Source organism: Acomys russatus, chromosome 5, assembly GCF_903995435.1.
Source record: "Acomys russatus chromosome 5, mAcoRus1.1, whole genome shotgun sequence".
In the NCBI taxonomy this organism is placed as follows: domain Eukaryota; kingdom Metazoa; phylum Chordata; class Mammalia; order Rodentia; family Muridae; genus Acomys; species Acomys russatus.
The window spans coordinates 12,240,093-12,312,181 of NC_067141.1; positions in this window are offsets into that span (position 1 = coordinate 12,240,093).

Genomic DNA, 72,089 nt, shown 5'->3' on the forward strand with positions numbered 1-72,089 from the left:
GTTGTGGAGGGGGTGTGGCCAGCTGCCGCAAGCTCTGGATGCCCCGACTTCCCTGCCACCACGGACTGTGCCTCTGCCTGAACTTTGGACCAAAGTAAACTCTTTCTCCCTGAAGTTGCTTTTGTTGGAGTGCTCTGCCGCAGCAACAAGGAAAGTAGCCAAGATGGACAACCACGCCCCCTTTCACGGTCTTCTTCCTCCTGCTTTGCCCTCCTGGAAAAGAAACCGTGGACGTGGTCAAATAAGTTATGTGTGGCTGGAGGGCAGTCCCTGCTCTAACAAATGTCAGGGCTGGTTATAAAGCCGCATGTAAATCATTGAGAGAGTATAGTCCTGGCCGTGTAGCAAAAGCGAGTGAAACCAAGTAGAAGCTCAGGAGCAGACACAGCTACCAAATCTACTGGAGTCCAGTGGGAGAAGGACTGGATTGCCCAATAAGAAGGTGTTGGAAATGTTCACTAACTGCATTAGAGAAGTGAGATGAAATTCCTCTTGCACACCACCTACAAAGTCACTCACGCATGGATTAAATGTTAAAGTAAAACTAACGTTTTAAAAGAAGAATATAGGTGCTACCTATGATACCACAGTTTTAAGTGAAACACAAGCAGGTGACTTACAGAACACCAAGACTCTTAGAACGTCTTAAAAACAAACAAACAAACAAACAAACAAATAGACAAACAAGCAAAACCAGATGTTTGCAACATGTGCAACAAATATTAGTATACAAAATCTAGACAAATGGGAACAAACAATAGAAATGAAAAAAAAAATGGAAAATCAGCCAGGAGTCATGAATAGGTATTTTATGGAAGAATGAACTGGAATGACCAATTAGCATATGAAAAGTTGCTCAGTCTCATCAATAACCAGGAAAATGCAGAGTAAAGCTACGGGGGCATAACTGTTTATATTCACTGGGTTGATCCAAGTTAAGTCTCACTAGGGGCTGGAGCAATGGCTTGTTCTTGCCGAGGACTTGGGTTCATTTCCCAGCGCCCACATGGTGACTCACAACCAGCTGTAATTCCAGTTCCGTGTGATCTGATGCCCTCTTCTGACCTCGGGCACCAGACACATATGTGGTACATAGGCATACATGCAGGCAAAACAGTCATACATATTAAAACAAACAAACACATATCTGACTATACCTTGCCCAGGCAGGGGCATTAGGCAAGGTTTACTCTAGAGTGCCCTTCCCCAGGCAGCAACCCATTAATACAGTTCCTCGTGTTGTGCTGATCCCCAACCATAAGAACATTTTGTTGCCTCTTCATGAACCATAATGTAAATATCTGAAATGCAGTATATCTGATACGTGACCCTCAAAGAGGTTGTGGCCCACAGGTTGAGAACTATTGCTCTAGAGGCACACTACCAGTAGAATAGATATATGCTCCAAGGGGCTTACAGGAGAGGGCTGGCTAATCTGACAATGGCCACCTGCATGCTAGAGAGGCTGAGAACCGGGCAGCAGCTCGGACCATGAAGCTGGAAATCTTGGTAGGTTCAGTCCATCACTGATGGCCCGGAAGATCCTCGAAGAGTTGCTGGCGTGGAGTCCATGTCGGAAGGCTGAAGAAGCCGGAGTCTGATGTTAGCGGATGTTGAGCCATAGGTGATGCATTCGCTCTGGAAGAAACAAGGACAGGAGGCAACCATACATTTCCTCAGGCCTCTTCCTATTTTCACTGCCTGGTTTTCCCACTCAGTTAACTAGCTCAGGAAATGCCCTCACAGACATGCTAGAGGGGTGTCTCCAGGTTGATTCTACGTCCCATCCCTTTGGACCAAATGTCACAGAGAAGAGATGGAGAATCAAGTCCTAATGTATGTTGCATTTGAGAAAAACAGACACTAATTAGCATTGTCTTGCAAGGTCTCTCTCTCTCTCTCTCCTCCCCCCTCCCCCATGCAGTGTCTATCTCGAGAGAAGCTCTTGCTTGTATAGAATAGGAGAACGTGATGAGGGTGCTCACAATGGTAAAAACATTGGATCCACCCTAATACCTACTGATAAGAGAACAGACAAAATGCTAGGTGCAATATTACACTTACATGGAAAATAATGGTCTATAGGCACCTAGCAAACATCTGCATGGATCTTTGAGACCCAGTGTTGAGTAGAAAAATACTACGCACAGAAGACCATAGAGAACAAAGTGACATTTCCATAAAGCTCATGACACTGAACCATCACTCACCAACATTGAAGGTTATTTAGGTAATGGACTGAGAACACCGCTGGGGAAGAAGCAGGCGGCTGAGTTACGGTTGAACAAGTAGGTAGTGGATATAGCATTGGCAGTGTTGATGTTATTCTGTGTCTCTTGATGAAAGATGGGTTCACCATGTGCATAACTAGAAACAACAACAAAAGAAGGCACCCTGGCAGGGCTGGGAGGGGACAGATGGCATCAATAGCCTCTGGCTAGTTCTCAGTAGGTAGAGTTGTGGTGAGGAGAAGAGCAGAGCACTGAAAGATGCTCCTGAGAAACTGAGCTCATGTGGGTGAGGGAGAGTGAAGACTTGAAGGTGCCAGGGGAGTAGAGCTTGCAAAATTCACACTGTCAATTGGGGGATGGAGGGACTGTGTGTGGGAGCAGCTGCTCTATATGTGTGGACGTGGGAACAACAGAGCTAAGGGTATCGATTACAGGGACACAGCTTCTCCAGGTGAGCTGTCCCTGGGCTTCTTTCCCTGTGTGCCGTGGGATGCTGGTGGGTCCAGCAGGCTGTGGATGTGGCTACTCGGTCCTTCTCATGGGAAACAGATGCTGGGTAGGTGTGTGCCTGTGAGCTTTGGCGTCCAGGATTAGAGTTCCAAGAAGTAACTGCTAGCATGTGTTTTGATTTCTAAGACTTGGGGGTTTGGAAGCACAGACAGTAGAAGTGGGCTGGTGTTTGAGGATGTTCAGAGCTGTGCGACGATAGCTCTGTTGCGAGATAACTTCGCAGAGAACACACACCGGCACTCTTAAAACAGAACAGAAAGTCTGTACTGGTGGCCAGAGGTTGCATGGGGGAACTTGCTCAAATCATGCTGTCCTGAGCCTCACCATCCTTTTTCCTTTATGTGCAAAAATCACTTCCTGGTTGACACACTTAAGTTAGCAAGAATAGTCAACAGCAAGAAGCGAAACTTCAGAAGCCAAATAGCAGGGTTACTACATTTATGGACTTTCCTGGATCCTGGAACTATGGACCAGTTCCTTGATGGATTAGGTCTTTGTTTCTATCTTGGCAGGTGTTGGGGCCTGCATGCTGGGTTCCAAGTCAAACGGTATCTCCAACATGGCGTCAGTTGTGCCAATGTCAAGTGGTCCATTAACTCAGTTGGTAAAGTACTTGCCATGTTAAGCATAAGGACCTGAGTTCAATACCAAAAAACCGTGTTTTAGAAAGCTGAAGTAAGCCAGGTGTGATGGCGCACGCCTTTAATCCCAGCACTCAGGGAGGCAGAGGCAGGCAGATCGCTGTGAGTTTGAGGCCAGCCTGCATTACAAAGCAAGTCCAAGATAGCCAAAATCACAGAGAAACCCTGTCTCAGAAAAAAACAAAGCAAAACAAAACCCACAAAAAACCAAAACCAAACCAAAACCAAAAAAATCCTCCTCCCCCCTCCCGCCCCCGCCCAGAAAAAGCTGGAAGTGGTGGCAGCCTGTAATGTCAGTACTGGGAGACAGCCAGGTGGAGTCCTGGGGCATACTACGGCCAGCTGGTCGAGCCTAGTTGGTCAACTTCAGGGCCCTGAAGGACTCGGTCTCAAAAGCAAACAAGAAATAAAGCAAGGTAGACAGTGCCTGACGAACAATGCAAGAGGCTCCTGACCTCTGGCCCCTCACATACATGCACATCTACCTACACATACACACATGTGCACCTCTACATACCTGCACACACACACACACACACACACACACACACACACACACACACACACACAAGAAAATGCTCAGAGTTCAAGAACATTGCCTGTAAAACAAAATAATTTTAAAATATTCATAAATGAAAGTTGTTCATATATGTGACATTAGGAGCCAAACCCCAGCAGCAAAGTGTGGTCGACTTTATCTGGGTGGCCTCTTTCTCTTCTGGTCACACTAAAAAATGCCCTGTCCTTGGTATCATGACCTCACAGGAATGTGGACTGTCCATTGTTTCAGTGGATCGTGGGTTAGCACCCTTGAGATATGCACAGACTGCTGCCAGCAGTGCCCTTTATGGACTCAGCATGGCACTTCAGTGACCTGGAAGTAATGGGTCAATGGAAACATTTGGAGTTCACTGTGCTATTTTCTTATTTGTTTATGCAGAAAAATCTCAGTTTGGGCTCTATTCTTGTTCATTTAGCAAATTTCCTGGTTTGATCCATTGCTAAGTAGGATAAAGGGCTCTTTCTGACTAGTAGAAAGCCAGGGAGGGGCCTTTGCTTTTCTGCATCTGTGTCCCATGGGAATCACTTTAAAAATGACACTGTAGGGCTTAGCAGGAGGCATTTATAGCCAGAAGCCGTATTTTGATAAAAACTGAGGACTTTTAGATTTGTATGTGTGCACATGTGTGCAGGTGTGTGAGTGTGGAGTCCTGGAGTCGACAGTGTCTTCTTCAGTAGCCCCCGTAACCCTTCTGCCCATACCTTACCTTGCTGAAGTTATGGACAAGCGCTCCTGTGCCTGGCTTTTCACCGGCATGCTAAGGAGCATGCTTGCACATCCAGCTCTGTGCTGGCTGAGCCACCTTCCCAGCCTAGACAGTTTGCTCTCTTCTGCCGTTTCCCAGTCACCATCTGTATTGAAACTTGGTTTAAAAGCCTCTGATCACAGTTGATTGGAATGGGGTTTGAGAAATGAAGCAGGTGCATCCGGACTGCAAACCCTAATTGATTCACACACGGCTTTGTGGTGCTCCAGGTGCTCCCGGAAATAGTTCAGTGACTGTAGCGTTAGGTGATGGAAAAGCCCACTCCTCCTCCATGGAAATTTACCTATCCCCAGTCCAGTAGCTGGTGGGCATTCTATACTTTTAGAAACCATAAGCTTGCACTTGCTGTGATTATATTAAATGAAAGAGGTACCTTGGATCATCAAATTGACAACTCTCTTCTCCAAGTGGCCTCAGGACCGTGGGAGACTGGCCGGTCATTTTTGCCTGTCACAGCCAGCTTGGGCGAAAAGGAGAGAAAAGCTCAGAAAACCAGTGGCTTCTAATTGTGTCTTTACAGCCAACTGGGCTACCAAAATGATTGTCTTTTTCTCTCCGAGCCTTACTGACCTGTGGCTAATGAGATTTGTGCTTCGATTAGTTGTAGAACATAAATTAGCTAATCGATGGCAGTGGATTCACATTATTTCTCAAACATGAGTTCCGCAGCAGTGATCTGTAGGTAATATTCAAATCAATTTCAAATACTCTTGGCATACTTCTGCAGTGTGGTGTAGGCTGGTGGCAGCCTCTTGGCACAGGAGGATGAGGCTGGGCCCGGGAGGATGCACAGCATGTGGGGACTTTGCTTTGCGAGCTTCACAGATTGCTGGGCCTTTGTTATGCAAGCTGAGAGGCTCGTGGGACTCCATAGAAGGCTGTGGGCACAAGGCAAGTTGGATCTGGGAAAATGTGCACCATGTATGCAAACCTTACAAAAGCTTCACAACCAACCAAAACAAACTACACAAAAACAAAACCAGCAAAACCCAGGGAACCTAATTTCAGGGTTTTTTTTTTCTTTTTTCATATTTCTGTGTGTGTATGTATGTATGTACACATGTATGTGCATGTGTGTACATGCATATGTGTGTATACACATGCATGTGCACGTGTGTGCATGCATGCGCATGTGTGTGTATGTGTGTGTGTGTGTGTGAGAGAGAGAGAGAGAGAGAGAGAGAGAGAGAGAGAGAGAGAGAGAGAGAGAAAGAGAGAGGCATAGTGCTGTGTTGAGAGGACACTTTTTGAGAATTTGTTCTCTCTGGTGTCAAACTCAAGTCAGTAGGTGTGGCAGAGAGCACCTTCACCTTTGGAGCCCTCTCACTGGCCTCAAATTTCAGGATTTTAATGTGGAAACTTTGCAAAGAGAAAGGTCCTTTGCTGGCGCCTTTATTTTTTAAGCACCGAGAAGCCCGTCTTGATGCTCTGCTGTAATTGTCTCATCTGCACAATTAGCCAGCATCTTGGCATAAAATGTGTGGATTTGTAGAGTCTTCTAGGCATCTGTGGGCTTTCTGGTCCAAGTTCTGTTAGTACTGAAGCCACAGAAAATTAAATGTTCCCCAAAGAACTTCCAGATGTGCTGTATTCTAATAGGCTCATTACACAGCAAATTAAAAAGCAGGGTAAATGGAACTGTAAAATTTAAATTACTCTAAAACCACATCTCTTTGCTTTGAGCATTCATTTGTGGGGTTGCATTTTGCAATAAATGTGAATTAGGCAGCTACAATAACTGTTAATCATATATTTATAAAATAGTAATGAGGAAATGAATAGTAGAGTAAGACAGCTGCACATTTCTCTGATAGTGTCAACTGTGAGCATAATAAGATGTGGAACTTGTTTGGTGCTGGGCCGATAATACAGCTGAATGTACAAGATCGCTTCAGCCTCTTAACTTTACATGAAATTATACATAAAATCCATAAAAGCCCATAATAATGCATTATGCCTCGGAATTGTATTCAATATTTTTCTTTGCTTTGATTTTTCTGAAATGAGCTCTACTTTCATGGAAGTCATCTTCCAGGGGTCGGGGCAGCTTTTGTTTCAGGCGCGTGAGCCTGCTAAGATTGCAATCAGATTTAAAGAAGCCGGTACCTTCTCGGGCAAGGAGTTAATGGTAGTGCATCTCTCCATTTTCTCTGAGCTATTTTAAGTGGTCAGAGACACGCTTTGTCCTGAGCTGAGGACACGGTGTACACAGGCCTCCCTGACCACCCTCAGATGGCAGGATTGTGGAGAGAGGCCATATACTCTCCTATGGGGTCTGGGGCTGTGGGTGTGGCCAGATGCAGACAGGTATCTTTAGTTGGTGGTGGAGGCCTGAGACTCTGGTTTCAGGGTGGGTCTGGTAAAGGTACAGAACATTTTATAGTGTTTGGAGAGGAGATAGAATCTTTATGTGCCGCACTCACCTGACTGTAGACATGCTTGGTGCTTGCTTAGCAATGGGAGAGCAAAGATGGGAGAAAGCCTGTGTGTGCAGCAAGGGACAGGGGCAGCTCTTCTGTGTGGTGCCGGAGGCCTAGTCTGACCTGGTTTTCCAACAAAACCGTCTGAAGTAAAATAGAACTTCCCACTAGGATTTCTCCCTGTGTGTCAGTGGAGGTGGGGAAAGGGGTATGGAGGCGGAGTATCCACATGGAGGGCTGATCCTGGATGACCTCCACAGAGTACTGCTGTGAGAGCAAGCTGCTCTTTGGGAAAGCAGTCAGAGCTCCACGTGGGCTGGCCCAGTCCTAGTCCCTCCTTCTTCTCATCAGACACTCCCAGGTTCTGGCTGTGTCGTGGGTTTGAATGTGGTTGACATGTGAACGTGTGCTTTCCTCGGTCCTTCATTTCTCTGCGTGCAAACTCCAGTTAGCCTTAGTCTTATGCCTTTGGGAAATTTCTAGAATGCCTGGACACCTTTCTTTATTCCCCAACACTCACAAAACTAAGTGCGCGTCTGAATTCCAATGACCGAGAGCCTCTTGGAGTTCTGTCCATTGGTACCAGTTACCCTCAGACTGAGGGCTCTGGGGGTGGGGGGGAGGGAGCATATCTGAATTTTGGTGCTTGCATCATCTTGTTTTGAAAAATGAAAGAACTCACTGGATGTGTAAGTTTGCAGGAGGTGGTCAGGGAAAATCTGAATCCACTTTGGTTTATGCTTCTAACTAAGGCTATCTTTCCCAAGGACAGCCTCTAGCTCTTGGGATGCAAGGGGACGGTCTGCAAAGACCAGGCAAAGAGGGGTTCTCAGGGATAGGTGTCTCCAAGATCCCTAACATGGGCTGTTTCCAGATGGGGCATTGGGGGTCCACAGCCACCTTGCTTAGCACATTAGACCATGAATGAATAAAGTGTTCTTAGGCTTCTGCCTAGAACAAGGAAGGAGTGGCCAGGAAGGAGAGTGGAATGGTGAGAGAGGGAAGGAGAGTAAGAGGAGGGAAGGAAAATGAAACGACAGGGTTAGCATACGCACACACACAGGGAATTCTGCTATCTCAGAAACCAGCTTCACTTCCTATATATCTCAGTATGTATTTATACTAATTTTGGTTGGCTTGGTCTTTGCTGTGTAACTCAGCCTAGCCTTGAACTTGCACCAATCTTCCTGTCTCAGCCTCTTAAGTGCTGGGCCCACTACTGAATTTTTAAAGCAATTTTTCAAAAAAAAATTACAAAAATACCCTATGGTCACTGTGGAGAACATGGAATTGGAAACAAACACAGAACATCAAATAAGTATTACCCAAACACACCCTACTCAGAGGAGCCTCTTGCTAGTATTGGCTGCGTGCTCCCAACCTATATACTACATCCACATCCAAGATCAAAAATAATAAATAAATAAAATTAAAATAAAAAAAATCATATGTTGCATATTACTAAATGCTCTTCTACACTATAAGACATCATTTTAAATTAATTAATTAATTTGTTTATTCACTTTGCAGCCCAGTCATGGCCCCCCTCTCTCCTCTCCTCCCAGTCCCACCGTCCCTTCTTCTTCCTACATCTCCCCACCCCTATTCCTCAGAAAAAGAGCGTCCTCCCCCCCCAGCTCATCAAGTTTCATCAGGGTCCCTCATAGAATGCCCAACATAAAGAAACCCACACTTCTCTGAGCATTCTCTTACGTGTTTAAAAATTCCACAGTGTAAACATCTATTTCCTTATACTTTTATATATTTTCCTACTTAATTATTTTCTGAACATTTATGGACACTTTTGAAATTTTAAATTGTGTTGCCATTAAAGTTTTTTTTTTTTAAACATTTGTCAATTACCTATGCAAGGGCATTGGAGAGATGGTGTGGACACAATGATGTTTCATACATAATAAGGAGGCTTGGCTAGTGCAGAGTCCTGGCCTACACACACTAGTGATCATGATATGTGCTGTATTGAGATGCGTGTCTGATCACTCTTTCTGAGTGATGATAACTTTAATTTTACTAGAGCTGTTTCCATGCTGTTTAAGCCATTGACAGGGCCAGAGAGATGGCTCAGCAGTTAAGAACACTTGCTCTTTTTGCAGAAGACCCAGGTTCAGTTCCCAGTACCCCCATGGTAGCTCATTAATCTTTGTAATTCCAGTTCTAGGAGACCCAACACCCTCTTTTGGCCTTTGTGGGGACCAGGCACAAACATGTACAGACAATACATGCAGGCAAAAACTCACGCACATAAAAATGATCACATTGCTGGGAGCAGTGGTGCACACCTTTAATCCCAGCATTCAGGGAGGCAGAGGCAGGTGGATCATTGTGAGTTCAGAGGCTGTCCTGGTATGCAAAGCCAGTCCAGGACAGCCAGGGCTACACAGAGAAACCCTGTCTCAAAACAAAAACAAAACAAAACAACCCCACTGTCTATATTTATACAACACAGTATTTTAAAGAATAATTGTACTGCCCTAGTGACCTCTTGGAGGCCAGGTGTCCCCAGAGAGTTTTATTGCTCTCCCAATTTTGGGTTGGTTTGGCAGTTTCCTGCCCATGACTCCTCTTCCTGGGTTCTTAATTTTGACATGTTGGCCCTGTGCAAGTTGGGCCCTTACCAGTGACCATAGCTCAGCTAAGACATGATGGCTCGGGATTAGAGATCTGGCAGTCAAGCCAATGAACTTGCCAAGTAGCAGGACCCCCCAAAAATCACATCATCACTAAGTACCAGCCCTACGTAACCAAGCCAAACAAAATACACCAAACAGTGCCAAGGGGTCCATATTGGAGGTAGGAGTAGCCAGGTAAATTACAGCGTGCTCAATTATCTGGATTTCAGCACAATGAATGATAAATGATTAAAAGTAGTTTTAAAATTCTATAGGGGGAAAAAAGAGAAAGCAAGCAAGCCTCTGCACATTATGTGTTTCATACATACTTCAGGGAAGATGACGATGCCTCTGCAAGGAGGTCCTGACCTTTCTTTTACAGTGACTCAAAAGCCTAAGTGGGAGGCCTGATTTGATGCCTTAACCAGTGAACCCTGAGTGCGGAGCCAGAGGGCAGGGAAGATGAAAGGGCTCGCAGACCAGACCAGTTTGTTTTAAACTTCCCTGTTGTTTTTTGGCACCCAGTCCAGCAAAGTCAAAGGCAGGAAACCTGCCTGAGGCATGGGACAGAATATCCCAGTCTCCCATGGCTGTTCTGCTTTCTGGAAGTTTCATGTGCTTTCCTAGTTCTTTGGAGGTAAGACCCTAGCAGGATGGTTACCGTAGGAACCAAGATTTTTTTTAAAAGCAAGCATACACACACACACACACACAAACAAACAAACAACGGGGCCAGCAAGATGGCATTCCTGCCTAGTTTTACGTCAGTTTGACACAAGCTGAAGTAATCGGAGAGGAGGAAGTCTCAATTGAGAAAATGCTTTCATAATATCTGGCTGTGATTGACGGGGGTGGGGGGTGGTTGGCCCCGCCCATTATAGGTGGGACCATCCTTGGGCAGTGGTCCTGGGTTGTATGAGAAATCGCGCTGAGCAAGTCCTCAGGAGCAAGCCAGTAAACAACAGTCCTCCATTGTCTCTTCATCAGCTCCCACCTCCAGGTTCTGGCCTGTCCTAGTTTCTGTTGTGTCTTCCTCCTTCACTGTGATATGGAAGAGTAAGAGAAGTAAACTCTTTCCTCCAAGTTACTTTTAGTCATGGTATTTCATTAGAGCAATAGTAACACTAAGACAATAACTCAGCAGGTAAAAGTGCTTGCCACGCTGTGATTAAAAAAAAAAAAAAAGCAGGAAGGCGGCCAGGTGGTGGCACACCTTTAATCCCAGCCCATGAGAGGCAGAGACAGACAGAGTTCGTACAAAGTGAGTCCAGGACAGCCAAGGCTACACAGAGAACCCCTGTCTTGAAAAACAAACAAACAAACAAACAAAAAGGGAAAAAAATTCAGTTCATCTACCTAAAATCCCTTACTCAAGGAAAAACGTTGACACTTTTTTTTTTCCCCCTGTACTTATTCTGGGCTCTTAAGCTTTTAAATATAATGACCGGAAGCCCAGGGGAACACATTTACAGGGATGCAGAGGTTTTGCGGGAATCAAGGAGTGTTGAAGTACATTGATTGATTAACCTTGTCTAGAAAGTCCAAGAAGGAAGGGCGCCACCATGAGGGTTGCACAGAGCTCCCTGACTGGAATTTACAGGGCCATGTCTGTCCACTTTCTGAAGAACATTTGGCTTCTTTCAAATATGGCTTTATTGAGTCCTTTTGATAGGTTTATGCTGAAAGACTACATTTCCCAGGTTCCCTTGCAGACTATAGCAGTCATTTCCACCCCTATAAGAGACCGTAGTCTATCTTTCTCTGTGGGCATTTTGGCCATCTGCACAGTTGGGTGACGTCATGCCCCAGCACTGAGAATAAATATCATCCCACCTAAGGTCAGACCAAGTCTCTCTTTCTGCCTTGCGTCTCTCTCCAGCTGCCTTCTAATTAACACCCTTAACATATGTGTCAGTTAAAATGGGCATGTTAGCAGTGTTAGTTGATTCTAGAACTTCAAGTGAGCAATATTTCAAAACCAGTCAATGAAAACCTCAAGGCCACTTTGCTATGAGTTACATCAGCAACCCACGCCTTCTCAGCTCTCAGCTCAAGAGAGATTATTTGGTGGTGTTTCTTCCCCTTGTGGTGGTGGAGATTAAACATGCCAGACAACTACCCTCCCACCGAGCTACATCCCCATCCTAGAGTGTTTTTTATAGCGGAAAGAAAATTCTTTTTGTAGATAGTAATTAAAGTAGCTTACTTTGCAATATAAGTCAATGGATTTTCTATTCCTTGTAAGGTAGAATATGTTGTGTGTGAGCATTCAGTTAACAATACAAATTATGTAGTAGAGATTTGATCTAAATCTAATGTTTGCAGGCCCCACGGAAGCATGCGGAAGCCTGTTCCTGGGCATGGCTCTCAGACAACCAGACTATATTGTGGTATGAGGCCGGCCAATGGAAAATTGTTGGTTCATTTGGGATCCAGGACTGGCATACCTCACTGCTGACCTATGTGTTCTCATGGGAGCTGTGGGTACTTGGTGACTTTGGAATTTTCATATTTATTGAACATCTACCACGTGCAGTGCCTTTATATCATGGGAAGCATGCTAGGGTAGAGAAATTGAGAGTATTAACTCATACCGCTTCAAGGGAAAACAGTAAGAATTAGCGGAAAGAACATTCTGGAAAGCCTCTTAGTGGGGAACACCTGAGTGACCAGGGCTAACAAGGCCTTCTGGTAAACCTCATAGGCTTGGTTTTGCTGGGTGGGCCTTTTCATGCAGTTATTCAAATTAATTCACACTGCACATCTACCTCCCTGTGAAACAGGAACTTTGTCCCTCAGACTGACTGACAAGGAAGCAAACTTACACAGTGAGCCATTTGACACCTCAGAGCTTAAGTTTACACTTTCCCGATCCCAGGGAAAGGGATTGGAGCATCTTCCAGGCCCATCTGTGAGGTGGCTTCTCAACTCCTGTGTGTCTCAGCAGTTACATTTATACCCTGTGATCTGCCCCCATCATGAATTGGACCCACAGTGGACATTAGACCTGAGCTGGGTCTTTACATTCCCTCTGAGAATCTGGAGTTGGGATTCTATGTCATTGGTCTGTGCTGTCATTGGTCTGTGCTGTTTGTTTAAACTTAAGCTGTATAGAACCAGGAGATGATGAGATGTCCAAAGCAGAGACAGGAGTGATCAGCAGTCCCTAGTAGACACCCAAGCCTCAGTTCCTGTGTTCTCTTTGCAGATTGACAGTGCATGTCTTTTGGCACTCCTTACATAGCGGAAGTAGACTCCCACTTTTCACAAAAGCAGGGGCTCTAATGCGAAGATCAAATTAAACTATGTCTGCAGATAGGGTTTTATATGCCCTGAACTGAAGATAAATTATCATTTATACTGCTGTCAAAGTTAATTGCCATTAAGCCTTTGTATCCATGACATTTGGGCTCAGGTGGAGCCTTTACACTGTGCTGACTTGGTAGAAAATTTTATTCCATGGGGAAGAGACTGTGCTCATGAGGACATTTTCCACCCTGGGTGGTCCATGTGGGCACCACAAGGCCCCCTACCTAATGTCTATCTTCCCAGTGACATGCCTATTTGGGTTTGAGCTTCCTTGGTAGGACTCTGACTGCAGTGAGGAGGGCAGGTTCATTAGGACACTGGGTCCCTTGGGAAGGACTGCCCATCCCCCCACTATGACTGCCCCTGCATCTTGCTTTTTTTTTTTTTTCTTCTTTTTTTTTTTTTTAAATTCTGACTCTACAGAAAGTGATTAACATGAAGGCTGGATTGGATAAGCTCATCCAAACTCCATAAATGCCACTTCTGCACAAATGAATGTTTGCAATCAATCTAATTTTTCAAATAAAAATGATTAAATTGCTATTATTGTCGGATCATTTTTTATTAAGAAAACCTTTTAAAATGTTAATTATTAGCCCCCCCCCCGGAACGCTTTCATCTTTCCCGACTTTGCTCTTGAGCCTAAAACACCCTGCTTGTTCCCACAGCCGAAGGGAAGGAGCTGACTTCCTTTTTACACCTGCAACTGTTCTCCCGAACGCTAATATTTATGTGAATTTAACTTTAATTTTTCCTCCTTTCATCTTCTGAATTAGCTAGATAATGCACAGATCACTGCTTCACTGCTTCCTTCCTGTTTGTTTGCCTTCACAATAGATTCATTACCTAGATTGGGGTGCTCCAGCCATGCGAGCACATCCATTTCAAAGGAAGATTTAATGGCATTTCATATTTTTCTACATTAAGGAAGATTAAAGTATATTACAATACCCTCTACTGCCCTATTTTCTTCATTTTAGAAGTGGTCAGTTTTAAAATTTTTTCCCCCTTCTCTTTCTTTCATCTGCAGTGTTGGATAAATTGTCCAAGCCTTTCAGATGATAGTCTCAGCAAATTGAGTCCTCTGTTACAACTCGGACGCATTGTTTAGCCCATCAGCAGTCAGATAAAGCACCCCTATTCACACAGGACATCAAAAGAACAAATATATGTTCCAAGTGGCCAAAAGAGGACTAGGGCTCAGATATTTCATTTTCTTAATTGTTAGTGATTATCTGGCTAGTTGCTGAATGATCATTTCGTGGGCTCTGAGCCTAGACTTACTTGCCTGGTGTCATAGTTGTGTTCAGCCTATATTCACATCTCTCCGCCAACCTGCATGTATATTCATGACCACAAATGATGCCACTGACAAAATGGGGTAGATGCATCTATCAGCCCGAGGGGTTTTAATATTGGACAGTAACAAGAAATGCAAGATCCCAACTTACGCCTTTTCATGCCTGCCGTGTTCTACCTCATGAAATAGTCGGGGGACTTGAAGGCATTCTCAGGCACAGGCAAGGGAGATATTAAGATTTAAGCTTTTTTATTTTTATTTTTCGTGAAGCAGAGGAGGTCAGGACTGTTGGGGACCTCTTGGGCCAAAGTTATATTTGGGTGTGCCATCCATCATATGCAACCCATCTCAGTGAGCCACCCCCCCACCTCAGCAAATGATGTCAAACCTTGCGCGATGCAGTCTGAACAAAGTTTGGGGGATGTTGGGGAGGGGCGGGATGAAAGGGGCGGAAGACAGATTTTACAACAGTACAATCATGGGGTGTGGGTTTTAGGCAATAAGCAGGTAGCCTAGTTTTCTCCAAAGAAAAAGGAAAATAATGGAAAAGTGTAACATTCATTCAGAGGCCTCAAAGGCATAAAAAACCCAATTCCAACTGTTATAGGTCCCTGCAGGAGTCTACAAAAGAACTAAGCTTTTTAAGTAAGAAAACTAGATTCTGGCCCACAGGGCCCTGTCATTGCTGCTTAATGGATGAAACTCTTTGGATATAAATATGCTGTTTACGTCTCAGCTTCAGCTTTCATAAAATATAACCTTTTTATGATTTACGACCCACAGGAAAACCGGAGGATGGATTTTTACCTCTGAATTGGTTGGATGTCAAGAAGAAAAATATAGATAACATATCGCGGTGGCGGGGTGTTAATGCCACACAAAATGATGAAATTATTTTTGTTTAGAAAAGTTAAGTTTGTTCTTCAAGTTGTTGGTAGATGGTGGTTGTGTGAGGCAGAGCTGGTGAAAACCTGGGGAACGGCTCTTGTTGGTAAGTCTTTGTGTAGTGGCTTACCAGTCTGGACGTGTTGACTTCTGTTCTCAATCAGGAATGCCTTCTTGAAAAGTTAGGGTGAAGCATGGGTTCTAAAAAAAAAAAAAAAAAACAAAAAAACCCCCCCAAAATCCAAAAATAACAAGCATGGCCATTCGGCTTCTAAACTACACAGGTGTCTCTGGTACTTGGTTTTGATCCCAGCTCCCAGCAACAACAGATGTCGATGCCACCCTCATCCTGCAGGCAGAAGGGGGCAGAATGAGCCGTTTTCTTTTATTTTTCACAGGATGGTTAGAAAATAAAAGTGTACAAACAAGAGTCTCTCTCCCTACATGCAAATGCCTGAAATCCCAGCATTGGGGCGGATGGTGAGTTTGAGGCCATTTGGGGCTAAATAATGAGATGCTGTCTTCAAAAGAAGGTGTGGGGGAAATGGGGTGCCATGCCAAGGGTAAGCTTAGTAGACAGAGTGCTTGCCTATCATGCATAAGGCCCTGGCTCTGATCCCCAGCACTGACTAAAAATGGGCGTGGCAGGGCATGCCCCGAATCCCTGTCCTAAGGAGGCTGAATCAGATCATTGTGGGTTACATAGAAAGTGCAGGGCCAGCCTGGACTAAATGAGACCATCTCACAAACAAACAAACAAAAAACACACACAAGCAAACAAAGGGGGAGGAAAAGAAAACAATGCCTTGTGTCAGAGTGGCACAAACTTCACTGTGCACATGTTCGAGACACCTAGTCTTTGGTTGGACTTACGGTTTGGCGATCCATACATCTGTCTCTATAGATATTCCCTGCTCACATCGTCTTTTGTTTATGCATTTTATGTCTTTATGTTTCATAGAGTCATAAAAGTGAAGTCGATTCTTACAGATGCCAAACCAATCCCCGAGAAGTCAGCTAGGAAGTACGGAGGTAGGAAAGGCAGGAAGGCTGGGGTTGTCTTTTAACCCCTGGCAGCACAGATAGAGGGAGAGTTTACTGTCTGAGATCTGTGCTCAGGAAGTTCAGGGCTCATGATAGAGTCAGGGTTTCAGTTGTTTTTTTTTTTTTTTTTTTTTTTTTTTTTTTTTTTTTTTTTTTTCATAACCTGGGAAGAGCAAGGCTCTGGGGGGACCAGTACTGTGATCACATTGCAGACTCACTGTTCATTGATGGGTCATCGCTGGTGTCTTGCTTCCTTAGTTATCTGCATAGCCTGTTTTAGGGGAGAGACACACAGGCCCAGGATGGGGAGCCAGCATAGATTGTGTGTTTATGGAGAAAGCATTATCAGAACTCACCTTGGAGTTCTCCAAGGTCAGTATCAGCATAGAGTGCCTTGTCTCCTGGGGGCCTCTACCAACTTAAGATTTGGATGCCTTGTGATAGCCTGGCTCTGTTTGTTTCTTTGTTTTTCAGAAGAATAGTCAGGTGTGTGTGTGTGTGTGTGTGTGTGTGTGTGTGTGTGTGTTAATTCCCAAGGTTTACCTCTGCTTAGAACTTCTCAGAGAAGAGAGAGAAGCCAGGCCCTCTTGGTGTCTCTGGGAAGCTTCTCTCTACAGGCCACAGGGCTGGGAGGCTGAGGGATCTATATCACATCTGTAGAGCAATGTAGAAATTCTGGAAGGTCAAGAAAGAATGGGTCAAGTTTGACTTTGGGCAGGGTTGGGCTGAGTAGAGGTCAGGGATCCTCAGAGGGCTTTCTCTGTACTAGCCATGGTGTCTTGAATCACGATGCTTTGTCTTTCAGCCATCAAAACTCATTAGCAGATTGATGTGGTCCAAGCCTGTTCCGTGTGTGTGTGTGTGTGTGTGTGTGTGTGTGTGTGTGTGTGTGTGTGCTTCCTCATTTCTGGGGGGTCATGGAGATATGGATATAGTAGAGTACTAAAGCCTAGAGGGCTTTCTTTGGGGGTGTTCAGTGTGATAATTGGCATTAATTATCAACTTGACAGGATATAGAATCACAGATTTATGGAATAAGTCTGCCATGCCTGTAAGGGGTTATCTAGAATAGTTTAATTGTAGTGGGACTATGTACCTTAAAGTGGGTGGCACCATTCCTTGGGCTTTGCACACTAAGTAAGTGTGATCATCCTACCTTATTGAGGCTCTGTGACCAGCCAGCTGTCCGTGACCAGCTTTTCCAGCGTCAGCTACCAGAACTTCCCAGACAAAAATAGTGTACGCCCTTGAACTCTGAGTCAGAACAAACTCTTTCTCCTTTAAATTGCTTTCATCATAGTATTTCTTGGGGTTGGGTTGGGTGGGGTAACAGCACCTTATCATGGTGCTCAGCATTTTGAGAAGTGGGAATAAATTCCTTCTTGCCCTTGTAGGGATGATCTGGAGAGGGGTAGTGGGCAGAGTGTTTCTACTCTAGGTGAAAGGTCATAGGATGTCATCAGAGGAACCTTGGAAGTGACAGCTTTTGGATCACAGCGTGTGAAGGCCAAAGGTCAATGGGACAGAGGAGAGGCCATGCTTTAAGTCCATACAAAGTGATGGACCCTCTTGACTAGGCTTAGATAGGAAGACTCCGTGGGAGAGAGGCTTTGGTCTGGATAAGAGGAGTCAGGGATGACGTAAGCAGAAGCCCTGGGTGGAGCTTTGACGCGGAGTTAACGGAACATTAGCATCAGGAACAGCAACAGCCAGTGCAGACCACAGGCAATAGAGGGAGCTCCCCCCTGCATTTTGTTTCCTTCTCATGAAAATGGGGCTCACAATGTGTCCCTGAACACGTACACAGCACTGGCGATGTGGGCATTGTTTTCTTCCCTGGTTGAAATATTCCTTGTGTCATTTTTTTTTTCTTTCTCTTTCTAGCATGTGTTTCTGAATGAGAGCCTGAGGGTGCTCAATAAATGTGTGTTAAACTCTAGAATTGGGGAGTGGGGGCTCGTGCGGCCTGCAGGGGAGCTGAGATTAGAGGGGATAAGGAAGCCTGGGGTCTATGCTTGGTAGAGAAATCGATAGGCTTTAGTCCACACAAGGTGAAGAGGGCTGGAGCAGGTAGGATCAGGTGGTCTGTTTCTTTCTCCATCCTGCCAGCATTCTGGGGGTGATTTGGACATGCTCACGAGCCAGGTCCTTTGATTCAAGAAGGAAGACCCTCGTGAGTGGCCTGTGGCATGCATTTGAAGTTCCTGGTGCTAAGAGTATGTTTGATGCTGGTCTATTTTACCGAGATCTGTTCCCTGCAGGACCCCTCACCTATGCCATTGACCATTCTATCTCCATTTTACAGATGTAGAACTGAGACCCGGATGCAGATCTGCATGTCTTGAATTGCAGCTCTGTGTCCTGCTCCTCCATGCCAGTAGTGGTGGTTACTGCATTGGTTAACACTGGGTTTCAGACTAGAACCTGGGGAGAGGGCATCAAGTGTGGGCTCTTGCTCACCATTAGCTTGGTCCTGGGAAGGCTAAGCCAACATCTATCCAAGATGCAGAGTGGACAGTATGGGTCTTTTAAGGGCCTGAAGGCCACTGAGCTAGATGGTCTGTCTCCTGCTCACTCCTAGGTACACTTAGCATTAGACGAATTGGACCAGCAAGGTGACTTGGGTGAATTTCAACAGATCTTCTGAAAAGCAAAGCTTTAGGTTACAGTGAGAGTCAGCAAACTGTCTGAAAACACAAAGCATCTACATGCTTTTTCTTCCTGCAGTTCTTTCGTTTTTGTTTAGAGGGTGGTCTTTGATGGTGGGAGTTCAAACTCTCATCAGGCATGGCTTCTTTGGTTAAGCTTTGGGGGAAATCCATCCAGATTGTTTTCTAACCTTCAGCAGTATTCAGAACCTCAGATCCCATTTTTTTTTTATGCTAGCCCTGACATCTCTGGTAAATATCCAAATTGAACAACTGGGAGAGGAAAAAAATTCTCAATGCTTTAATTAAAAATCTATGTTTGGCGTGTGCACAGGGGCATATTTTTGCATCTTAAAATGTTTCTTTTCTTTTCTAGTCAGGCTTTGCTTATAAACAGAGCTGGCTCCGAGTCACATTAATTTAATTTTATCTGTTATCCACATCAGCTCAGAATGCTATTAATTTGGGTTTGACTGCCAGAAGAAAAACATTCATGAATACGCACTTTCTTAGCTAAGTAATCGTGTAGTAATTAGGATGCGTGTTGTACATAATCTTGATTTAAATAATCCCCGCTTAGTTTTTTGTCTACACAGATAAAAAAGCTATTTTGTCAGTATTTTAGAAGTAGGAAATCATCCTGATTATTTTAATCAAAATCAGCATTGGTGAATTGCGGCATTCTTTTAGGAACAATTAATCTACAAGACGGAGATTTGTCTCTATGCCCTGCCTTGTAGATCTGTCTCAAATGCACTGAGATAGGAGATGATACCAGCGATGGGTGGCAAACACACACCTCAAAGTGGCCTCATCTCCACCTTTTGGTAGAACTTTAGCTCTTCAGGGATGGGAAAATGGCCTAGCAGGTAAGAACATTTGCCAGGTAAACATGAGATCCCAAGTTCAAAAACCCCAATGCCATGTAAAAAACAAAAACAAAAACAAAACCAAAAAACTAGGTGTGGCTGCATGCATCCGTAATTCCAGCACTGCCCAGTACTGCAGGGGCTGGACATGGGAGGTTCCCTGATGCTCCTTGGCTGCCAGCCTATCTCCAGGTTCAGTGACCCTGTCTCAAGGGCATAGGCTGGGGAGCCAAAGAGTAGGACACCGGCACACACACGTGCATACACGCAATGAGCACCTCCAACACACACAGTCTTTAGCGCTGCCACTCAGGATTTGGGACCTTAGGCTACTACTAAAAATGATTGCACCTTGGTTTCTTTATTTGTCAACAAAGAGATCACTGTCTACCTAGGGATTCACTGGAGTGACCCATTGATGTGTTGCTGGACCGCCTTTGCCTAGTGTTTTCTTTCTTTCTGCATCTGTTACGGAGAGGCAACATCTCACAGGGACCTAGAGCAGAGGGCGGCGGGCTTCTTTCAGTAAAGGGTTAGACAGTAAGTACCTCAAACTCTGTTGGCTGTGTGCTGTCTGTTACAACTACCTGACTTGGCTATCGTGGCTGAAAAGCAGCTGTGGATGGTGTGTGGACGGTGGACAGGGCTTCATTCGCCAAAGCTTTGAACTCAGGCAAGCACCAGCTGGAATCACGTCTGATGCTCAGCTGTCACGTGGGACTTTGGACAACAAAGTCTGCAACTTCTCATTTTCCCTGATGAACTAAAGAGCCTGGGCTGGGTTAGGTGGAGCCTGGGAGAAGAAGCTCTCAGAACAGACCAGCCCGTGTAACTAAGTTAGCGCCCTGACGGGCCTGTCTTACGTTATCTGCTTTTGTTCTTTGGAGGCCAGGCCTTGTTTTGTAGGACAGGCTGGTCTCAAACTCACCATTCCCTTGTTTTCATGTCTCTGTTGGTTAGCTTTATGTCAGCTTGACACAATCAAGAGTCATTGGGGAAGAGGGACTTTCAATTGAGAAAAATTAAGGTTGGTGTGTAGGCCAATATGTCTTACAATTTTCTGATGAGTGATTAGTAAGGGAGGATGCAGGTTGTTGTTGGTAGTGCACCCCTGGACAAGTGGTCCTGGGTTGTATCAAACAAAGAAAGAAACAAACAAACACAAGCAGGCTGAGCAAACCATGAGCAATGAGCTTGTAAGCATGGCCTCTGCTTCAGTTCCCACAGGTTCCTGTCTTGAGTCTCCTCAGGGATGGACTGTTACCAGAAGTGTAAGAGGAGATAAACTCTTTCCTCCTCAAGTGGCTTTTGGTAACACTGTTTGATCCCAGCAACAGTAACTAACTAAGACAGCATCCCAGGTGAGTCACCACTCCTGGCTAGAGATTAACTGATTCTTGAGCACAGGCACTGCAGGGTTGCATGGCTTTCGGAGATCAAGACATGTGCATAAGTAACGCAGCAACCAGTTGACTGGACTAGCCTCAATAGGTGCGGGCAGGGACCACTCTGTAAGCTTTTGTTTAAAGGCAGTGTGTGTCTTTTGTAATTTAGTCTGATGTATTATTCTAGTTTAACAAATCCTGGCTTTTCCAGTTACTGAAGGAGGGTCACCTAAAAAAGGAGTGGCCCCAAGCCATGCCTTGTGTCAGTGACATACATTATAATCCAAAGTAGTCCAGTGCTGAGGGAGGACTTCAGGTTCAAGGACAGTCTGGGTAGCTTAGTGAGACCATGCCTCAAAGTAAAAAGCAAGAAAACAAAAGGGAGGGGCCTGTGAGATAGTTTAGTGCGTAAAGGGTCTTGCCACCAAGGCTGAAAGGTTGACCTGAATTTGATCCCCAAGATCCACATGGTAGAAGGAGAGAACTGACTCTTGCAAGCTGTCCTGTGATTTCCACTCATTTGCTGTGGCTTGTGTGCCATACTTCCTCTGCCCTGCACATAAACAGATGTAATAAAGAAAATTAAAAACAAGAGGGATAGTGGTGCAAGGAAGTAAAGGTGTACAAAAAAAAGCAAAAGACCTGAATCCACAGCAAGAAAACTATAAAAGGATTTGGGAATAAGCCTCAAGACCTCCTAAGACCATAGCTGTAGCAAGAGAAAGTACAATAAATAAGATAGAATTTGGTTAAGACCCCAAGTACCGTATTTTCCGGACCAAAGTGGGAGTGGGAAATTAGGGTGCACCTTATGGTCCGATTGCTGCTTTTAGTATTTTTCTTGTTTTACTGCTTTAAAAACTGGGTGCATCTTATGGTCAGGTGCGTCTTATAGTCTGAAAAATATGGCATAAAATAATGTCCTTGAGTTTATACTGACACAGGTAAGAGTGAGTGTATAAAGGAGATGAGATGAGAAGTGTGTGTGTGTGTGTGTGTGTGTGTGTGTGTGTGTGTACCTATTGTGATTTCCTTCCAAAGTGCACAATATGGAAAGGGGAGATAAGAGACTTCACATTACAGCAGTGCTTCTCAACCTATAGGTTGCAACCATGGAAAACACAAATATTTATACTCTGATTCATCATAACAGTAGCAAAATCACAGTTATGAAGCGGCAACAAAAATAACTTTGTGGTAGGAAGGTTGAGAACCACTACATTAAAGAAATCAGAATGCTTCCACCATGTCAAGTGGTCAAGGCTGGTATCAACAGTGATGTCACACTGACTGTAGCAGGGGTTGCTGGTCTCTGGTACCCTCTGATGAAACACGCATACGACTTCTGTGATCTTCCTTCCCCAAACACCACTCCAGTCTCTCTCATCAGTGGGTAGATGGAAAAACACCAAGAGAATTCACATTGAGGCACACAATACAAACACCCAACTAGCACTTATCAAAACTGTCAAGGCCATCAAAACCAAGAAAGATCTGAGCACCCGCCAGGCCAAGAGTTGCCTAAGGAGTATGGTACCCGAATACATGTAGAGACTTGGCGAGGATCTGGGTAGGCACTGGGTAGGAAGGACAGAACAGAAATCAGAATAGTCTGTGGACTGAGGCTAATGAAAATATGTTAGAAATTTAATGTTTCCACTTGGGTCATGCCAACTAATATGGCTGCCTTGGGCATCCACATTAGTCATGGGTAGTGAATGCACCGAGGTTTGAAATCCATACAACCTGCACTATATCCCTAACACTAAGTTCTCCTTCTACTTGGAGGTCAAGTTAGGCTGAGGTCCTTTCTTTTGGTCACTAGTTCTAGACAAATTTTGCTATGTCTTGGTTAATCTGGTGATTTGAAATGACAATGCCCCTGCCCCATGGGCTCATGTATTTAAATACTTGGGCCTCAACTGATGTAACTGTTTGGAAAGGTCTAAGAAGTATGGCCTTGCTGGAGGAAACCTATGACTAGGGATAGGCTTTGAGGGTTTAGTTAATTTATTTTTTCAACTTTGTATTGACTCTTTGTGAGTTTTACATCGTGCACCCCAGTCCCACTCATCTCTGTTACCTTGTGTAGACTGTCTGCCCTTGCAACCTCCCACCCCACCACAAAATAAAAAACAAACAAAATAAACATCTCATCGTGGAAGCTGCAGTGTGTCACAGTGTGTCTCACAGTGTACATCTCTGTCCACACGTCTTCATCTCTAACTGTTCATTGCAATGAGTTATTGATCTGGTTTGAGGCCTATGGCTTCTACTATACCATCAATATTGAATCCTCACAAAGATTCCTCCCAGTTATCCCATGTGTCATGGAGATCCTGCAGCTTTAGATCAATAGGACCTGCCATTTCATATGCTCCAACAGTTCACAAATGGGGTAGATTTTTGGGGCAGGCCAACTCGGGGCTTTGAGGTTTTAAAGCCTCATGACATTCCCAGTGTTCTCTCTCTCTCCCTCTCTCTCCATCCCTCTCCATCTCCCTCTCCCTCCTTTATGCTTGCAGTTTAAGATGTGAGCTCTCAGCTTCATGTTCCTGCCCTTGTGCCTCCCATTTGCTACTATGCCTCCTTACTGTGTTGGGGTCTTACCCCTCTGGAACTATAAGCCCAAAAAGCTCTTCTGTTTGGTGCCTTGGTCATTGTGTTTAATCACAGCACAGACAAGTAGCTAAAATGGCTAACAAAACCCAAGTTTGTTTGTGTTGATCATGGACTCTCCTGAAAACATTCTACCTATTTTAGCCTCTTAAGGTGGAGTGGTCATGTGTTCTATCAGTGAAATGTAACCAGAAGATGTTTGGAGGCCTGGGGGAAAGGTTTGTCTGTTCATATAGTTATTGTCCTTTTTCATCCCTGTCTGTAATATAAGTAGAGGGATGGAGATGGGGGCAGTTTCCTGTGATCCACAATGACAAGTGTGAGAAAGAGTCACACACTAAAGATGGCAGAGCTTCAGAGGTTAGTGATACTTTCTGTGAGCTTCTGGTCCAGCCCTGAATGGCTCATCTCCATGCCAACACATGGATGCCCACTCTAGGGCTCTGCCCCAGGTCATCTCTACATGTGTTTTCTGTACAGACCAGATGTAACTGGATTCTTACTATATTTTCCATGGGGTTCCAATTCCCAAACTTGACCTCTCTGTGCTCAGAAGTTTGCCAAACTCTGGGAATACAGAGGTATTAGGCAAGGATCCTGGAACCAAGGAGCCAGTGTCCGGTGGATGGCTTAAGCTCTTGAGCTCCAATTCCAGGTGTCCCTTTGGCATCATAGAGGTTGAGGGCAAGCCAACCAACTTCTCAAGTCTGTTTCCTCTTCTCTAAAGTGGCTCCAAAATACTGGTGAAAAATTGGTGTTTAGTACAGTGCTTGATCTGGAATGGACACTTGCTATGTGTCACCATCACCCTCATCTAGAGAAGTATGGAGTGGTGGGCACACAGTAGCTACTGTCTCCATGACCCTGACTTCCTTCCCTCTGATCTTCTTGGGAGGGACATGTAGGTCCCTGGGAACATGGTCTTCCCTATTTCCCATCTCATGTTTTAGTTGTTGAGTCAACACAACACCTGCCCTTGCTCATCTAGGTCCAAAGCCTGTGCCCAGGAGGACCCTCACATTTGGGTTTCTCTACTCCAGCTTCTGATGTATATGAACCAGGCTTGGATCTCTTTTGCGCTGCCTTGTGAGTCACACTACACACAACACCAACCTCCAGAAGATGACTGCAAAATAGCAGAGGGACAGTCTAGGGAGAATAGGATTGTGTGGGTCTCAGTGCCCTCTGGGCTTAGTCCTGCGGCTCATGGTCACTATTTGGTTGGTATGGGAGAATGAGAACACTGTTTCCATGACTAGGGATGGAGGAGGCCATGTGAGATGTGGAAAGGCATGGTAGTATAAATTCCAAAAAGGCACAGGGCAGTAGATTCCAGAGATGACCCTGTGACTGTGATCACAGATTCACCAGTTATGCTCTGAAGAGGTCTGGTGGCTTTGGGAATGATGACAGTTTCTTATTCTTTGCAGAACCTGGATTTGAAAATCTTTGGGCTTACTAATGCTTAAGCATAAAACACAAACAAAAACAAAAACAAAAAAAACAAACCAGGACACTCTTGACATCATCTGTGGATATGCAGAGTGCCAGGGTATTGTAGCTGCCAGTATGTAGACCTGTAGGGAAGACTGAGGTCTTGCTCTCTGCCCCATTTCTCCACTCACACCAGGGGTGCTTGTCCTTTGACAGGGTATTTGCTGTGATGTTATTTATGCTTTCGTGATTTTAAAAAAATAATTTATTTATGCAAATGTGTGTGTGCCTGTGTGAATGCGTGTGAGCCCAGTGCATGAAAATGTCTATACAGATCAGAAGACTCCATCAAATCCCCGGCACTGGCTCTGTCTATAGAAACTGCTAGCCACCATGTGATGCTGGGAGCCAAAGGTCAGTGGATTCTCTCAGCTTTGTGTGGCTGCTGTGTGACCCTCTGGCCCCTAGTGCTTCTAGTTTGAAAGTCAAGGCATCTATGAGGTGATCTCCAAGGTCCTCTCTGGTTCTAAAACCCAGGGAAACTTTGAAAAGTTGGCAGTTAAGATGGTCTTAATGGAAGAAACTAGATCTTTTTCCAGCTGGGGGAGATCTCAATTGTGATGAAAGAAACGAGTTACATCATAATTGCCTCCTAAATGGTTAAAACATGACTGACTAGAAACAAGAAAAAAGCCCCAGGTCCCCCCAGGAAACATTATATTTTATAGTGCATCATCATTTCCATCGAGGGACCATTTGCAATCTGTTTAGGATAAGTTCTGAGTCATTACCAAGACTCTCCACCACAGGCAAGAACTCACCGCTGCTGAGGGAAGCAGGGAAGCAGATGGCCTCTGCCAGTGGGCAGCTATGCCAGGTCCGCAGAGGTGAGAGTGAGGCCAAGGGCCTTTGGACCACGAGTGCAAACCATGGAGATGGTGACAGTGCATACTTTCTGTCACCCAGTGCCAAGACACTGTTCTGAGTCTCTCATATACGACATATCAAGCCCCACAAATATCAGCACAATCCCAGCATTCATAGACTCTCCATGGTAAGAAGAATTGGATTTGGGAAAAGAATGATGTACTCTTAAGGACTATCTATAGAGAAACAATGTGATTGCTATTCAAGTTTCGGTGGCAGGGTCCAAGGTGCAGGGATGCTGGGAGATGTCTGAGGTTTCCGCTACTTAGCAGTAAAGCTGGCTCCAGCCCAGTGCTGACTCTAAGGGCCTCTGACTGTGATGTCATCATGGTCTTGACAAAAGAGAATGCTTGACGGTCTTCTTGAGGTTGACACTTTTCTTCCCTAGGGCTGTGAACTCAAGGGCTTCAGCCTTGATTACCAGCTCTAGAAGCGAAAGCTGGTTTGTTTTCACACATAGATTGATCTTGTGAATTGGACCCAGCAAACACTCTTATGTATTGGACGCTGTGGCTAAGGAGATAGAAAGCTGTAGGTAACACAATCATTTGTGTGAGTCATGACAGAAACAGAGTGTGCCACTGCGCCCATACAGCCACGTGCCTTGGACCCTTCACTGTATCATGTTACACACTTGTGTTTACTGGCATGTGGATTCATGTCTTGAACAGCTGCATTGTTAGAGATACGAACTGCTTCATTTCTGATGTCTTCGGTTTAGCCAACTCTTCCCATGCATTAGGAGGAAATAGAACCTGAGTATAGAGAGGAGGCCTTGAGTTCGACTCTTACCTCAGACTCTTGGCCTCTCTTGGAGGATTCCATCTTCCACCTGTAGGCAGGGCCTTTGCCAACCTGGAAACACTACCACTTCTGCTAGTCTTCTCACAGAGCACATAAGGATGCTCTTGGGATAAGCCTGGACTGGTCCTACAATCTATGTTTATCTCCTTCTTTCCTGCCTTAGGATGGAGGTTATCCAGCTGTGAGAGGTCAGGAAACAAATGGAGGATAGAGGAGAATTTGTTTATAATGAGCAATCAGACCCAGACTGTGCTACCCAGTCAAGGAAATAAATTGGGAGTGCATCCAGGATTCTGAAAGCCTGATGTTGAGCTTCAAGGATCTACTTGGGGATTTTTTTTTTCCTGTGAAATTCCACTATGTGTAAACCTCCTGTCTTTGTTCGGGTTCTTATTTTTGTGACAAAGCATTATGACCAAGCAACATATAAGAGAAAGCATCTAATTGGGGCTTGATAACAGTTTTAGAAGGTGAGTTGATGACCATCATGGTGAGGAGCATGGCAGCAGGCGTGGTGGTGGAGCAGTAGCTGAGAGCTCACACTCTGAGCCACAGGTAGGAGGTAGAAAGGAAGAATCTGGGTGTGGTGTGGGCTTTTGGGACCTCCCAGTGACACACCTCCTTCAAGAAGGCCACACCTCCAAATCCTTTCTAAACAGTGCATCACCTGGGAACCAGATATTCAAATATATGAATGAGCCCATGGGGTGGCTATTTTTATTCAAATCACCATACAATCTTTAGAAGACATATTACTGTGTAATCTGAAAACCCAAGATGTAATATTTGATTTATAAAGAGATCAAAATTGATTTGACAGTAGCAGTTGGACATTATGGGCCAAGGCTGCTAGATGCCTCATAAGGAAATATCATCTAATTTAAGTGTTCACACAGCCAAGTAAATATTTATACACACACACACACACACACACACACACACACACACACACACACACACACACTGTCGTGGCTGTAGAGATGCTCAGAGGTTGAAAGTACATACTGTTCCTTCAGAGGACTGGAATTCAGTTCCCAGCATCCACATCAGAGTGTTGTCAATTGTTAGTAACTCTAGCTCCAGTGCATCTGATGCTTACCTTTGGTGTCTGTGGGTACCCACACTCATGTGGGCATACACACAGACACACACACACAGACACACATATCCTTTAAAAAGACCGATTAGGCTAGAGGTGAGAGAATTGCAAATGAGGAAGATAATTCTCCACAGTCTCATCTAAAGGCAGAGTAGACCTGAAGATGTTGTCTCATCCCATTATGATCCCTCTTTCCAAAGTGTTTTTAAGTCACAGGGAACCTGAGAACCCTAGAAGTCATCTTGTATGAGTCCTAATGTTTCCAGCCAAATATACTGAACACTGACCTCTTCCTGGACAGGAGGAAAGTTGTACTTTATTGAGTTTTAGACTGTACAGATATAGGGGCTCTTCCCCGACTCTGGCAGAAACTCATCAGTGCCCTCTATTCCAATGGGAACTGGGAGCCCAGCTACCTCGATGATCAGAAATGGGACTGGATTGAGGATATTGAATGCCATCCCTGAGTCACTCAAGGAAGAGTGGGGAGTGCACTTCAGCCTAGGCTCTCAAGCCCTAGGCATAAGGCCTTTTGCAATAACTTACAGCTATGAATACGCAAGACAACCAGGAAAAACCTTTCACATTTTGAGACATGGTTTACTGAATGGTTAAATTTTCCTTCTGTAGTTGGAAGCGTTGCCCCATGTTTTGCTCTTAAAAGACCTGAATGTGATTAAGAACAACTTAGGTTTTCCTTTCCCACACGTAGGTCCCATCTTCATGTTCAGGTAAAGCACAAGAGGCAAGAGAATAAACATAGAAGGAGACAAAAGAGATGGAGAAGAGTCTGGGTACCTAAAAGCACTGGAAGGGGTCAATGTGGAGATGACCTGAGGCCATTGGCCCCAACATAGTTTTTCAAGCATGTAAAGGGATGCTCCTAGGAAAAGATGTTAGTTTTCTTCCTAATGTCTGAGGAAGAGCTAAACTATGACCAACTGGTCGACCTAATGAGCTTTGATTGCCTTGTAAGTCAGAGATTCTTTGGCACTCAGTGTACCAGTGCTTCTTCTTACCCTTTAATTGTTCTGATCACCTTTAGATGCTTCTGCACCACAGGGACCAAGATGGACCTTCAGACTCCAATGTCTGCATTAAAGATAAAATAAATAACCGAGGTACTATCATTACTGGCTCAGGAGCTACAAGAGCACAATTCAGCTCCTTCATTTTCTTACTAATGAATAAAATCACACCAGCAATTTCCCCTTGAATACATTTGTCAATCAAAGACCCAACACTTAGAGAGAGCCTCCCCCAGGGCATCCTCCAGGTACCATCCCTAGCAAGGGGAAGCACACTTCTCAGCATTGTTATAGCTTGAGCAAATAGGCTGAGAGCTTGTTTAATTTTTTAAAAGAGAGTTCTCCAGCTTTTGGCTGCTCTAATGAAAACTGGTCCGTGGCTGAATCCCTTGCACAATGACACTGGCCCTGTTCTATAATTTCTGCTAATTGCCACTTGAACAAAAGCACATTGTGTAGCTCCTTGGCTGCTCTGCAGTCTTGGAGTGGAACTGGCCAGGATGTTTACAGCATTCTCATTGTGAAATCTTCTTCACCGTGGGCTGTGTGGTCTAGGCGTGTGTCTTAAAAGGAGTTAAGCAGAATTCTAAGGCAGCAAATGCAATGTTAGAATCCTGGTGGCATTGCTTTCCAATGGTTTTCTAGTGTGGCTTGATCATAAAGGCTTCTAGAAATTTCTGTTCCCCCAAGTTGCCTGAACGCTTTGAAATAGCCTCCTCCTCCTTCTCTTCCTCTTATTTATTTTTTTAAAAAAAGATTTATTTCTTTATTTAGTGTATGTGAGTACTCTACCTGAAGGTACATCTGCATGCCAGAAGAGGGCATTAGATGCCAGAATAGATGGTTTGAGCCACCATGTAGTTGCTGGGAATTGAACTAAGGCCCCCAGGAAGAGTGGATGGTACTCATAACTGCTGAGCCATCTCTCCAGTCCCTCCTCTTCCTCCTTTTTTTTATTTTGCTTTAGGGGGTCTAGGAGATTATACTGGGGTCTCTAGTGTTCAGTTTTGTTCAGATGATGAAGCTGACTCATGAATCAGCGGGGTACCTGTAATATGTCACTGCCTTCATTAGTGTTTCTCATCTGTCCAGGGTCCCCTACACGGGCTCAGACAATTATACCCAGAGACCATCTACGTTAGGAGCCTTAGAAGCATGGGTGAAACGGCTATAGGCAGGAAAGGACTTTGGGGCTCAACATCCATCTGAAAGACTAGTTTCAGTAATTTCAGATTAAATTGGAGGGTAGCCACCTCTGATCATCGGTAAGAACAGTGAAGACCCCATTGTTCTCCTGGCTGTGGGCATGTCGATAGCTAAGCATAAGTCCTCCCACCCTTTGTCCCTGGCCAAGCACAAGAAAACCTGGGTAAGATAAACCGAACTGACCCAGGTGACATAGCTGCACTGCCATAGACTTGATGTCACAGAATAATAGATGTGTGTGTGTGTGTGTGTGTGTGTGTGTGTGTGTGTGTGTGTGAGAGAGAGAGAGAGAGAGAGAGAGAGAGAGAGAGAGAGAGAGAGAGAGTCCATAAACCAAACTTAAAAAAAAAAAACCCTATTTTTCTCCTTTGAAATTTTCATAGATGTATAATATAATGTGTCTTATCCACCCCCCTCTCCATTCTATCTCCCCCTGGCCCTCTCCTCAATGTATACCTCCTTTCCCACTTCAAGTCTTTTTCTTCAGATAACACACTAGTCCAATTAGTGCTTCCCATATGTGCTTGGTTGTGGGTTTATTCACAGCTTCATGGGGATCCCCTCAAAGAAAAGTGACCCTCCTTTCTGTAGCAGCCATTAATTTCCACTATCTCTTCAGCTAGTTTTTGGTCTCCAGAGCTCCTCTCCCCTCCATGCTGAGGGTTAAAATATATATATTTATTTATTATTATGTGTCGAGTGTTCTTCCTGCATGTACACCTGCAGGCCAGAAGAGGGCACCAGATCTCATTATAGATGATTATGAGCCACACCATGTGGTTGCTGGGAATTGAATTCAGGACCTTTGGAAGAGCAGACGGTGCTCTTAACCACTGAGCCATCTCTCCAGCCCTCCATGATGAGTTTTAAACTGGCTTAATTTTATGTAGGTCACCAGGGTCCCTTTGGAGTCATCCCTGTCACTTTAGAGGGTGATGCTTCATAGCACTGCCCCCATCCTTGGCTGTTACATTCTTTCTGCAGTACTCCCTGAGCCTTGCCAGAGATGGGTGTGGGGACTGTGCAGGAGTTGTCCCATCAGTGCCTGAGTGCTCACATTGCATATTTATAGCGCTGTGAAATGCTGTGAGTCTCTGTATTACCCATGACCCACTGCCTTAAGAATTGATCTGCAGAGATGTTTCTCTGGGAAAAGAAGAAAAAGAAGGAGGAGGAGGAGGGGGAGGAGGAGGAGCAGGAGGAGGAGGAGCAGGGGAAGGAGGAGGAGGAGGAGGAGGAGGAGGAGGAGGAGGAACCTTTTAGATCAGCTTTCAACAGATAAGCACATTGAGAGAAATTGTAAAGAGAGGATTGTTGATCATCAACATCCTGTAAAATGAAAGGCTTTTTGATACCTAATATTGAAAGAGGACCAAAAAACTGAGCCTGGCGGTGCAGGTTCTGTCCTAGCATCTGGGAAGCTGAGTTGGGAGGAGAGTGGGCTCTAGGCCAGCCTAGGCTATAAACTAGGTAGCCTGTTAAAACAAAACAAAAGCCCCACAATACTGGTAGTTAATGCAGAAACTCACAACTGGTCAAAGTACAGAGGTTAAGTGTGGCCTGTTCAGCCAATGGGACATCCATTTCCTCTAAAGTTCAGGGACAACTGTGGAAGAGGAGCAGAAAGTTTAAGAGCCAGCCAGGCCATGGTGGCACATGCCTTTAGTATCAGCATTTAGGAGACAGAGGCAGGCAGATCTCTGAGTTCAGGGTGACATTGGTCTACAGAGAGAGTTCCAGGACAGATAAGGATACACAAAGAAATTGCATCTTGAAAAACAAAAAACAAACAAACAAACAAAAAAACCAAACAAGATTAAGATCCAAAAGTCAGTATGGACGTGACCAGTGCATTCATGAACTAAGGGCAGCTGTGGTTGCAGGTACAAGATCAAGTCAGTCAGCATTGTAGCACAAAGTGAGGAGGGACTCATGAGCCCCAGCTAAGGAGGTATTGGCCGTTTATGGCTCTGAGGAAGAGAGTCAATTTCCTTTAAGGATGTGGCCTCTGGTAGGTGGACCACATCCCACATTCATGAGTATATGGGCAGCACAAATTGAAACCAGTGGACTTTAAAACCAACAACAAAAATCACAATGCTGGGAATGGATGTGGATGTGTTGGGGTTGGGGGTGGATCTGAGAGGAGTCAGAGGGGGAATATGATTAAAATGTATAAAATTCTCAAAATATTAATATATTTTTTAAAGATCAGAGAGTGATAAAGAGGTACTTTTGACATTAAAAATAGTCTTTTATTGAAAAAAATTGGTTTTCTGGAAAAAAATGAATTACTCTGTTTTTAAAAATTCATGAAAACTTTTTTTCAAGCATCCCATCTGGTGCCTGGTAACCATGGCTATGAAGGGCCTTTTTCCTCTCTGACAAACAGCATGGCAGATACACAGAAAAGCTTGTTTTCAAGTGGTAAGGGGTAGCAAGGGGGCAGAGGCTCATTGTGAAGGATTTAGCCACAGGGGACTTATCCCGGGTTCAACCCCTTTGTTATAAGCTCCACCCCTCCTCAGCAGCTGTTCAATCTCCCTGGTCCTGGGCAGCCAGGGGAGCTCACCCCTTCCAGGACCTTACACAGTCCTTGTGGTAAACTGGGTCTCAGCTCACAGTTATTGGTTCCCAGTTCCACCTCCAAGAGACTTGGGCAATACATTTAGTTCTTTCTCTGGCAGTAGAGCTTACAGATGGAAAGCACTCCCACCCCTACCCCCCACTTTATCTATCTATCTATCTATCTATCTATCTATCTATCTATCTATCATCTGTCTATTTCTTTTTAACTATATGTATCTCTATATGTGGGCATGGGCACATAAATGCAGCACAAAAGCCAGAGACGAATTGACAGGAGGTTGTGAGCAGTCTGATGTGATTCTGGGAATTGAACTTGGGTCTTTTTGAAAGCAGTACATGCTTTTAACTACTGAACTACCGTTCCAGCCCTGTAGATAAGATTTCTAATCTCCTCCTCATTTATTTTTTCCTTCTATCCTTTCCTTTTGAGACAGAGAGTCACTATGTGGCCCAGACTGACCTTAAACTTGAGGCAATTCTCCTGCTTCAGCCTCCCAAATGTTGGGATTACAGGCATGAGCTACCATGCCCAGCTTTCCTTAAATTAAAAAAAAAAAAGTATTCTTTGAAAATTTCATATGTTTACAGTGTTTTTTCTTTTATTTGTCCCCTAACTACCTCCCTCCAATTGTTCACAGAATTTTCCAACCTGTCTCCCTCCCGATTTCGTGTTATTATTATTATTATTATTATTATTATTATTATTATTATTATTATTATTATTATTTTGGTTTTTCGAGACAGGGTTTCTCTGCGTAGTCTTGGCTGTCCTGGACTTGCTTTGTAGACCAGGCTGGCCTTGAACTCACAGTGATCTGCTTGCCTCTGCCTCCCAAGTGGTGGGATTAAAGGCATGCGCCACCACACCCGGCTACTATTATTATTATCATTGATAGGTCACTGAACCCATGTGTAGGTGGGTGTGGAGCCATCCACTAGAGCATGACCAACCTACCTGTAAAGGCTAGCTTTCCTTTTTGTAATTCAACACAAGTTACCACTTTACTCTGGCAGCCTGGAATTCAGTCCACAGACCGGTCTGTCTTAACACGTGGTGGGCATTGTTGCAATCTTGGCTTTGCAGAGCCCTGGCTGTCTGGGAGGAGAGTGAAGTCTCTGGCTTCCTTCTGTTTTTGTTTGGTTTCATTTGCAGTATTGGGGATTGAGCCCGGGGGGTTTCATGTATTTGAGACAAGAACTCTACCAACTGAGTCACATCCCCAGATCTCAGGGTGGGGTTTTGTTTGTTTGTTTGTGTGCTTTTAAATAAAAGTCAGATTAGTACTTAACATTTAAAATGTTAAAAATTACATTTAAATATAGTGTGTGTGTGTGTGTGTGTGCGCGCGCGCGCGCGCGCGCATGTGTGCCAAGTGAAGGCGAAAGGACAACTTGCTTTTACGTCATAAGCCACATCACTGGCACAAACACTTGCTTTAAGTAAAAATGCTCAGTAGTGTTTCTGACTGTAGCTGAAGCGTTAACTAAGCTCTGTGAGCATTTTCTTCCTACAAACATTTCAGGTCAGTTGGTGGCCTTACTCATTGTAAGGGCTCCTTTCTCATTGTTCCTTGTCTCTACTACCCAGGCCTCTCTCCTGAGAAGATAGTATTACCTCAACATGAAACCGGACTAAAGGCATTAAAAATGCAAATAAAAAAGGTTCGTTTCCATAATATAATTGCAATAATATTTAATCAAGTATTAGCAACTTGAACAGATCAATCTATCCAAGAGGATAGTATGGTGTAACTGAGTGGGGCTCCTCTCAGGTATAGAAGGCTCGTTAGACATTAAAAAGCAATCAACATAAATCAATATGTTGACTGAAAAAAAAAGTAGAAAAACAGGGTGATTCTTTTATCAGTAGTAAAAACATTGAAAAAATGATACCTATGTATGATTTTTAAAAAAACACTCCATAGTGAGCTAGGAATAGAAAGACCCATCCCTGAATTTGTTCAAAGGCCTCCAGGAGCCCCCTACATTTAAGATCATTCATCAGAGTGAGTGCTAAACACTTTTATTGCAAAATCAGGAAGAAAGCAAGGGTGCTTGCTCTTACCACTTCCCTTCAGAATCATAATGGAGTTTGTAGCTAGTACAACGAGACAATAAAAAGAAATAAAAAGCGCTACAGTGTGAAGCAAGAAGTAAAACTATTTTTTAACAGATGCAATGACATAGAAAATCCCAAGGAACTGGCAAAGAACTAACCATTAGAACTAATAGTGTGGCAGAAGGAGCAAGGTCGATATTCACAAAGCAATTGAGTTTATAGACCCTGGCAATGAGCAATTGTAAACTAAGTAGAAACCCCCTGTTACTAAATGCTCAGGGACAAATATGAAACACATGTAGAAGTTACTGAAAACCTCTAAGTGTTGCTGAGAAACTAACTCTGTGCAGAGGGATATACCATGCTCATGGATTGGAAAACTTGTCTTGGTAAGACATCAGCTCACTCCCCAACTGGGCGCCAGCTCTGTGGAATCACAGGCAAAACTTCACAGACCTTCTGACAGAAAGTGACAAACTAAAACAGTAAACACACACATACATACAGACGCAAATACATATGCATGCACTCATGTGCAACACACACATGTACACACAAGACTGTACAACTTAAGCTCATCGTAGACAAGAGACTATAATACCTGCCTAAGCAAACACTTATATCAGGGGAGCAGTACAGAGTTGAGAGGTACACCCGTGTACCCATGGACCACTGATATGTGACACCCATGTACCCATGGACCACTGATATGTGACACCCGTGTACCCATGGACCACTGATGATATGTGACACCCGTGTACCCATGGACCACTGATATGTGACACCCGTGTACCCATGGACCACTGATGATATGTGACACCCGTGTACCCATGGACCACTGATGATATGTGACACCCGTGTACCCATGGACCACTGATGATATGTGACACCCGTGTACCCATGGACCACTGATGATATGTGACACCCGTGTACCCATGGACCACTGATGATATGTGACACCCGTGTACCCATGGACCACTGATGATATGTGACACCCGTGTACCCATGGACCACTGATGATATGTGACACCCGTGTACCCATGGACCACTGATGATATGTGACACCCGTGTACCCATGGACCACTGATGATATGTGACACCCGTGTACCCATGGACCACTGATGATATGTGACACCCGTGTACCCATGGACCACTGATGATATGTGACACCCGTGTACCCATGGACCACTGATGATATGTGACACCCGTGTACCCATGGACCCTGATGATATGTGACACCCGTGTACCCATGGACCACTGATGATATGTGACACCCGTGTACCCATGGACCACTGATGATATGTGACACCCGTGTACCCATGGACCACTGATGATATGTGACACCCGTGTACCCATGGACCACTGATGATATGTGACACCCGCGTACCCATGGACCACTGATATGTGTCAGAGATTCCAAAATGGTTCAGTGGGGGTAATGATAATGAGTTCTATAAGTTGTATCGGAACCACTTGATATCCTGATGAAAATATAAAATTGGAATATAAGCCCATACGCAGATGATAAAATTAAAGATGGATCATAAACCCAGTTAGAAAAATTAAAAGCATAAAGTGTCTAGAGGAATGAGGTGGAATATCATTGTGACTTGAAAGTAGGCACACTTTCCTGGGTCACACGCCAACTCTTCAAGCACCATATCCACATGTTGTTGATGCTCTTATGCATCTTATGCTCTTACAAGCAGAGACAAAGGTCTCACACCCAGCAGTACAAAGAGCTCTCATAGCTCAGTAAGAAGCTATATATATATGTATATTGTGGTGTGTGTGTGTGTGTGTGTGTGTGTGTGTGTGTGTGTGTGTGTGTTGGGGGGCGGTGGTGTGCACACTGGGTTCTGGGGATCTAAACTCCAGCTCTTGATCTTGAGCGTTAATTACTTTACCCACCGAACCGTCTCCCCGACCCTGACAAACAAGTCTGGAAAGACATTTGACAACAGAAGGTATACAAATGGCCAGGAAGTGTGCAAGATGCTCACGCTCAAGTCAGCAGGAAAACACAGAGCAGAGGCACAGTGAGATGGTCTCTCGTGCACTAAACTGGTCACTGAGAGGCACACAGCATCAGATATTCGTGCAAACGCAGAAGCAGCTGGGATCTTGCACGTCGCTGGTGGACTTGGTGGACTTGGGGAAAAACACGCAACTTCCTCATAGAACATATCTCAGCTCCCAAGAAATTGTATTTATTGTATGGAAATAGATTTTTAAAAATAATTATTTTATTTTTTCCTTAATTTTTTAATTTAAATTGGTTTTAAAAGTGTACACTACATTTCGGTCACATTCTTTTCCTTTCTCTAACAATGTCTCTTGTTCAACAACCCTCTTCCCCCCCCCCCTCCAGCAAAAAACAAAACAAAACAAAACCCAAAAGACTAGAATGAACAATCAAAAATTAGTAAGACAAAGAGTATCTAAATAAAACAAAAAGGGCACAACAAACAAACAAACAAATATAGAGTTCATTTTGTGTTGGCTTGAGCTTGGGGCCTGCCCTGGAGCATGGTTCCTAGTGTCACTCCATTAGAGAAAACTGATTTTTATTTTCCCAGAAGAAATCAATAGTTTTTTGGTTAAGAGTGGGACTTTGTGTCCATGTTTCCTTCTCACTGCTGGAACTTTGTTTGGTTTGAATTTGTACAAGTCTAGTGGGAGTTATAGTCTGAGTTCATATGTGTTATCAGACCTTTTTTGTCTTGTCAGAAAATCTTCCTTAAAAATACACTTACTTTTTGGCCTCCTAATCTCCCATCACACACATAATTAAAGATAAAATAAATACATAGAAAACAACATTCAGAGAAATGTTTTTTTTTATAATGGGCTCCAATGTGCCTTGAAGGTAAATGAATAAACAATTGGGCTGTATCCACACAAAGAGCCACAAACAGGAACAAGCTAGTGACTGAAGCACAGCACATGAGTGGTGCTGAGTCAGAGAAGCCACGCACAACTGAATACTGCCTGATGCATGATCCCACTTACATGACAGTTTCCAACAGTGAAAATCTGTAGGCCATGACAGACACACATCAGTTGTTGTCTGGGGTAGGGGGTAGAGAACAGGTTGGGACTAACTGAAAAATTTTGGGTGAATGAAAATATCTTATACCTCGATAGTAGTTGTGTATATACATTTATTGAAAAAGTTTCAACGGCAGACTTAACAGGGGAGTATTTTACCATATGTAAAATATATTTGATAAAACTGCAAAACAACCCTGCCTGGATCTCAGTCCATCCAGCTCCCGTTCTAGGAGAGAGTTTGATGAATGATTAACTTAGCCAATCAAATGCCTTAACATGAGACTTACAAGAACACGGTGCCCAGGATTTCTGGAACATTCTCTAACCAGGCAGGAAGTGTCATGTCCTTAGGATGTATGTATTATCACATTTGCCCGGGATGCTCCCATTTGTACTTGCTGTCTCTGTCCTCTGCCTTGGATTACTAAGCTACCTCTGCTCTGGCTAAGTTTCTTGTTTGCTGCCTGTGCAGGCCCCTTACCTAAGCTGTTGAGAAATCAGGTCATCAGGAACAAAATACTGAGACTTGAGGAGCCAATGGTACATATTGAGCATGGGCAAGGCCATAGGTTCAACGCCCAGCGCTGGGGTGGGGGTGGTGAGGTAAGTAACGCTATTCTGCTAAAGAAGCAGATTCACACTGATTCAGATGTCCAAAACTTTTTCCTTAAAAATATTTTATTTAAAAAATTTTATTTATATGTATGTGTTTATGTGAGCACATATCATGTGTGTATAGGTGTCTACTGAGATCAGGAGAGGGTGCTGGGAACCAAACTTGGTCCACCTCTCTAGACCCTGCTATTTCTTTTATAAAAATTCTTCTTATTTATTATGTGTGTTTGTGAGTGCATCATGTGTGTGTGGGTGTGAGCATGCCACAATGCAAGTGGATGTCAGAGGACAACTTTGTGGAATCAGTTTCTTTACTCCACATGGGTTCTGGGGATGAGACTCGGCTCTCTAGTCTTGTCGAGTGAGCACCATCGCCTGTCAGCCTTCTCAATGACCCAGAGACCTGCTTATGGTTTCTCCTCGCCTCCTTCCATCCCTCCCTCCCTTTCCTCTTTTCTTTTCCCCCTCCTCCTCCTTTTAATGTTCTTACATTCTTATTAAAGCATGCTTTATGATACCGGCTCAGTAATAACTTTTGTATTTTCATATTCCAAGTTTGTCTTTAAGTAACACAAAGCATACTTCTGAGGCAGATTTAACCCATGAATAGTCTCAGCTCCTAAACACCACATACTGTTTTCTACAAATAACAACAGGAGAATGCATCTGTGTCTTTATTGGTATTCATCTTTAGATTAAAAACTTGAATAAGTTGGTGGCCAACATTGTTAAGTACTGGCCTTGGGCTGAGTGCACATGAGTTTGATCCCCAGAACCCCTAACACCTTGAAGTTATTCTCTGACCACAGTCTCATGCCATGCCGTGCGTGTACACATGTGTGTGTGTGTGTGTGTGTGTGAGAGAGAGAGAGAGAGGAGAGAGAGAGAGAGAGAGAGAGAGAGAGAGAGAGAGAGAGAGAGAGAGAGAATCATAAATGTAAAAAAAGGAAATAATAAAAACTGTCTTGGGGAAAATTGATTAAGATTTTAATTCACATTTTTTTCTTTTTATCCTTTTTGTTTATATCCGTGTTGGAGTACATTTAACCTTTTAAAATATTGAACTACACGTGTTTTTTTACATTATAAGTTTTCATGGGGTTATGAGCATTTTGTCCTATTGTGTTTTTTAAGTTGTGTGGACTGTAGATTACCTAGCCACTTCCCAGTTATTGTGGTTTTGTGTCATTTCATGCTTTGTGTGCATATATTGTGAGTGCTATAGATAGTCTTTGGCCAATTTCATAAATAGAGCATTTTAGAAGTTCAGATCATTTTCTTGGGCTGGAGACCCCAAAGAGAACAGTATTTCAAAGGATAAGGGTTTTGACGGCTCTTAGATATAGGGCTATGTATGTATGGATGAACTCAGGGCTTGGATGACTTAGTCAAATCATGTTCATTTACATGATAAAACCAATGCTGGTATATGTTGGCATTTGATAAATAAAAGGCTTAAAAAAAAACACATTCAAAATCATTAGTAATAGCGATGAATGAGAGGATGAATTCATTTAAATAGTCTTGACTTTTATTTATTTTTATTTTATGTGTATGTACCCATATGTGTGTATATGTAGTACATGTGTGCAGTGCCTACAGAGGTCAAAGGAGGGTGTTGGATCTCCGAGGTAGTTGTGAGCTATGATGTGGGTGCTGAGAGCTACACCTGGGTCCTCTGCAAGGGCAGCCAATACTCTTAACTGCGGAGCCATTTCTGTATCAGAAGATTTCTGAATTATTAGGCACAAAAAGGAGTCAGTTGTACCATTGGAGTTTCAGTATAAATATCTTTATTGAATTTCATCCAGGTTGATGAGACACTGACGTTAGGATTTTATATTGTCAGGATTCGTCAGTTTCCCCATCTCTGATGAAAACAAGTATTTCAGTATTTACCCCAACTGGAATTTTCCCAAGATGATGTGATCATTACAGACATTACCAATATGGCTTTCTTCAAAACCAAGAAAAGATTATTTTTTCTCAAATCTTCCCTTTTTGATAGCTCAACAGCCCAAAGTTGGGCCATTAAGTTGCCTTTATTGCTCATTGGCTTTTGTTAGTGGAAAGATGGTATTTTTCTACTTGCAAAGTCATCTTTGCAATCAACACACGGTGCTTGGGAACTCCTGGACAGCCCCTCAAAGTCTGCATTGCGAAGGGTCATTTGGTAATGACCTTAGAGACAGAGCAAGAGGGTCACTGAGCTCTGGAGGCATGCTCCAAGACCACACCAACAGGTCAAGCCTGCCCCTTTCCGGATTGACTGCTATTATTCCTCTGGGATGGACACCCATGTAGGAAGGGCTGAGGGCTCAAGAGCTGGGTGTATGGGGGAAATGAAAGGAAGGAGGAAAGAAATGATGTGGGGTGGCTGATCTCCAGGGACCATACAAAGTGGTGCATTGGAGAGACGGAATGCAATGGTCTATGCTTTGTGTCTCGTAGAGAACTGGGTTTCGAGTGGAAGATAACAGAGGAGCCTCTCACGACTCACGCTGCTGGGAACCTGGCTGGAGGCAGAGATCACATGTGTCCTGGGCACCCTTTGGATTCCTCTCATCTGTATGTACTTGACTGGTATTAGTGGGGGATTAAAGCCAACCAGCACTGCCCAGGAGGGGGTCGTATCAGAGTTGGGAGTTGCCAGACGTTGCACTCATTTCAAGCGGTATTGGCAGGGGACCTACTGAGTGCCAGGCCTTGTGATGAAGAATTGACACAGGTGATGGGGGCATGCTGAGGACACAGAGACGCTAACCATGCCACTGGGGCGAAGGCAGCCAGAGAGATGCAGGATGTAGGTTAAAGAGGAATCGGGGTTTCTCAAGCACAGGGGGCAGGTTCTAGCTTTAGGAACAGATGGAGCTGAGTTTGAATTCTTAGGAGGAAGGGCTCTAACACTGAGTGTGGCCTTGAGCAAATGACCTAATCCCTCTGAGCCTCAGGCTTTTTTCTTTTTTTCTTTCTTTTTTTTTTCTTCTTTTTGCCTGTGAGTTGTAAGAATGTTTTCTTCTTTGCAGGGTTGTTTCAAAGTGTTTATGTGAAACTTGAAGTGCTGTATACATCACACAGTAATAACCATGGGGGTGTTTATATAGATAGCATCATAAATATGTTATATGGTCAATGACCCAGTCATGGCTCTGATTAGGCCACAAACCAGGCAAGACTCTCCACTTCTAGGGGTCCGATTCCTCACCTGGGTTGTATCGTTTCACATTAGATCCCCTGAGAGCTCATCCCTGAGTTTCCGCAGAGGCCAGAACAGCATTCTTTCACATGGTGGCCTCTGGAACTCAACTTGAATAATTACTGTATCTCTCTCGCTCTGCTTAAATACTGCGTGGTGCTTTGTGTGTTCCTTGTTTAAAGACTTCTCAAGGTACATGAAGCTTCTGGCCCCTGCCATGTGTAGGAGTATGCAGTGTGTTTCTCTATGTGTGGTGTATGTGCATATGTGTGTGGACATACAGATCTGTGCTCACCTAGGGGTCAGGAAAGGGGTTTGGGTTGGGTATCTTTTGTTTCTTGGAGACAGAATCTCTCACTCAACTTAGAGTGCTCTGCTCTCTCTTTTTCTCTGTCTCTCTTTCTCTGTCTCTCTGTGTGTCTGTCTGTGTCTGTGTGTCTGTCTGTCTGTCTTTCTCTCTGGCTAGACTGGTGTCCAGCCAAGCCCAGAAATTCTCCTGTCTCACTCATCTTAGTGCTAGCCTTACAGAACTGAAAGGAACCACATAGGTCTTTTTACTAGTGGTGAGGCTGGGATTTGAGCTTTGTTCTTTATGTTTGTACAGTAACTACTCTTGACCACCGAGTCCTACCTCCAGCCCTGAGACTTCTGCTTTAAAATAAACTATGAGCGGAGGATGTAGCTCAGTTGGTAAAATGTTTGTCAGCATACGTGATGACCTGGAGTCCATCCCCAGCACCACATACACTGCATGTGGCTCTAGTTTGGGTTAAACTAGATGCTGCTGTGACAGACATCATGGCCAAAAGCAGCCTGGGAGGAAAGGGTTTATTTTAGCTTTAGGTTATAGTCAAGCATTGAGGGACGTCAAGGCAGGAACCTAAGGCAGGAGTTTGAAACAGAAACCACAGAGGAACCATTGGATTGCTCCCCAGCTTTATTTATTATATAGCCCAGGCCCATCTGCTTAGGAGTGGCACTGCCCACAGTAGGCTAGGCCATTCTACATGACTTAGCAATCAAGAAAATGACCCACAGACAATCTCACGGAGGCAATCCTTCAACTGAAGGTCCCTCTTCCAAGTGACATTGAGTTAACAACCAAGATTAATCATGACAGTGGTGTACATCTGTAATCCCAGTATTTTGGAGGTTGAAGAAGAAAAGAGTATCAGAAGTTCAAAATCATCCTTGGTTACATAGTGAGTTCCAGGCCAGCTTGGCTATATGAGCTCCTAACTGAAAAAAACAAACAAAAAGCAAAAAACAAAAAACCAAACAAACAAAAACACCTGAGCAAAACATGTAAAAGATCCTTTCTTTTTATGTCCATAAAGGACACACAGCTCTGGTTTTGGAGCGCCTGACATTAGTCTGTATTTTTAGAGCAGACGCAGGTGTAATGCTGGTTTCTGGTACCTAGAGCTGTGTGTGAGAAGGAAAGACAGAAAGTGCTACGCTCTTGCAGGCACTGGCTAGTTCTGCTTGAGGCACTACACGATCATAAGTTAGGTAGAAGCTGTGTCTGTCTGTCTGTCTGTCTGTCTGTCTGTGTCTCTTTATCTCTCTCACACACACCTGCCTGCTTCAGTGAAGCCCATGGTCTCTGTTCCACGGCATTTTGTCCTAATGTATTTATCTGCCCCCTTGAGTTCACCGTGTCGGGTGGTTCAGCTTGTGAAGAGTATCCCAAGGTTCACAGGCACCACCAATCTGTTTCTACGTTCTCGGCCGTGCATCTTCAGTGTTATTCTATCACCAAATGTTCCAAAAGAAGCAGTCTCAGTAAGTGAATTATGTGTTAATAAAAAAAAAAAAAAAAAAAAAAAAAAGGAAGGAAAGTAATATCTGAATTAGGAGATCTGAGGAAGCTTGTGAAGAGAAGAATAAAATTCTAAGGGATGCTATTGTTTCTGCCCCACCCTCTCCAGGTCCTGCCCGGGGCTACGGAGCAGGAGGGGCTTTTTATTTGAGTGTTCTGAGTCACAGACATGACTCCGCTCTGTTTGTAGGTGGCTGGAAAATGCATTCTATTAACGCGTGTTCGACGTTATTAAAACTGATGCCACTTTCCCCTTAATAAGAGCAGAAAATGGCCACAAATTTGAATCTGTTCGCCCGAAGACGACAGCATCAAGGGCTGGAAACGAAACAAACGCAATTTCTCTGCTCTTATTACAGCGTTCCCATTTTGATCTCGAGGACTTCTGAGGGCCTATTCTCCCTTCTTCCTCCCTTCCAGCCACTGCTTCTACCGTGCACTGCGATAATACAATTTTTCTCTCCTCCAAAAGGAGTCATTGCCCTAACATCTCCTGTTGTCTGGGGGGGCTCAGGGGCATCCTCCAAGTCCCTAAATAGGTTGAGTTGAACAACTCTGCGGTGGGTGAGAAAATACTCTGCCATTCACAGGATGCAATTTTGCATTAAATGGCTGCTGAATAATCGCACATAGAAGTGGGAGGTGAGAATAAGAGCCTGCCGGCAGCCATGTCAGCACGGCGCAGCTCCAACCTCTCTTGGACTTTTGGATGTTGCTGGGGCTACCTCCGGTGCCTTTAAGTAAAAAAAAAAAAAAAGGGAGAAGGAAGAGAAACCTACCCAAATCCCTAAAACCTTTCTGACATCCCTAATGCCCCATTTGTGCCAACCAGAACCTGACGCCTGTGATCTGCTCAACAGCCGGTGATGACATGCTTTTTGGGTACGATATATACACTAGGCCATTAGTCCGCAAGCAGCAGTTGTCAGCTTTGTTCCCATTTAGAGTAATTTTCTCGCTAATATGGCATATTCTTCGGGGATAAAATGCATTTTTTCCAGCCAGATATTCCCCTAATAGTGAAGTTGGTTTAATGATCAGATTTCAGGCAGGGAAGGTAAGTCTGTGATTGCCACTGGTTGTATATTGAAACAACCACAATGAAAAGGCTTATTTTAAACACATTCACAGGAACAGGCAAAAACCTCACATTTCCAGATTAATGAAGCTCATTTGCGGGAGAATTTAGGCAGGGATTTAAGAGCTAAGTAAGGCATTTAGAACCTTCAGATACAAGTATATCCAGGTCTGTTTTTGAACTGTTGTGATAGACAGCGGGGTGGGGGGGGGCTTAATAGGGGTGAGCGATGGGCAGGTGTCTTCAACCAGCCCTTGAATGATGCAATAGCAATCTTCCCCCTCCATGCATAGGTCTGACCTATTCAAGTCAATTAAATAATTAATTCCTACCCTGTAAACTTGCATGTCAAGCTCCAGGCCATGCATGGCCAGTTTATTTGGTTGAATGATAGTCCCCCAGAAAAACGGCATTTCTGAGTGGAGGAACACTAACAGACTCTTAAGGACATGTAGTAAGGGAAGCTGCTATGATTAACTCTGCTTTCAATCCCTTCCATTAATATTTTAAAGATTTTTAATTAAAATAATTACACAGCTTTATGAAAAACACTCAAACACCTGAACTATTTCTACAGGTCCCCAATCCTCAGTGGACGCCCTTCCTGGTTGTCACTTGGGGATGGATTTACTCCCGTATGATGGTCTCTCAAGAGGAAGACAGACCTCCCCGCCTGCCCTGCTCCCTGTATTCAGTACCAGGAATTGCACATCTTTAGCCAGCCGTGTCATCACTATGGTTCTAACTTTTCTTTCTTATTTCTTTTTTTTTTTTTTTTTCCTTTCTTATTTCTTCTCTCTCCTGGTTTCTCTCTTCCTGTGCCTTCTGCCTTTTTTTTTTTTTTTTTCTGGGAAACTACATAGGCAGAGGTTCCTCTCTGCCTTCTGTGCCTTGTAAGGGACATGTAAGAAATGCCTGTACTCTTCCAGTCAGCTCAGAAGAAAGAAGCCCAGGGCTGTTGGCACATGAGTGAGAGCTGTTGTATTCTAATAATACTTTATCTGTAAGTCATAAACATATCATTTTAATGTATGTTTTACAGTCACAAAACGTTCAACTCCTGCCTCCCAACCCCTGCAACCATCTACAAAAATAAACTCTACTTTCAGTTCGACGGCCATTAGCAAAACTCGCAGCTGGCTGGATTTGGCCCTGAGGCCATAGTTGGAGAACCTCATGGGTTTCGTGCTCTGGTACTTGTAGCTATCTAGCTGAGCAAGATGGGTAAATGACTGGCCTCTCTGTGCCTTACTTAGCTTTTTGTGATTAATAATGATGTCAGTTGCCTTAGAGTCGAGTGATGTTTTTGCAAAAGGCAAGCTTATCCCCAGGGGGATTAGTATCCTGGCACTAGGAGGGTGGGGCCCTTTGCTCTTCTGTGTGATGGCTGCAGTGGGTGATTGTTGAGTATGTCCAGAACATAGGATAACAAGTCCCGAGTTGATATCTCCTGGGTGCTCCAGGAAGTACTGAACTGGGTGGGCCTTTTGTTTTGGGTATTGGGTCCTCGTGTTGAGCATAACTAGAGCTACAGTGACCCTGGTAGTCATTTATTGTCCTCCCCAGCCCTGTTCAAGAGGGCGCATAAACCTCTTGTAGCCCAAGAGGGGATATCTGGAAATGTTGAGGTAGGCCAACCAACATTTGGTAATAGGAAACAAGGGGCCCTTATTTATTTATTTATTTATTTATTTATTTATTTATTTGCTTATGTGTATTGGTGTGAGAGTGTCAGGTCCTCTGGAATTGTAGTTAAAGACAGTTGTGAGCTGGCATGTGGGTGCTGGGAATTGAACCCACATCCTCGGGAAGAGTAGGCGGTATTCTTAACCACTGAGCCATCTCTCCAGCCCCAGGATGTCCTTCTTCTAAACTTCAGACTAGTCACCTTCTTCATGATTTTGCCTATGTCTATATACCATCTAGGTTATTGTCCCCTTAGTATTTGTAAAATATAATCTGGCTCCATTTATTTATTTTTGAGATGGGATCTCAGGCTGTCTTTGAATTCATTATGTAACCAGCGTGATCTTGGACCCCTGATTCCTCTGCCACCATCTCTTATGTGCCAGGGTTACAGAGGACCAACATCACTCCTGGTTCTATGCAGGGCTGGGGATTGAACCTGGGGCCTCACGCATGTCAAGCAAGCACTCTACCCACTGGACTACATCCTCAGTCCCATTCTTGCTATTTTTAGTTAGCTTCCTGCCCTATACTTTGAGAGAGAAAGACACAGAGAGAGAGAGAGAGAGAGAGAGAGAGAGAGAGAGAGAGAGAGAGAGAGAGAGAGAGAGATATGAGCCATCTCTCAAAGCCCTAGCTAAGATTCTTTTTTAAATATCTCCTTAAACATATTTTTAACTGTGGATTTGATAGGCTAATTATATTTTTACATGCAAACATTAAAATAAAAGAGAAATGAATTCTTAATTGTGCCGTTGGAAATCCTCTGAATGATGGTAAGACTGAAGAAAACAGCACAGGAAATCATGGCCTTGGGTACCACTTTGAACCCTATCTATGGGGTGCAGAGGGAGCATTTGTGAGGTCTCTTCTGCTCTGTCCCCAGCTCTCCCAAAACCATCTTCTGCAATTGCCAGGTAGATTGGCTCCCTGCTTCCCAGGCTGACTTTTGAGCTGGCCTTCCCCTTTCCCCAGCACTGGCCTGCCAACCTGCACAGGGCTTTTTATTTATTTATTTATTTATTTATTTTGGAGTGAATTGATCAACCAATGGCTGATGTTTATCCAGCTTCCTAGGGACTCAGTATTTGTGGGAAGATTTTCAGCACTGCTCTGGAGACTGTGCTCAGACTCCAGGTGGGCGTCCTGACAGGGTCAGGTGTCATTCACAGGTTTTCTGATTGCTTTAAGGCTTAGCATGCTTACCTGCAAAACGGGGTCTCTAATAAATCCTGTCAGGGGTATCATGAAGTTGTGTGAGAAAAGGCCTTGAAAATTTTCTCTAGGTATGAGGAGATATATCTGTTGGGGAGAGATGATCTTAAGGTAAACCTGGTCTCCCCCCCCCCTCTTCATCACCCTCGGCTATATAATTGGGCAAATGATAATGATGATGATAGCTTTGCGATGGGACTGTGGGTTCCCTGGCACCATCTCTACTTCCTTCCCCCAGTGACCTCTTTGTCTAAGCCTTTTGGACATGCCTGCAAAAACGGTTATTATTCTGGGACCCTGCAGACATGGAAGCCCAAGGTTTAGTGCCACAACTGCCCACCCTGTTCCCATCTTTGTGAGAAAGCAGGCTGGGCCTCCCTCAGCTGTCCCAGGTGGGCCAGACCCCGGCCCCAGTGCTGCCATTGACTCATACTTGAATCCAACTCATCTCGATTTTATGAGAATCATCCCTGAAAATCCCCAATGTTCAAAAGACGACACCGGGGAACCATGGAGCAGGCTCATCATTTGAATAATCAGCCATTTAGTGACATGTCTAGGCTGGTTTAATGATTGAATCAGTGAAAGTATGACCCCGAGTGCCGGTTAACTTTTAAAATAGCTGTGCCCACTGCATGACACAGCCAACAGGAAACCATTAAGGCCCTGGCAATTACCACTTCCATCCATCGGCGAAGTCCCTATTTTATTTTAATCTGCGTAAGTGCATTTTCTGCACAAGGTTAAAATACAAATCCCTTCTCCTGAACAAGACTGGTTTTCTGGCTGACTTGAGAGCACAATTTACAACTGATTTAATTTGTTCTTCACAAACATTCCTAATGACATTACCCCGGTGCATATACAGACTGCCTCCTCTTATTTCATTAACTCCCAAATCGGGTTTAAAGACCATATTGATGCTAGATGTTATTATGGGTGATTATCAAAACAACAGACAATGCGGCAAAGTGTTTACTAACTGGTTTATATATAATTTCTGTAATAACGACAACAGATGGTAATGCTACAAACACTAAATCACGCTTTTCACCACGGAAACAAATTGGCAGCCTGCGGTACAGAAATGGAGTACGTAGCTCTCTATACAGATGCGTTGCTCATCAGCTATAGTGTTCATCTTATTAGGAAATGGCTCTGTTACCGCTATTACAGGTAATCTTTCCATTTACAATTACAAATGTATATTTTCAATGGAAATGCTTTTCTGCAGCTAAGCTGCCTGAAGGATATTCCTCTCCCCCCCCCCCCCTCTAATTACTGCCTGGGTGATGCGTGCCCTGGCTGAGCTGCACGCAGGGGAGGGTGTGCTGGTCCTAGCTAATGGTGCATTTCAGCTGCGTGGAGATGGGTCTGTTCTCCAAGACCCTCTAGCACTCATCCAAAAGGCCACGATGATGCAGTTTCAGGAGGCAGGCACCATCACTTTAAAAGCAGGTGACACAGCTGAACTCGGAGGACCCTTCCCTATGGCCGAGGATAGCACCAGTGGCTCTCTAGCTGTGGAGGAGAATCTGACATGTGGGAGGGACACCCTGCCAACCCCCTACTCCTGCCCCCTCCCCCGACCCATTGTCTCTGATAAACCACATCTTTCCTTTCAGTGATGGTAAGCTGAGGTCCATTGAAGAGGGCTTGCCTGATCATGGGCTGTGGGACAAGGACATTTGTGCAGGTGTGTCCAGTGAAAAGCTTACTGGGTCTTGTGTGCATATGTGTGTGTGTGTGTGTGTGTGTGTAGAAGTCAAACTTGGAAGTCACTCCTCAGACACCCCCTCCTCTTTTTTGAGCCAAGCTCTCTCACTGTCCTGGAACTCTCCTAATATGCTAGAATGATTGGACTGCAATCCCACCTATCTCTTCCTCCCAAGCACTGGGATTATAGGGTATTGTGCCCAGTGTTATCATCTGTCTGTCTGTCTATCTATCTATCTATCTATCATCTATATATCTCCTATTTATTTATTTATGCATTTTACTATGTAACCCAAAGTGCCTTCTAAGTCCTGGGTCTAAAGCAATGTAGCACCATGCTCAGGTCTTTTCTTTTCTTTTCTTCTTCTTCTTCTTCTTCTTCTTCTTCTTCTTCTTCTTCTTCTTCTTCTTCTTCTTCTTCTTCTTCTTCTTCTTCAGCTTTTTAATGTAAGTTCTGGGTATCAAACCCATGTCCTCACACTTGCAGGACAAACACTTTACTGACAAAGCCATCTTCCTAGCCCACTAGCGTGTCTTTGTCCCTCAACTAGGAATCCTCTCCCATCCCAGACTATCTGTGCTGTCCCAGGGTACCCAAGGCCTAAGTGTCCATGCCTACATTGTAACTTCCACACAGATTCTCAGTGAATTCTGCAGATACCCGGTAATAAGGACCTATTGCTAACCCTGCCTTACAGATGACGCAGTGAAAGGAACATGAGCACCTTGGTCTCACTTGCCTGTGATCCTGAAGACAGTGAGACTGGGGTTTGAGTGTGGGCTTGGATAGACTCCAAAGCCTGTGGTATAACCTTTAGCCACATTGCTTTTCCAGAGCAAGCTATTGGTATATTGGTTCTCAGACAAAACTGCCAGAGAACTGAATGTGGGGGTACAAAGGCCATAGTACTTGGGTATCTGTGTCTGGTGGAGTGCCCAGCCATCATGGCGCTGAGGCGGAGGTGACGGGAGAGGCCAGAGTGGTTCAGTCCAAGTAGAGGGAGCTTGTGATACATTTCGTTCACATCTTAGGGGATCAGGAGGTAGAGTTCCCGGCTGGAGTTGAGGCTGCGCTATAATCTTCAAGACCCATTCTAGTGGCCTGCATCAATCGACCAGCCAGCAAAACTCCATGTCCAAATGTCCGTCCACAATGTCAAAGCAGCATCACCAACTGGAGACCAAGTGTTGAAACACATGAGCCTGTGTGGGGCATATTACACTCAAACCATAATATCATAACATCAGCTATCAGCCCACTCCTGACTCTAGTGGGTCCTGTCTCTACCCTCCCCTCCCCTCCCCTCCATTTCCCTTTCTTTTCTTCTTTGTTCTTTTCCCTCCTTCTCTCTCTCTCCCTCCATCCTTATCTCTCCTTCCTTCGTTCCTTCCTTCGTTCCTTCGTTCCTTCTTTCCTTCCTTCCTTCTTTTCTTCCATTTCAACACTAAGAATTGAATCCAAGCCTCATTCATGTTGGTTGAATACACTAACCCTGAACTAGAACCCAGCCATGGACCTGATTCTGAGTGCCCCCACTATATCCTAAATTGACCTTCCATGTCTTAACTCTTGTTTCTTTCCTTCCTTGTTTGAGGCCAATTGGTCTGAGGTGACAGTTAACATGTGGCTCAGTTGCCAGCGCCGAGAATGTCTTACTTTGGGTCTTTTTTTTTTTTTTTTTGAGGCAAGGAAACTGAGGCCCAGGCTCAAGGCTTTCTCAAGGCTGTGTGAAGCTAGAACCAGACCTCCTTCCCCCATTTTCGAGAATTATGAAGACTAGACAGGATTGAGCGGTAGCTATCGGCAGGACTGAAGACCCATTGGGCTGTGTGAGGCTCTCTGCCTCCCCTGCCCTGCCTCGCACAGCTGCTGTGGGCCTCTTGTCTCTTGCAGGCTGTGGGATCTTCCCTAGAGTTGAGCCGTTGTACCTGATCTTCGTGTGGCCTTCAGGACTAACTATACTGAAAGTCCTCATCAGGGTGTCCAGCTTTGAGGCAATTGGAGTTCCATAGGTCTGGGGGCCTAGCTGCTCTCCTGTTGGGGAGGTGGGGGAGTCAGTGATGAGCCCTGCCTCCTCCCACAGATGATTTTGGAGGCAGGGGCAGGAGTTAGTTTCTCTCTGGATGACCCCAGAAGCCCAGGTGTCTGGTGTGGGCAAGGCTCCTCCCAGCCACCCTTTAATCTGGGCTGTTCTGGAAGTTGAGTGTGAGGTACATCTCTCCACTCTTCCCAAGGAAATCGGGACAGAAGGATGGAGGGCTGTTCAGCAATGGGATCCCACTGCACTCTGTGAAGGCCTGCTGAGTTCTCCCAATGTCTCTGGCCTGACACACAGTGGCCCTCAGGGTTCACGTAGGACGCAACCTTGTCACGCTCTATTGAGAAGCCAATCACAAGCTTCCCGAAAACCACTTTGTGAAAGGACAATGAATTGTTGCCTCCCTGTAATTTTCTGCATGACAGTCCCTCTGTCCTCCCTGGCCACTTCCCCCTGACCTCAGAGGTGGCCCTATACCCTGACACCGTGGCTTCTCATGACCTGCACAATGAACTGCTGTCCAGGGTACTTGTCCCTTGTTCCAGGCAGAAGCACACGGTCTACATACTGGATACATTTTCAGAAGGCTCTGCCTGGCTTGGGGCATGCAGGCAAGGCTCTGAGGATTTCTGTCTTAACCAGGTGTTTTCTGGGAATCCAGCTCCTAGATCCTGGCACTTAGGCCTCTGTTTCCACTTCAGAATGGATTCTTTACCCAGGGAGGGCCACATAGCCAGGGGAGAGATGTCCGTTTAGAAACAACTTCATTTAATCCCACTTTATGTCTTACTGGGCCATAATTAAGCAATCTAACTTCTGTGTATATGTTCACGAGTTTATACACACACACACACACACACACACACACAGACACACACACACAAACACACACACATGCAGAGTATGTTTATGTGTGTGTTTGTGAAGGTCAGAGGTGGACATCAAATATGTTCCTCAATTGCTGTCCACCTTATTATTATTATAAGTAGACTCTCTCATTGAGTCCAGAACTCACTAATTTGCTAGAGTTGCTGGCTTGCAGGCCCTGGAGTCCTGTTCCTGACCCCTCTCAGCACTGGGATTATAGACACTCTGATTTTTGTGGGTGCATTAGTCTCTGAACGCAAGACCTTAATCCTCACACGGCGAGTGCTTGGCTGACTGAGCCATTGATCTAATTCTCTAACTTCTGTCAGTCTCTAAGGTAGGATCAGAAGAGCCTCAATGAGGGAAAAGGAGGCTCCTGTTATGTGCCTCATCTTGTGACCTTGGCGAGATCCAAGGTAATTAGTAAGCACTTGACATTTCTGTTCATAGTCCATGCCAGTGGGAAGGTCACTCCGCTTCCAGTGTCCACTGTTCCTCCCTCAAAAGCACGAGGACAGCTCCCTTTTCCATGGCATCCTAACCAAATCTATAGGTTGACCTTAACCCCTTCGTTATCTCCAAAGGAAGGGTTGTGAGCTAGGTGGGACACAGGAAAGTGTTGAGTGGGTGATGGAGTCTGTGTGTTGGTGAGTAGGATTCACGCCTGCATTTGTGTTTTCTTCTGTCAGAAAGCTTTTCCTGACCTGCTGGCAGGTGACATATTGCTGGAAAGCAGAGATATGCCTGGGAGTGGCCTGAGAAGAAAGCTCCACTTTACCCTGATCTGGGGACCCAGAGCCTGAGGTTCCCTGTTTGTAAAATGGGAGTGGAGGCTTAGACCAGCTGGGGCCTAGGAATCCTCAGGCCAGTCTGCTATCTTATGTGTGTGGCTGCTTGGATGTCTCTCAGCAGAAGCTCACTCACCAGAAGCTGTGCTTGGGGCTCATTCTCTGAGTAGGGGTGGGCTCAGGGAGGGTTCTCAGAACCACTATAAACATACAGACTGTGAGAGATGCCCAGCCATGTCACCGCCAAGCTGGGTTCTCAACCACATCACCTCAAGCTAGTGCATTTAACTGATATGCTCTAGAGTATAGCTAGCAGATTTGAAAAAAAAAAAAAAAAAACTTCCCAAGATTATGAAAGATCGTAATTAAAAATCTCACCACTGTGGAGGGGGAGGATCACTAGTTGACACCCCCAATTCTGAGCAGCTTCAGAGCAAAAGAGTGAACCTTGTTTGAAGGGCAGGGTGCGATGTGACAACAGTGATGGATATGCTAATTTCTTCATTCACTCCACTTCACTTCTTTTATTCCTTCCAATTAAAGCAAATGCTACTGAAACCATAATTAAGGCTAGGCTGGGCCCTGCCTGCCTGCTGCTATAATGAAGCCCTATTGATTTTTCTTTTCTTTCTAATGGCCACACAGAGTTCTCAATGGTCAAACATATGCCTAGCTACAAGGTCCTGCTAAAACTCAATTTTGGCCTAGCCAAAAAAAAAAAAAAAAAAAAAAAAAAAAAAAAAAAAAGAGGCCCAATGGAGAAGGGGGTCAGTAGAACAATTTGTGGAAGGGGTGGCTTGCAAGGCTCCCTGGGGTGGGGATGGGGACACACATCCACAACTGACTGGACATCAAGATGAAATGAGGGTGAGCCACACCCCCTTCTGTTCAAGTATGGTTCATTCTGTTAAACTCAGTGGTTCAACTGAGTATAGTGTTAAATTTGGAGCAGTTTGGAGCCCTGTAAATATATATTCTTGACAGATATTCACAAGCCCGAGAACAATTCTGCTGACAAAGAATCAGAATGGTTTACTTCTCTCTGGCAATTAATTTAAAAAAGAAGATTTATTTATTTATCTACCTATTTATCTATATTTAATAAACTGTCCATTTTCCTGAGATCGTTCTTACGCATGCAGAAGACATGTATTCCCCATGCAGAACACATAGAAGCCATACAAATAAGAATGAAAGGAGTGCTGAGACCTGAACACAACCATGGGCAAGTTCAAGTTCATCCTCTGATCAGAAAGTAGGCTTCATGCACTTTGGCATTTTTTTTTTGTGCCTCACAACAGGGTCCACCTGTGGGACACAGGAACACCTGGTTCTCTGTAAAGTCTCTTATTGTCTGTGGTTTTGCATCCTGTGGTTTCAATGACCTGAGGAATATTTTGTAATTAGTCTGAAATATTGTTTTTGTTTTTGGTTTTTTTGGTTTTTTAAGACAGGGTCTCTCTGTGTAGCCTTTCCTGTCCTGGACTCACTTTGTAGACCAGGCTGGCCTTGAACTCACATCAATCTGCCTGCCTCTGCCTCCCAAGTGCTGGAATTACAGAAGTGAGCCACCACGCCCGGCTTTAGTCAGAAATTTTTAAGTGGAAAATTCTAGAAACAAGCAGTTTCTAATTTTTCAGTAACTCCTTTGACAATATATTGTTACATGTGTTCTATTTTTGGTTATTGTTAATCTCTTGATGTGATTAATTTAAAAATTAAACCACCTACAGCATGTATATATAGAAAAAGAAAAAAGAAAAAAAAAAAAGAAAAAGCGTTATGCATGTAGGATGCTACACTGTCTGAGGTATCTGGTGTCTACCATGGGTCTGGGAGCATATTCCTTGAGGATAAAAGGGGAGGTACTTGGGGCTGGAGAGATGGCTCAAAGGTTAAGAGTACTGACTGCTCTTCCAAAGATCCTGAGTTCAATTCCCAGCAACCACATGGTGGCTCACAACCATCTATAATGTGATTTGGTGCCCTCTTCTGGCCTGCAGATGTACATGCAGGCAGAGCACTGTGTACATACTAATAAATAAATAAATCTTTTTTAAAGGGAGGTATTCTATATTACCTCTTGTTCTTTTCTGTCTCTGCATTTTCTCCATCTTTTCCTACCAAGTTGTTGTTGGCATCTTAACTCTCTTCTGTGTGGACCAACTGTGTGAGTTTATTTATCACTCTTCTCGTAGCGGAAGCCGAGTATCCTTGGGGGAAGGTGTGTGGGCGTGCTGTCCTTCACAATACAGAGGGTTTGGAGGGAGGCACTGCCAGAGCGATGCTGGTGGTCTTCACTTCCGCCCAGCTCAGCAGAACAGGACTCCTAGGAAGGACAGAGGGTGAGGCTGGGCTATGAACCTCAAGGACAGGTCCCTATCCTTATCTCAGTGACCCACTAGGTCTCACCTCCTAAATGGTCCAAAGCATCTCCCCAGACAGCACCTCCAGCTGAGGACTAATGTTCAAACACATGACCCTGTGGGGGATGTTTTATATCCAAACTGTACCCATGAAGTTCCTAAAACATGCAGAAAGACATGTGGTTTCTAATATATATACATATATATGAAACTATATCTAATATATATCATATTATATTAGATAATATTATTATATATTATATACATTATATTATATTACATATATATTACATTACATATAATATAATGTTATATCTATTAGGTCATGAGGTTCATGTGCTTGCCCTAATCTTGCAAAGCATCATCATGGCAATGTCCTTGGCTTGTCACCACACCTGCAGCATGGGAAATGCCTCCTGTGTTGCAAGTGCTAGAGAGAAGCTTTCTATAGAGAGTCTCCTTGAACTCTAGTTCACCCCATTGGAAAGAAGAGCATACAAACCAAGGAGGCCCATGCAGTTATTAATGTCACCTGATGGAGGCAGAAATGGGAGGGGTGGGGGAGAGAGAGAGAGAGAGAGAGAGAGAGAGAGAGAGAGAGAGAGAGAGAGAGAGAGAGAGAGAGAGACTCTATCATGTAAATTCAAATTTTGTTTTCCTCTGGACTTTTGGGCATTAATGACTTGTCTTGGGTCCCCCTTTCAGATTAGTTAGCCTCTCCTCCTGGGTCAGGTGGAAGCTCCTGAGTAAGGTGAGGGTACAGCCCACCCACTTTGGCACTGTTGATGTTTCTGGTTGTATAATAAATTTGTTGTGGAGTCAGAGGTTTCTCCAATGGCTAGAGTGGACTCCTACGCCCCTGGTCTCCACCTACAAGAGCCCAGTAGCATATTTCATGACAACTAACATCATCTTCAGGAAGCAGTATTCATGTCATTTAATTCATTTCCTGGAATTGAAAATATAGAACATTTTTAATGCAAAATTTGCCTTATTTTATGGCAAACAATTAGCTGTTTGTAAATAAAATGAAAATTCAAAATCCAGACTTAACTAAAAAGCGAGGTCCTAGTAATTTATTTATTTATTTATTTATTTATTTATTTATTTATTGTTTATTTTTTGTCAGAACCTGAAACTTTTCCCAAGGAGAAATTTTGGGAAAGAGCTTGCACCAGGCATTGCAAGATGGCTGCATGGTCAGTTTGCATCTGGCTGGCTAGTCTCTTGGTAAGTCTCCAAGTCTTGAGCTGTAAGTTTTTGTCATTGAATGCGGATGATGTTTAGTGATTCACCTCTGGGGGGGGCGGGTTCTGACAGGGCTGACACTCTTAATAACTGAACAGAGGTGAAAGGAGCAGCACAAATGTGGACCAGAGAATGCCCAGTTATGGGCAAAATTCACAGCATCAGAGAAACAGAAGGAAGGAGAGAAGGAGAGGAGGAGGAGGAAGGAAGAGAGAGTGGGAGGGAAGGAAGGAAAAGGCGAGTGGAGGAGCCCAGGTGGTACACAGAGCATGCAGACGGGAGAAACTGGTACACAGAGTCACTGAAGCTGCCAGGAGATCACATGGAGAGCCGTTTGTTCACATGAAGAAAGTCACGAGGAGGGTTGGTTTGGTTTACAGAGATTCATTTAATCTCCACATCAAGACAGGTCACCTTTTCAAAAGATGAAACAAAACACACTTCCTGGTTTTGTGGTCTAGCGCTCCTGTGGCCCTGTACACACTGCTCAGGGCCTGGGGGATGAGGGTGGGTGGACAGGCCTGGGGTCTGGGAGGTGGCAGACAAGTAAAGGACACATTGAACACTACAGAGTGAAATTCCTGGGTATGACAGAGCCATTCCTCTCAGTGCTGAGTCCCCAAAGCTGAGAGTGTCAGGCTGGACCCCCATCAAGGGCTGCCTTTTCCTCACGTCTCATTGGGACAGAGCTGGCATTGATGGCTTCCTTTCCCCACTCCTGTCTGTTTTGTCTTTACTTTATCATTTCGGACCCACGTCTTAGATTTCCATGTTTAAGGAGCAAACCATTTTTGAGAAACCCAATAGACCCAATGACTTAAAAAAAAAGATAAGAAAGCAAGGCAGAGTTTAAAAATTGTTGTTGTTTTTTTAATTGCATGTACTTTTGACAGAGATGAAAGACCTTTTCCTGCCTGTTGGCTCTGACATCTTGCTTGTTAGGACCAGAGAGAGAGAAGGAGAGAGAGAGAGAGAGAGAGAGAGAGAGAGAGAGAGAGAGAGAGAGAGAGAGAGAGAGAGGCCCCTAGGAATGGAGCTGCAGGGGCCCTGAAAAGGGGACACCATCATGCCACCATCGAGTTCTGTCAACTGTCAAGTTAATTAGAATGAAATTAAAAACACATTTGCCAAGATGTTCCGCAGCCAAACCAGTTAAATAGAGATTTTAACAAAATTGAAAGCATATTATACAGAGATTTGTGGATTCTGGCCCCGGTGAGTGAGTGCAGCAAGTGTGATAAAATAACAAAATTGCTGCCTAATAATCTATAGAATAATATTGTCAACTAATGGATTATAATAAAATAAAAGCTGTTATTAGGGTAAAACATTATAACAAAAAGTCCAACTTTTATTTGCGGCGCCTCCCCCTTAATGGTTTTGAGCATTTTGAAAGGTAATTTAAACAAGTACATTGTGTCCTTATTGAAGCGGCTTCATCTCGCTAGCTGCTGAAAATGGCTTTAACCATCCCCCTGAACAAAAGCACCCCTAATAAGACAACAAAAAGCCTAGCGCAATGGCCCAGCAGCAGCGGGCTCTGGCGAGGAGCGGAGCCTGCTAAGGCGGCCTGCTTTCTCCTTGCATGTAATTAGATGAATTAAAAGGACAAAGTGGTTAATGTAACTGTTGTCTGGGGGGGCGGGCAGGGGAGGGAAGGGGACAATCCAGCCCTTTTCATCTCATCCATCTCAGACAAGAGCTGGTGGCTTTTGCTTCAGTGATGTGGAGAAGAATGTTGGCCCTGAGGAAAATTAACAAGCTTAATCTGCAAGGAATCTGCTCAGAGTCCTGAATGAAATGTGTCTCCAAGCCAGGAGAGGCGAGCTTTTCCTGCCTTCTTTTTATATACCTAAGAAAACTCACAATCAATTAACTGTGCCTCCATTTGCAGCCAGCCTCTGCTCATCAGGCATGAGGTGATGTGACGGGTGGTCAAGCCACAAGGTGGCCTCTTCTGTCCATCTGGGCTGTGGGGCAGGAGGGTTGGCTAATTGCCTGTGTTTCTCATGTTCAAGTACCAGACCATTGCCTACCAGGGGTCCATCTTCTAATAATGGGGTAGTGACGGGAAAGTGAGCTCGCTTGACTTGGAAGGGACTAGGATCCATGGGAGACTGCACACCCAGCGGCTGTCAGGATGCTTTTTCAGTACCTTCAACCACTGTGTGTTTTCTGTGAGCAAGGCCAGTTCCCTGACCAGTTAGGAAGGCTGCCATCATGGTGACATCTTACGGTGGAAAGAGAAATGAATTCTCATCCTGGGCATATGCCTTGCGTAGATGGAGAAATGGCCTCACCGAGTGTGGCACCTGGGAACTTTTCAAGATGGACGTGAGATGGCGAGTGAAAGAACCCTTTGCGCCTTCACCATATTTATCCTATAACATTGACTCTGAAAAGCAACCCGGAGCCTTTCAAATGGACTGCATGGCTATGTTTTATTATTTAAAAAAAAAATAGAAAGTAGAAAATTAAATTCATTAGCTCCCATTACTAAATGATTCATCTGGCTGGTTAATGAAGCTGCACATTATGCTAACAAGATGAAGAGTAACATGCGGAGGATTGGTGCTACGGGAAAGCTGCGCTCTGGTTGGTTGGAAAGGCACAGCTGAGCAGACCTGCATCTTGAGATGGATGATGCCTCATGGGGTAGGGCAGAGTCAGGGAGTCGGGGCTCAGTGCTGACTGCACGAAACAGGGCTGAGTGAGCCCAGGGCCCTCTTCTCCTTTTCTGAAAACCGGTGAAGAGTCCCTCAGGAGAGACATCTGCATCTGCCAGCAGAAGCAAGAGAAACAGTGCCTAGTCATTCCCAGGAAGGCTGAGCACCAGGCTCCATGGCCTCTTGGGTTTTTTGAGTTTCTGCTTTGGCATGAACTTTGAGACAGAAACAGAAAGAGGCCCATGCTGTGTGGAGTTTCAGTTGTTTGACAAGACATCATTCATTTCTGAGATGCATGATGCCACACAGTGGCTCACTGTGGAGGTGAGGGGTGGGGCCCATAGAGCTGGCCCTCTGAGAACAGGGAGGCCCTGGATGGTTAGTGCTTATGCAAATGGATGGCCCTGTCTTACTCAGGGCCTTACTGAAGTGGCCTGCTGGCCACCTCCCCCTACCTCACCATCTCCACTTTGTGTCTTTGCCTTTTGCCACCCTCCTCCTTGGTGTTCCTGGGCACTGTACTCACCTATAACTCAGTCCCACAGTGTGTTTTCTGAATTGTCCTAGGATGAGCCCAGCGTGATTCCCATGGCTTTGGGCTGAGTTAGCCAGATAAGACATGCATCAAATAGCAAGGATGCCCCACTTTTTCCTTTTCAAAGATTTTATTTTTAGATTTTAAACTATGTGTATACATATATATCTGTGAGAGATTTGGGCACATGAACGTAGTACGCATAGAGGCTGGTGATATCAGATGCCATGCAGCTGAGGTTACAAGTGGCTGTGAGATGCTTGACACGGGTGCTGGGAACTGAATTTGGTTTCTCTGCAAGAGCAGCATATGCTGTACTCGCTGAGCAGTCTCTCTAGTCTCCTGAAATCTTATTTATTGATTTATTTATTTACATTTAATTTTATTTTTAAAAATTTTTAGACAATGTATTTTGATCATATTGAGTTCCTTCCCCTAATTCCTCCCAGACCTGTCCCTGACTTTATATCCTTTCTTTCTTAAGCAAAAACAAAAACAACACAAAGCTTTAAAACACTCATCCAATTTTTGTTGGCCAGTTGCTCCTGAGCGTGAGGCCTGTCCTGGAGTGTGGTTGATATTCCTGGTCTTTCTCCATTAAAAGAACTGCTTTTCCTTTTCCAGCAGCTACCAATTGCAAATAGCTTCTTGGTTAGGGGTTGGGCTTTGTGCCCCCTTCCTCTTCTCTGTCCTGGAATTTTGTCTGGCTTGAGCTTGTATAGGTCTTGTGCATGCTGCCATCGTCTGTGTTAGTTCATGTGCGCATCAGCCCTGTTGTGTCTGGACAACACTGTCCCCTTGAAGTTATATACCACCTCTGGCTTCTATAACCTTTCTGCTCCCCTCTTCTGCTCTGATCCCTGAGCCTTGAGTGGAGGAGTGTGACCAAGATGAGTGCTCCACAGTCTCTCAATCTGTATATTGTTCAACTGTGGGTCTCTATATTAACTGACGTCTACTGTAAGAAGAAACTTCACCAATGAGGGTTGAGCAATGCATTGACCTATGGGTATAGCTGTGTGTCATTAGGAGTTTTTTTTTTTTTTTTTTTTTTTTTTGCCATGTTCACTTAGAATAATAGTAATAGCTTTAACCCTTGTGCCCACGATGGATCTGATCTCAGGTTCTTGGCCTCATTAGCAATGTCATATATGATGAGCTCCATCTCTTGGAGCAGGCCTTACATCCTAAAAGGTGGTTTGTTACTCCCATGACATTTGTGCTACCTTTGCACCAGTAGGGTTCATAGCTGATATTGATGCCTGCTTTTCTTCTTTAGTGGTACTTCTAGCATCTTCTAGCACCATGAATGCTGGTGAGTAAAGATGAAACTTCTGAGCACCGGCTTGATTTCCCCATATTCAATGACACAGGTATGTGGTATCTTCAGCAGTGAGGTCTTACCTGTCACACTGTACAGAATAACCAATACATTGACAATAGAGTGCAATGTTTGGGAGGGTCAAAAGACCCCTTTGGCAACAACTTTAAAAGAAGTGACCTACTCCTGGTATTTGGGGCTTTATTTGGTGGCATATGGTGTCCAGTTGCAGTGAGTATAACCCCAAATTTAAAACTCCTGATTTCTGTGCTGCATGGTAGAAGGCACCCAGGACCCTTTTACCTCGGTAGTTGCTCTTTTAGTAAGTCTCATTACCTCCTGGATGGTGGCATTCACAGTGGACATTGCTGGTGGTGGGTGGTTGTGAAGGGGATGTTAATGAAACAGTATAGGTAGTTTCCCTGGCAGTGAAGTGTTAGACTGTGTTCATACCTGCAGGTGAGTTTTTTCTTTCTTTCTTTCTTTCTTTCTTTCTTTCTTTCTTTCTTTCTTTCTTTCTTTCTTTCTTTCTTTTTCTTCGTTCTTTTCTTTCTTCTCTTTCTCTCTCTTTTTTCTTTCTATCTTTCTCTTTCTTTCTCTCTCTCTCTCTCTCTCTCTCGCTCCTCCCTCTCTCCTCTCTCATCTCCTCCTCTCTCTCTCTCTCTCTCTCTCTCTCTCTCTCTCTCTCATTCTCTCTGGTTATGAGAAATTCATGAGCTGGGAAGGGGGTTGCCATGGTAAAAGCTTAGTGGACCCAGCAACCAGTGCAGCAAGTATACAGCATGGGCACATGAACAAGGCTAACGGATCGCTGCTTAGAAATTCATCTTCTCTTCATCAGTCTACCACCTCCTCCTCTGTATTATTCTTGTAGCTCTTAAAATTTTCCTAATCTTAGGCATGGTCATCTCCACTGTGCTTTGGCTTAGCATGGATTAGCCGTGATTTTCCAATGTGGTCTTCATGTGGGTCTCAAAACTGAAATAAGAGAGTCAAACTCTTTCTTTCTCAGCTCCTCATTGGAAAAGATGTGTTTTTAAACTCTAAAGTGCAACATAAAAAGCATCTTCCTCCTGTGAAGGGCATGATTCCGAGACTGTTGACAAGTGAGGCTCGTCCCTGCGTCCCAAGTTGTCACTGTCAACTTACATCCCATGTGCTAGGTCTTGCAGGAGGAGAATGGTAATGAATGAATATGATTTCGTGTGCCACCAAGGCTGGACATCTCTGGGCCAGTAGTTGGTGGTTTCCATAGGCATTAATGGTCCTTTTACTAAAAGGTCTAAATTTTAAAAGTTATATTAAGTCGATTAACAATGTTAATAAACTTAGGATCTTGCATAAATGGTCATTTCCCCATGACCCTGTGAAGTAAAAGGTATGTCCAGGAAGTCACTGAAAAAATAAATGAATATCTCTTTAAACCTTAAAGTAAATATTTGAAAGTGAGGAACAACACTCATGTTTGGAGTTTGGGCGTTTGTTTTAGTGGCAGTTGGCATTTTTCTACTTGGTAACAATTCTTTGGGGGTAGATGAAGAGGGGGGCCACGGCAAGAGGAAGGTGGAGAGATGGCTGCTGAGGAAGACGTGTGCTTGAGTCTTGGGAGAATACTCAGATAAGAAGGCGTCTACATATGTAGCTTGGGAATAGATCTTGGGTACCACTTGCTAAGGATGTTAATTAAGCAAGGCTGGACCCAGAGTCCAAGTTTGGAGCAAAGCTGCAATGGTCACGTCCTCAGCTGAGAAGTCTTTACAGGACTATAAGACTCACACAGAACTTCAAAGACAGGATGGATAATGATCCCAAAGGCAAGGTGGAGAAGCACGGGCAAGGATGGATGTGAGAGAATGAGACAGCAGCCTCCATGACATTAGTGCAATCCGACAGAGAGAGGAACCTAAGGACCAGAGGATGCTCCTGATGTTGTGAGCCAGAGGGAGCTGACCTAAGGTGCTCGCCCTCTGAATCTCATTACAAAACCTACGCACAGAGTTTTTACAAGAGACCAGGCCTTGCTTAGGGTGGGTAGACCCCTGGCTGTAGTGAGAGCAGCAGCTTTTGCATCCAGAAAGAATTAGTATTGCTGGGGTTGGGGGTGCAGCTAGGCTGGTAGAGCATTGCCCTAGCACGCACAAAGTCATGGGCTTGATTCCAAGCACTTTGCAAAACTGAGTCTGATGAAGGCAGAACAATCAAGAGTTCAAGGTCATCTGTTCTTAGCTACGTGGCAAGCTCTAGGCCAACCTGGGTCTCATAAGACCCTGTCTCAAACACAGAAATAGAAAATGAACCAGCGCTGCCAGAGGGATCCATCTCTAAGCAGACTTGCTGGCTGCGGTGTTCACAGATCTGGAAAAATGGAAGGAGTAAAGCTTTCGATTGACAGCCCTGAGGATCTGACGCATTAGCCCAGAAGCCAGTGACCAAGTCACAAATTGTTCCGTTCCACTGAGAAATGGCTTGTTACTTGGCTCCCAATTAGAAAGTTCATGAACCTGCAAGGCTGTACACTGAGAGGTGGGTGGGAGGGAGGGCTTGTGACTCAGCTGCTCCCTAGGGCTCTCCTGAACACACGAGAGGCTGGCTTAGTGGGGGCTAATGCCTTTAATTTGTAGCTCTAGATGTTTAGAAAATGTTTGCTGTTTGTCTCTCCTGTCTGCCTCAGCACTCATTGGGCCATGTGCCTTTAGGCTTTTGGTGCTTCCTTCTGAGATGCTGAGCCTGGTGAGAGAAAAACTACAGAAGCAGACGCCTGGCTGTGGCAGGCAGCTTTATGTCACTGCAACAAAGACCTAGGGTGATCAACTTACACAGAGAAAAAGTTGATTTGGGCTTACGACTGTGGCAGCATTCATGAGTGACCCACTGGCCCCATTGCTTTCCTCCTGGTCAGGAAGCAAGAGAAACAGAAGAGACTAGGGTCCCACGGTCCCCTTCTTGAGCATGCCCCAGTGACAGGAAGCCCTTCTGCTAGGCCAACAAATTGTACCATAGTCTGGGGGCGGGGACGCCAAGCCCATTATGTGTGAGCCTTTGGGAAAGAGTCAAGATACAGCGTACAGCACCAAGATTGTTCCTACTACCTCCTCTGCACACTTCCCCAAGGCCTCACCCAGAGCCCATTGATTCTAGGCTCACATGTCCTCTGGACTCTTGCCAGGCATAGCTATCCCACTCTTTGAACCTCTCCTAATGGAAGGGCTATAAATTCACTCTGTTCAGTTTCCAAAGAGATATTTAGTTACTAGCTGGCTGTTGTACTCCATTAAAAAAAAAAAAAAAAGATTTGTTTTTATTTATGTGTATAGGTGCGCATGTCTTTGTATAAGTTTATAGTGTGTGTGTGTGTGTGTGTGTGTGTGTGTGCGCGCGTGCACGCACCATGTTCATGCCTGCTTGTAGAAGGCAAAGAGGGCATGAGATTCCCTGGACCTAGAGTTACAGGTAGTTGTGAGGTGCTATGTGGCTGGGTTCTAGGGACTGAACTCTTCCCTTGAAAGAGCAGCAAACACTTTTTTTTTTCTGAGACAGGGTTTCTCTGTATAGCCTTGGCTGCCCTGGAATCACTTTGTAGGCCAGGCTGGCCTCGAACTCACAGAGAACCACCTGCCTCTGCCTCCCTGAGTGAGTGCTGGGATTACAGGTCTCCATGCTCCACTGAGCAGCAAACCTTCCTAACTGCTGTGTGCTTTGTTCTTACAGTGGACCTGAGTCAAGTACAGAAGCCACTTCCCTGCTGTCCCTGCTGCCAGGAAGGCTTGCTGCTGTGCTCAGCTCTGCTCTCAGCTCAGATGTCAGTTTAATCACAGAGTTTCCTGAGTACCAGTCCCCAGTAGCAGCCCTCCCCACCCTTCACCTCTTCTTTATGGCCTCCCATGCCTCTGGCCCCACTTAGGCGCCATGTGTCCTCCCTACTTGCTTTTTGCCTGCCATTTCCCTGGCCCGCAAGCTCCAAAAGAACAGGTTTTCTCTCTGGCCTATTCACAGCTGAATTTCTAATACTAGAAACATTTTATGGGTTGCAGTTCATGCTTAGTCAAGATCTAGCTCAGGAACAGGCCTCTGGGGAATCTGTGATGTCACAGGCCCAGGGTGTCACCATGGTTGCATCCCCTCCTCACTTTCCACAGGTGCTGTCCTCCATCATGTCCACCATCTATGTGCTGTGAAGTGAGGACCTAGGGGTTGGCATTGTCTCTCTATCTTCCCACTGGCCTCTTCTAGAGATTTCCCTGGGCTCAGCACACTCAGCCTTAGAGACTGTAGATGGACTTTATGAAATGACCAGAAAACCACTCCATTCACTCTAAAGCAAAAGGCACAGTGAGTCAAAGTGTCACCAGCTTGGCTGATCCAGACTGGTCAGTTCACTCCCCTGTCCATCTGTTTCTATCCACGTAGGAAATAATTAGGTGCCCACTATGAGTGAGATCAGTGAGAGTCCCTGGGCATAAGAACGGAGTAGACTCAGATGAGAAACAGCTAAATACATCTTTGTGGGGGGCGGAGAGGGGGACTAGGGAGCTTGGTGGTGATGGATAGCAGAGGAATTTAGAAAGGCTCCCCACGTGAAATGACACACAATCTGAAGGTTGTGGCTGAGAAGATGGGAGACTTGTCCCAGGTATAGAAAACTGAAGGTGAGAGGCCCCAAGATAGGAGGGACCATGGTACAACCAAGGAACCAGCCAACGGCAGCAATTCCTTCTGACGTTTATCCTGCCTCTCGCTGGAATTAAGGCTTCAAGGTGATCTTGTTTCTTTTCAAAGCACCTATATCTGCCGATTTGTGCTACTAGTTTGTACTGAAACCTTTGGACATTGTAGACCCTTTGTGCCTGGGTAAGACCTGTCTAGGAAAGGAATGACAATGTCCTCTTTGAACCCTGGAGCCTTTTTGGTCTCTGCTCTAGAAAAAAACAAACAAACAAACAAACAAACAAACCCACCACATTCCTGTCATCCACAGAAATCTCTCCCTTAGCATCTCAGTTGGGCTTCTTGAAGAATCTTTTGGAGAAACAGTACTGGAGGTGGGCATGTGAAAAACTAAGAGCCAAGTATGACATTGGAGTCTTCCTGTCATTGACCCGCAAGGGTGTCATCTAGTCCAGTGGTTCTCAACCTTCCTAATGCTGCAACCCTATAATACAGTTCCTCACATTGTGGTGACCCCCCAATCATAAAATTATTCTCATTGCTACTTCCTAACTGTAATTTTGCTATTGTTATAAAATAATAATATAAGTAGTTTTGGAGATAAAGTTTCAATAAAGGAGTCGTGACCCACAGGTTGAGAACCGTGGATCTAGATGTTCTAACTTAGCATGTCGTCTCTTTTAAAATATACAAAATAGAAGAGCCCAACTATATCCAGTTATTTGGTCCTATAGTTATCTAGGTGGGGGGGTGTGTTAAATCTCCATGGATAATTACAGTTCTCAATCAATCAAAATGTAATCAATCAAAATGGAGATCCATTTCCTAAAGGAGTCTCTGTGACTTTTATAAGCAGCAGTTCTGTTTTGGTGAGGGACCATGTGACTTTCCCAGTGATCGGATGTGGATCTTGCTGATGATTTCTGAGCAACAACCACTAACCAAGCATACAGAAGTGGGGAATTGTTGTCCCTCAGACCATCCACAAGAAAGCCAAAAACAACCTCAATATCATGATGGCACCTTCTTAGGAAGAGGGAGGAAAAACTCCACCCTACCTTGGTGGCATGTCTACAAGGCGACTCCATCCCTCATGGGGCTTGTACTGTGAATTCTTGAGACATCAGCAAGGTGAAGCCCATATGTTGCTGTAGCACAGCACTTCATTGGAGAGTGGCTTACCTGCTTACCAACTTCACAAAGGTATTTTCTGAGTACCTACAACCTCCATCTCCATTGGGGAGCTCCTGGATGGGAGACAGCGAGAGATGATGGGATGTTCTTGGGTGTAGCAAAAGCTGGGCTGATGTAGGGTGTGTCCATCACTTCTGTCCTGATCTCCACCTAGCCTCAGAGAATGATCCCTGGCCTGGCAGACTGAGGTGTCAGAAAACCCATGGTCATTAGGAGGCAGTCTCATCACAATTGCTCACCAGACATACCTTTCCCTGGCCTACCTACTGTGGCTGGGGGTGGTATTGGATGTTGCCACTGTTCTCTGAAGTCTCCAGCTCATGGTGCTAGCTTCTGTTTTGGGATAGGCTGTTGATCTGTGTAGGAAGAGAATGATCTACCAAGACATTGGGAGGCCTAGAGCCATTTTCCTCTGAGACTGATGAGAAAGCCAGGATGAGCAAGCTATACTCTTACATTTACCGAAGCGGGGCTCTACTTTCCCACAGGATGTCTTTGCCCTTCCCTTAGAGACCTGTGGCTCCTTAGACCCCAGATTTCAAATACCCATGGCAGAGAAAACCTTAGGTCACAGCACACTGGCATGTGGAATACAGTGCTTTTGTTTGATGGACCTTATTTTTTTTTTTTTTTTTTACTTTTAAATTAGCTGATCTGTCATGGTATGGACAAAACTCCCAGACCCCTGGAGGATCAGTAGCTGAGTGTTGAATCATTGTCCACAGTGACATGAACAACTTTAGTGATTTCCAGGGTCCCCTGCTTATGTCACTGAATGGCTAACTTGATCATAAATCTTCCCACCCCTCAACAAAAACATTCACCAATGGAGAAGCCTAAAGGGGTCTGTGCTTGGACTAATGATGGATCAATGGGTTGGGCTATTAATCTGCACTACATCATAGTGAACTCAGAGATGCCATTCATAACTCAACAACAGAATCCTTTGCTTGACCTGATTTGTGCAAATTCAAGACACTTGCAATCTGGCTTGAAACAAATGCAAGTAACGAGAGAAGAATCTTCAGGGCTGAGTGTTTCTTACTTGGAGCCATCTGAGAGGCTTTTGATTGTGTGTCCTGCTAACCTTTTCCCCTCCTTTTCTGGTAGCAACATGTCTTTCCATCCAGAATCCGTTTTCATTCTGTCTGCATGGGTTGCAAACCTCAGGATGCTGTACCTCCTGGCAACACATGCAAAAATGTGACCCAGTAGCATCACCCAACTGCATACACAGTGATGAATCCTAGCCCTGGACCTACAAGTTGGGATGCCCCTGGGTCCAGCCCATGATTATGTAAGTATGGGCTGGCTCAGCTGGGGCTGCAGCATCCTTGTTTCCCAACTCAAGGAAGAATTACCAGTAGGAGAGCTAGAGAAGCCAGGACAGATAGCAGAGACAAAGAAGTGGAAGTATACATGGGCTAGTTGGATGGATGGGAAGAGGTCTGATGGGAAAGCAGTGATGGAGGTGAAGGAATGGACAAAGAGATGCTGAGGGAGTTCCTTCATTTTCAACTAGCACTCCAACACAGCTGGACTGCAGATTCACCCAAGTGTGAATCCTTCACTTCATCTTTGCTTATGGTCTATCCCAGAATTCCTATGGCCCAATGAGTTCTCTTTATTCCTGAGATAGTTTAGGGAAGGCTGTTATCAATCCAGAATCAAGGAGTCGTGCCTACTACAAAGAGGGCTCTTTCTACAAAACATAATTCCTGTTAGTTAAGCAACTTCACAAGGTGTCTTCAGAAGGAAAACAGAGCTCTTTTAGGAGTCTAGAACATCAGTGTGGAAAGTACCAACCCATCATGCAGTGAGCCAAAACACAGGTATTCTGTAGCCATTTCTTGATGGAAGCCCTTAAGTTTCACCAACACTGCACAGTACAACTCAGCTACACTACACAACAGTGATACAGTCACCAGCACTACACAACAGTGATACAATCACTACCACTACACAACAGTGATACAGATCACCAACACTGTGCAGTGGTGACATGATTCATGTCACTGCATAGTGGTTGACACTCAGGACCACTAAAGTCACATAGACATTGTTTGATATAGAAACTGGGGCCCATAATGTATTCTTGCCTTGCCTTTCATCTTATTTCTTCCAGGATGTGAAAAGAGGAGTCTCATTGGCAAGGCTCTAGTTTCTGAACAAAGCACACGTATCTCTGGCGGTGACAGGAAAACATTAGCTAGGACATGCAGACAGCCATGCCTGAAGGGGATCATACAAGGGTTGGGGCTCTTGGCAAAAGAATGTTAAAACTAAATGTTGTTATCTAATTCTGACAAGCATCATAGTGGTACCCAGGGGAGGTGGGCCGAAGTGACATATGGCCATTATTATGATACCCAGTTGGCCAAATGTCTTCCACTGTGATGGGTGCTTATCTGGAAGATCATTACACAGCCATTGGAAATGCCACCTCACTTGAGAAATGCTAATTCACACTGATGGATGGAAACAAATTTTGCCTCTTATTCTTATTGCTGTTGCTGGTGTTTGGTGTAACGGAAGAGGTTATGATGAAGCAGAGAACCAGCCTTGGGTTTTGTTCTCCTGCATGTGAGACATGGACAGGTCTCCTTGGCCTGGGTGCCTTGGGCTCATGTTGGGAAAACTTCACAATACACAGTGTATCATTTCTGTCTCTTATGTTCCTTAATATAACACAGGAACGAATGCATATGAACGTATGGAGCTCAGAAAAGCAATCTTATTTGAGTGTCTCTTTGGGACTTCTTGCTAGAAGTGCCAGGATGATCACTGTGGATGAGAAGGTCCCAGGTGTGTGGCCCCAGGAGACCATTGCCAATGCTTTGAGAATGAATCTGACTTGGTTGACTTGAAGGACAGTTACAAAGGGGAAACAAGATGAGGGTAACCGCTGGGGGCTACCTGGAAACCCATAGTCTTCCATGGCGCATGGACAACTTATGGCTGGCTAGGCACATCTCAATTGAAAGGCTTACCGGAAGCCACAGTAGAACAATGACAACCAACAATCAAGGGCACCTTCCATAAGGCTGAAGCTGTACTGAGCACTTGAAGTTTCCCCAACTTGAACCAAATCAAGGAGATCCAGGGTCAAATGTCACCTCCACTGCGTCCTACCAATGTGTTCAGTGGTAAACCAGTGGTATCGGTCTCTTTTTCTGAAAGCGAAGCAGCAGTGGTGGTATCTTCTAAGGATGATTCATGTACATTGAAAGCATGCTTTACAGAGCTCCTGACACAGAACACAGCTCTCTGCAGGTATCCTAAGGGAGAGTCAGGGCCCAATCTAGAAACGCCTGGCCTCAGGGCTTGGGTCTGGTTTCAGCATATAGTCTGCCTTCAGCTTCATTTGCAGCTGTGGCACCAAGCGGTTGGTGGATTTTGCTTGCTCTATTCCAAGCCAAACCTGTCTGATAGTTGACATCACTCCTGGGTACCATGGCCTTGGTGATGAATCAGACATGTGGCCCTTGCTTGTGTAAGTGGGTCTACATAAGACCCTCCTCATCTCTAATCCTAATATTTCTTTCTCTCTACTTGGAAATCTTCCAGAAGGCAATCTGGGGAGTCCCTGTGTCTTGCTGTTGTGTAGAGAACATCATGTCCCCTGAAGTGGTCTCTGTCCCCAGGCAGACACAAAGCCTTAGAGGCTGGGAGTGGGTAGGCAATTATCTAGATAATTGAGACAAAAGTAGACTTTTCCCCTCTTTCCTTTTTGAATTAAATAAAAATCCTAAATAATGCAATCCCCAGGGCTGCTCTTTCTGCTCTCAGAGAAAGGACCACCAGGACCCCATCTAAACATCCCTTTGTTAACCAAGGGCCCAACCAGTGTCTTATTAGGGCAATACATCGAGAGGCAGTGTATCATAGAGGCTGCTGTCCCCCTGCCAGCATTAAATAGTTCTAGTAGCTGCTTGATGGGGTAAAGCAATTACGATGCATTTTTCATTCAATCACCTGAATCAATTAATTGCTTCACTCACATAGGAGCAACAAAAACCAAATCCCAAAGCCTTCTTGTTAAACAGCAAGCATGCCAGATAGACTGCTTTTAAATCCAACATTTACATGAAATTATCTTCTTATATAATTAACAGCTACCAGTTAATAAACATGCCTCCAATAAAAGAGTAGCCCTATAAAGGAACAAAATGAAACGGCATCATTTAGCACACGTGAGGCAACGGGGTGGGCAGGCTGTGTTGGTCTGAGAGCTTTGCTGGAGATGTCTCCAGAAGACTCCTCTCAGAGCCCACATCTGATAGTTAGAAATAAGAGAGGGTGAGATGGGAAGCAAGAGAGAAAGGGGGCCGGGAGGCAAGGAGAGAGGAAAGGGAAGGAGAGAGAGGGGGAGGGAGAGAGGTAGGGGGAAGAAACCTGCCATTCGAGAATCTCTGTGGCTAAAGAAGATGCTGTCTTGAGAGAAGGATGCTTCCCTAGGAAAATGATCCAGTTCTTATTAAGTATTTCATCCTCCCCAATAGCAGAAGGGGAAGGCTGAGGTCCAGGTAGCTGAGGACCCTCTCCAAAGTATTCCTCTGATGGGCTTGGTCCTGCATGCCCAGGAATAGTTGTAGCTTTTAGATAGGAAGGGGCCTTCATCCTTCTTTGTGTTTTAGACCCACACAGAAAAAGAGCCAGCACTGGGTGAGTTTTACCCAAGGGGGCTCTGTAACACGGGAGGCAAATGTTTCCACCTCCCCTGTGTGATGTTTATTCCCTTTATCAGTATGGCCCAACCACCCTTCTTTTCAGCAGTAATGGGGAAAAAAGACATAAGAAAATGAAAAACTTTTATTAAAAAAAAATCTCTTTCCTAATAAAAGGGGACTCTCATAGGTCAAAATGAAATTGAGGTTGTGGACCCCCACATTTGGGTATTTTGAAGGGGTGATTTCTCTGCTGCTTACAGATCCTGACAGAACATTCTATCTCCTTGGTTGGGAAATCATTTTGCTTCAGGTTGGGATGATCTTTACAAGGTTCCGGTGAAATTAGTCCTTGGGCATGGCTGTCAGGAATTCCATTGTATTCA